The sequence below is a fragment of the Phyllobates terribilis genome, unplaced genomic scaffold (genome assembly GCF_046119375.1).
Source record: "Phyllobates terribilis strain yellow unplaced genomic scaffold, ASM4611937v1 Scaffold_8__6_contigs__length_399053987, whole genome shotgun sequence".
Classification (NCBI taxonomy): Eukaryota; Metazoa; Chordata; class Amphibia; order Anura; family Dendrobatidae; genus Phyllobates; species Phyllobates terribilis.
The window spans coordinates 299,569,363-299,621,605 of record NW_027362768.1 but is presented as its reverse complement, the minus strand read 5'-3'; the positions used below and the strand labels follow the sequence as shown (position 1 = coordinate 299,621,605).

Here is a 52,243-nt window from a genome sequence, read left to right as displayed (position 1 = left end):
GACACTTTCAAAGTTTGCCCAATTTTTCAGACAGACTGACCTTTATTTCTTAAAGTAATGATGGCCACTCGTTTTTCTTTACTTAGCTGCTTTTTTCTTGCCATAATACAAATTCTAACAGTCTATTCAGTAGGACTATCAGCTGTGTATCCACCTGACTTCTGCACAACACAACTGATGGGCCCAACCCCATTTATAAGGCAAGAAATCTCACTTATTAAACCTGACAGGGCACACCTGCGAAGTGAAAACCATTTCCGGTGACTACCTCTTGAAGCTCATCAAGAGAATGCCAAGAGTGTGCAAAGCAGTCATCAAAGCAAAAGGTGGCTACTTTGAAGAACCTAGAATATAAGACATATTTTCAGTTGTTTCACACTTTTTTGTTAAGTATATAATTCCACATGTGATAATTCATAGTTTTGATGCCTTCAGTGTGAATGTACAATTTTCATAGTCAGGAAAATACAGAAAAATCTTTAAATGAGAAGGTGTGTCCAAACTTTTGGTCTGTACTGTATATCGAAAAGAAACTCGCTTGTGGTCCAATTGACCCCACGTGACTAATTAAAGGTTAAGTGAATTTCTTTCCTTTTTATCAACACAATAGGATTTGTGATTGAACTTATTTGTTGGTTTTCAACTTTATTAACTGTTAAATATGAAAGATGAAATACAAATTGAATGTTTATATCATTTATTATATTTCATTAAAACAGACTAAGTACAAATAAAACAACTGAACGTTGATACAAACAAGTAAAAGACAAAGTGTATCAACATTCTCTGCTGTGTCTTTCTTGTTGTCTTTTTGGCTAAAAACTCCACTGCCAGATGCTGGATGGAAGTAAGAAAAGAAGAGAGGTACGCCCCCAAGAAAAAAATGGAATAGCACTGTGGCTCAGTGGTTAGCACTGTACGGTGGCTCAGTGGTTAGCACTGTATGGTTGCTCAGTGGTTAGCACTGTATGGTGGCTCAGTAGTTAGCACTGTATGGTGGCTCAGTGGTTAGCAGTGTATGGTGGCTCGTGGTTAGCACTGTACGGTGGCTCAGTGGTTAGCACTGTATGGTTGCTCAGTGGTTAGCACTGTATGGTGGCTCAGTAGTTAGCACTGTATGGTGGCTCAGTGGTTAGCAGTGTATGGTGGCTCGTGGTTAGCACTGTACGGTGGCTCAGTGGTTAGCAGTGTATGGTGGCTCAGTGGTTAGCACTGTTGCTTTGCAGCTCTGAGGTCCTGGGTTCAAATCCCACCAAGGACAACATCTGCAAGGAGTTTGTATGTTCTCCCCGTGTTTGTGTGGGTTTCCTCTGGGTTCTCCGGTTTCCTCCCACACTCCAAAGACATACTGATAGGGAATGTAGATTGTGAGCCCCAATGGGGACAGCGATGATAATGTCTGTGAAGTGCTGTGGAATTAATGGCGCTATATAAGTGAGTAAAATAAATAAAAAGCAATGTGTAGACTTATACTAATGGGTTCAGTCATTTCACCACTTGGGGCATTACAGCTCTCATATATAGTAGATGCTGTTTGAACCTGAATGTTTAAGGGTACGTGCCCACGATCAGAAATAGCAGCGTTTTGGACGCAGCCCACCTAATAGGAAACATAGATATTAGATAAATATATAGATTTATAGATACAAATAAAAAAGCAGCACTCCAGTATGGCCAAGATACACAAAGTCAGTGTGAACATTGAATTTAGACTATATTATTGCTCAGAAAGCTGTACTTATAAAAAGCGAAGGTTTTTAGTGAATAAATTGGCCAATTCATGTGTGCCCATCAACTGCGGCAAGGTGACCTCCCGTCTGATGGGTCCCTGTTCTACCTACCATGCCACTTTTGGGCTACAAGCCTACATCTTTGGACAATACACGTCACTTCTGGGCTAAAACGTCTACAATTTAAAGTGGCATAGTACGTAGAACAGGGACCCATTAGACGGGGGGTCACCTTGCCGCGGTTGAACACATGAATTGGCCAATTTAAGCACTAAGAACTTTCGCTTTTTGCAAGCACAGCTTTCTGAGCAATAATAAGTCTAAATTCAATGTTCACACTGACTTTGTGTATCTTGGCCATAGTGGTGTGCTGCTGTGCTTTTTTTTATTTGTATTATGCAATTCATGCAGCTGGCACCAGTTCACACTGAGGAGGTGCTGGTCAGTTTTTTTTTTTACTATTTAGATTTATAAATAGATAGAAGAATAGATAGATATGGATAGATATAATAGATAGATATTAGATAAATAAATATATTTATAGATAGAATAGATAGATATGGATAGATAGAATAGATAGATATATGGATGGAGAGATAGATTATAGATAGACTAGATGGTGGCCTGATTCTAATGCATCGCGGCCGGACCAGCGACGCGGGATTTCCTGGACGGACAGACTGACGGGATAAGCCGATTATATAGTACATATGAGACAGATAGATATATAGATAGATATGAGATAGATAGATAATAGATGGATAGATAGATATATGGATGGAGAGATAGATTATAGATAGATATGAGATAGATAGATATATACACTGTGTTCCAAATTATCATGCATGAAATGATCTCGATGGTCCAGATGGATGGAGTGGAGGATGGCTGGTTGATGGACACCCCATGCAAACACGGCTACGGCGCTAACAAGGAGGAGGTGGAGTAATGTTTTGGGCTGGAATCATGGGGAGAGAGATTGTCGGCCCCTTTAGGATCCCTGAAGGGGTAAAGATGAACTCCATAATGTATGTTGAGTTTCTCAAACAGCACTTCCTTCCATGGTTCAAGAAGAAGAACCGTGCATTCCGCAGCAAGATCATTTTCATGCATGGTAATGCACCGTCTCATGCTGCACATAACACATCTGCATCTCTGGCTGCTATGGGCATAAAAGGGGACAAACTTATGGTGTGGCCCCCATGCTTCCCTGACCTCAACCCCATTGAGAACCTCTGGAGCATCATCAAAAGGAGTGTCTATGATGGCGGGAGGCAGTTCACATCTAAGCAACAGCTCTGGGAGGGTATTTTGTCCTCATGCAAAACAATTGAAGCAGAAACCATCCAAAACCTGACAAATTCAATGGACGAGAGAGTTCAGAAGCTCCTTTCGAACAAGCGGTCCTATGTGCAAATGTAAGATCACCTAGAATAAAGTTTTGAGTTGAAAACTGTTTGATTTCAGTTTGTAATAATCTGCTAATGTTTATAATTTCAAAAATGACCATTTTTTTGTTCTCTATTAAAATGAAAAGGTTGAAAACTCTGCTGTGCATAATAATTTGGAACATGCATTTTGATGGCAGTTTGAGTGTTTTATTTTTTTTTAAATATACTGTTATCATAGGCAGTTTGTACAAAAACCTTTCAATTGTACTCTAATAGCTATTTGACTGGAAAATTACAATGACTGCAATTCATATAGGTAATTTGGGAAAATCTGAGAAAATATTATTTGCATAATAATTTGGAACACAGTGTATATAGATAATAGATAGATGGATAGAGAGATAGATATGAGATAGATAGATAGATAGATAGATGATAGATAGATAGATAGATATATGGATGGATAGATTATAGATAGATAGATGATCAATAGATAGATAGATGGATGGATAGATATAGATATATGGATAGATAGAATAAATAGATAGGATAGATAGATAGATTAGTTACATAATAGAATAGGAGATTTATCAGCAGACAGATAATATTCTCTACATAGGATGAATACTAGGTACGTGACACTGCGCTGTAATATTTCTTCCTGGCAGCAGGTGGCGCTGTGAACAGGAACAACATGACTCATTATCTGTGCGCCGCCTTCGTGGCGTCACTTCCGGTGCGCCGGCCGTGCTGTGTGCAGTTCTCATAGAGCTGCTGTCGGTGTTGCGGAGATGGTAAGCCGTTACTGCTTGTATACCGGTGCGGTGCTCCGTGACAAGCGGGTCTCCTGCTGACGTGGGACTATAAGTCTCAGCATGTCCTGATAACCGCAGGCTGTGATGTGCTGGGGTTGTAGCTTCGGGTGACGTTGGCTGCTGGTCGTCGGTGTCAGACGGTCCCATGTAGTAATCGGTCCTCCGTGTCTGCTGATACCGGGGCCCCTCTGCCGTGGCTGTAGTGTTGTAGAGTGAGCCGCCGGGAGCCACAGCTTTAACTCTTTCTAAACCGGGCCGTTTTCCTTGTTTGTGTCCTTATTTGCCCATTCAGCTGGCAGTACGAGGGCTTGTCTTGTCTTATTGTAGGACAAGCTGTTGTTTTCAGTGACGTTCTTCACCTCACTATTTAATGTGCTGAGAAACGGGTAAAAAAAACAACCAAGTGGCATTTTAACCCCTTAATGACATTCATCGTACATCTACATCGAGAGTCAGTGGTGGGTGTATGGCGTGAGCTTGCCCCATACCCGGCAGGTACTGGCTGCCTGTTACCACCAGGACCTGCTCCTCCCGCGATTGTTAACCTGTTAAAGTCCACTATCAAACTCTGACAGTGATATTAACAGCATGCCAGCATGGGGGTGCATCATTCCATGCACCCATTGGCACCCGTGACATGATAGCAGGTCACCGATGGGTTGCCATGCCAGCAGGGGGTCTGTTGAAGACCTCCATGCTTGTCATTACACAGCTCTCTTGAAACCCATCCTGTGGCCGGGCTTTGAAGGAGGCACTTTATGCAGCAGTACTGTGTCATTGCTGTACATAACACAAGCGATCAGACGCTAAGTCCCCTAAGGGGATTTACAAATAAAGTGAAAAGTAAAAAAAAGAAAAAAAAAAGTTTTAAAAAATAAAAGTAAATTCAAATCACCTCTCTTCTCCCCCATTAAAAATAAAAACATTAAAAAAGACATGCGGTATCGCCGCTTTCAGAAAACCCCAATCTATCAAAATATAAAAATAATGAAACCGATTGGTGAACGCCATAAATGGAAAAAATTCAAGAACGTCAAAATTATTATTATTATTATTTTTTTTTTTTTTGTCGCTGCAATGCACAAAATTGCTGTGTCATATCTGTCCCAAAATAGTATCAATAAAAATGGTGTCTTGTCCCACAAATAACAAGCCATCACACAGCTTCATCGACTGAAGCATGAGCACTTTACAGGTCTCAGTAATGGTGACACAACACCAAATAAAAAAAAACAACAAAAAAAAAACTTCTGGACGTGTTTGGTATTGCCGTAACCATACTGATGAGCAGAAGCATTTTGCAGGGTGATTTTTACCGTACACCGTAAAACCAAAAAACATTTTTTTTTTTCTTCATTGCATTTGGAATGTTTTTTTTTTTTTTTTTTTTTCTCGTTTTTCAGCACACTGTATGGTAAAATGAATGACGTCATTCAAAAATACATCTCGTCCTGCAAAAAACAAGTCCTCATATGTCTGTGTGGATACAAAAATAAAAAAGTTGTATCTTTGGAAAGAAGGGGAGGGAAAAACAAAAGTGCAAAAATGGAAATCGGCTGATCCGGGAATGGGTTAATGGTTAAGCGGCAATGACCGAAGATAACGGCAGCGGTTGGAGCTGTTGGCAGACGTGAAGAACATAACGCAGCCGCCATGTATGAAGCAGACCCGGCTTCTGAACCGGTTCCAGACTCCCCGACTTTGAATAAACTAGTTCTTCCTTTCTCGGGAAATGGTCAAACTTTGGTCTCGTCATGGTTGATGAAGGACCTGCGTTTAACTGAATGATGCATTTATTCCTTGAATTTTCAAATTTTTTTTTTCCCCTTCCTCAATACCAGGCTCGCAATGCAGAGAAAGCCATGTAAGTGTCTGATTATTTACTATGCACATCTTGAGAAACACAGATTTCGGCAGGTCAGGTGTCGTTAGACTAAGGTTACCCAGTGTGCGACGAGAATGTTTTAATTTTCCATTAGGTTTCATGGAGTCCTTATTTTGTCTGTAAAGTCCGCACTAGAGATGAACAAAGCCTAACTTAAAAGTTCGGGGTTCGTATCGACCAGTTAGTGTCTGGTGCTAATTGCCGAATACAGACCTCTCCCGAAAGTCTGTTGCAATGTTCGGAGTTCCGGAAGAAGAGAGAGAATATTTTCCTGATCAAAAGTTCGGGTCTCTATTGTTTTCAATGGGGTTCAAGTTCGGGTACAGTTCTTATAACTGAACTTTGGAATAAAGTTCAGGTCAGGTACCAGAACCCAGACTTCCATCCCTAGCCAGCACCTTCTTTTCCACCTTCTGGTGTTTTAGCCCGTATTCACGACCTACATTGATAGGACCTTAATCCAGAAGGGTGCTCTGCTGGTTTTATAATTCCTGTAGAAGTAAATGGAAACAATTGCAGAGCGTCTTGGAAGCTCCTCCAGGCGGGAGACACACGTTTGTTGTCCCCCCTTCTGCTGGTGAGTGCAGAGGTGGGACCTGTAGATATGAGATGTCTAGAGGCATAAATGTTTGAGATGGGAAAAAATATCACTTTAACCTCTACTTGACAAGTGAAATCTGGTAACTGATTAGCTGCTCCAGACATCTGCTCCAGTACTTACACATCACGCACAGTAGGGGGTTGTCTTGTATTATAATAACTAATAATAAATTCTTCTTGTAGGACGGCTTTGGCGAGGTTTCGCCAAGCCCAACTTGAAGAAGGAAAAGTTAAGGTAAGACTTTGGAATTGTTTCTGCGTGTAGACAAAGACTGTTATTATTGGCTAAGGCAAGTGTCTATGTCAGACTATTCTCCATTGGAGCACGAGTGATCTTGGGGTGTCATTTGGCACCAAAACAATGTGAGCACCTCAGAAAACAGCTGGAGATAATGTGGACTGCGTATCATTACTCCTGCAGTGGGATATGTGGTATTATATGGCATCTGTCTGCTCTGGCTCAATTTCAAGACCCCTCTTTTTGATGCCATCTGCTCAACTTAGCATTAATGGATAGTATTTCTTATAACATGAGTAAATTAAGAAAAAAATATATTCCCTTAAATTCCTGCCTTAAAAGTATAGGTGATAACTTACTGATCAGAGGGATTGTGACTTCTGTGACCTAGGTCAAGCATGAGAATGGGGCTTTGCGAAGTATGGTCTTAATGGTATGACGGCCAGAGGTACACACCTCCACTTCATTAATTCTCTATGGAACTGCTTTAAAAAACGAAGTGCTGCGCTCAATGTCCGGCAGTTTCATACAGAATGACTGAAGCCGTGGTGCTCATGTCTGGCCGCAGCACCATTCAGACCTCGATCTGCAGAGCCCAGCATTCGTACCGTGACCAATCATCTATGGATAGCAGAAAAATAGATAATCGGAAATTCTATCTGGAAATTAATTTCATACTTCTCTTCAGTTAGGTCATCTGATTTCATTGAGATGATGAATGTAAATCTCGGGGTGTCACAGTCACCTAAAATTCCTGTATGGGGTGAAACTGCATGGACTGTACCACTGAAGTTCTCAAAAGGGGTAAATGGATCTCAGATAATGATGACTGCACAGTGCCTGTCACACAGTTGTAAGAGAGGAAATCGCAGTGCAGCCTCCCTTACTAAATGCTTATAACTACTGGTTTATTTAGGAGACTAGAAATGAAATGATAAGCAGGCAGAGGAAAGGAGGAAACGTATTAGGAATATGCAGAAGATCTTGAACATGGCCATCGTGGACAAAATTATCTCCTATTTACTTACATTTTTTTTATTTCCAGGTTTAGTGCTGCTTTACACATTGTTAGCGAAACTTTTGGCTTCTTCACACAGGATGGAAATGCTGCAGATTTTCCATATCTCCATCTAAATGCTATGTAAAAAAAAAAATGCGACTTAAATTTACTGTTGATGCAGGTTTTCATCACCGATTTCACCCTGTACAGTTTGAATAGGTAAATCTGCAGCATTGCTATGATGACGTTCACATTAAAAGTTGCATGTGTCATTCCGGAGTGGACATACTATTAGGGTTTGTCGGCTCCTTTTATTCTTATTCCTGGAAATGCCATTAAAATTCTGTGATTGGGGTTCAGTCTCTCTCTAATTTATGGACTGAAATATATTCCTGCCACGTTGTAATTATTTTCTGAACATAATAATTTTCTTCAAACAGGAAAGGCGGCCATTTCTTGCCTCTGAATGTAACGAGTTGCCAAAAGCAGAGAAGTGGAGACGACAGGTATGTGATCAGCTTTATTGTATGGTTAAAGAAGGGGGGGAAATACAACACAATCTGACACTTTCAAGGGAGCAAAGTGTGAATTTCAGCTGCATGTACATATGACAAAATAATGAATGGAAAGAAAAAATGTGGAAATGAGCTAAAAGGGGTTGCCCAGGACTTTAATATTGATGACCTTAGGATGGGTCGTCATTATCAGATTGGTGGAGGTCTTATATCTGGTACACCTGACATTCAGCTCTTAGCAGGTCCCATGACTTCCAGATGTAGACTGTGTACAGAGGCCGAACACCTCAGCTGTGCTCACTGTGTGGTGGCCAATATCCGGTACTGCTGGTCACCTCCTGTTGAAATGCATGGGAGCTGTAGTACCTGAGAACGGCCACTACTCTGTGTTCAGCTCTACATACTCTGTGTACATCTGAATTCTGTGGGACCTTTTCTCAGCTGATAGGAGGTGGATGTGTAGTACTCTGCGGCGGCTACTATCAGAAGATGGCGCAAGCAAGTATTTCCTGCCACCGCTAACAGCTGACTGGCGGGGGTGCCGGGTGTCGGACCCCGACTGATCAGACATTGATGACCTATCCTAATGATGGGTTACAACCTCTTTAATCTCTTTAGGGCTCATTCGTCAGTGATTTTTTTTTTCTTACGGAAAAAATGGACAAATTTTTCATCAGTGATCAGATTTTATCAGCGTTTGGTCAGAGGGTTCGTTTTTACCATCGGTGATTTTTTTTTTTCTTCTGCGTACGAGAAGGTTTTTCAAGCTTCTGCTATCAAACATGACAATCTGAGAGGACTATGGTGCAATTAGTATGGCATCTGAGTGCGGCCTGAGCTTTTCAAGGGCCCATAGACTTGCATTGGCCAGTTTAGGATCAAAAATGACATGTCACTTTTTTTTTTTTTGTATCAGAATTGAACATGTCTAAGTTCCATCCGTGGGAATCATGGGCGTCTGAATGAGCCCTTAGTGTGATTTTTGTGGCAGTTTTCATGCTTTTTCGTGCTTTTTTTTTCTTCTAGTTTGACGAATTTGTCTCTTAATTTAGATCATTGGTGAGATCTCAAAGAAAGTGGCACAGATTCAAAATGGTAAGATGACACGTAATGTTAGATTTTTTTTTTTTATATTTAATATTGTATTTATAGTATTTAATTTCTTTATATTTTCACTTTTTAAGACCGTATTGCAGCACTCTGAAAATATTTGTAAAATGAAACATTTTGGTTTTAAGTATTTATACCCATCTCTAACAAGTGTTTATTTATTTTTCTTCAAATTCAATACTTAGTCTGAGATTTTAACATTTTCATCACAATTGAATGAATTGAAAGCTAACAAGTTTTTTTGTTTAAAAAAAGACATCCCCCAAACGAAACATTTATTTTTAAATCGCATGTAAAGCGCCATGGAATAAATGACGCTATAATAATAAATGAAAAAAAATTAAATAAATGTTTGGTTCCAAAAAGAGAATAAGACTGACCATTAGAGGCAGGACCATGAACTTCTTGGATCCCATAACACTATCATACAAACCTCCTCCGTCGCATTTGGTGTCAGAACATGAGAACTGTCTGAATCATTAAAACAGCAGTGACTGATCAGAAAAGAAGCCGACATCAAAACCACTAGATCTCACACTGTGACACCGAATGCTGGCGTGGTGACTTGCGGGATGCCTGTTAGCATAGGGGGTGAATAGAAATTGACAGGCTGCAGGTTTTTAAATCCATCCTGCCAATTTCTTTGCAGAAAAATTGTGCAGGGAGTGGATGAGATTTGTTGAGTATGACAGAGAGCTGTTGTGGTCGGATTACACTGCACACATGTCTCATCCGGTGTCTCGCTCCACCACCTTGCGCATTCTTCAGATTGCTCATCTGAATTTTATACATTCTTTTGCTCCTCTTGAGTCTTGGGATTGAAGCTAGATTGTTTTCTTCTTAGAAATGTTCAATTTTTTTTCCTTGCACAAACACATGGCCGATTGGGAAGCCCCTAATACAGAATATTTTTCAAGATGAGTTGTAGTTTTTGGCCCATTTTGGGGTGAATACGGCTTTTAGAATACTCGTTATTCAATTTTTGGGGTTAGAAGAGAACAAAAACAGCAGTACCTGAGGGGATAAATAATCTTATTTCTTCATCCTTTAAATTGCTACAGACATGGGGTTACCAAATATCTTAAAAAAAAAAAAAAAATTACATATCTTTCTCTCTATCTATGTGTATGTATGTATCTCTATCAACACGCAAATAACACATCCTAGATCTGAATGAATGAAATATTCTCATTGAATACTTTGTTCTGTACAAAGTTGAATGTGCTGACCACAAAATCACACAAAAATCATCAATGGAAATCAAATTTATTAACCAACGGAGGCCTGAATTTAGAGTCACCCCCAAAATTAAAGTGGAAAAACACACTACAGGCTGATCCAACTTTGATGCAATGTCCTTAAAACAAGTCAAAATGAGGCTCAGTATTGTGTGTGGCCTCCACGTGCCTGTATGACCTCCCTACAATGCTCCTGATGAGGTTGCGGATGGTCTCCTGTGGGATCTCCTCCCAGACCTGGACTAAAGCATCCGCCAACTCCTGGACAGTCTGTGGTGCAACGGAGCGAGACATGATGTCCCAGATGTGCTCAATCGGATTCAGGTCTGGGGAACGGGCGGGCCAGTCCGTAGCTTCAATGCCTTCATCTTGCAGGAACTGCTGACACACTCCAGTCACATGAGGTCTGGCATTGTCCTGCATTAGGAGGAACCCAGGGCCAACCGCACCAGCATATGGTCTCACAACGGGTCTGAGGATCTCATCTCGGTACCTAATGGCAGTCAGGCTATCTCTGGCAAGCACATGGAGGGCTGTGCGGCCCTCCAAAGAAATGCCACCCCACATCATTACTGACCCACTGCCAAACCGGTCATGCTGAAGGATGTTGCAGGCAACAGATTGCTCTCCACGGCGTCTCCAGACTCTGTCATGTCTGTCACATGTGCTCAGTGTGAACCTGCTTTCATCTCTGGAGAGCACAGGGCGCCAGTGGCGACTTTGCCAATCCTGGTGTTCTGTGGCAAATGCCAAGCGTCCTGGCTGGTGTTGGGATGTGAGCACAACCCCCATCTGTGGACGTCTGATCCTCATACCAACCTCATGGAGTCGGTTTCTAACCTGCTGGAGGTCATTTTGCAGGGCTCTGGCAGTGCTCCTCCTGTTCCTCCTTGTACGAAGGCGGAGGTAGCGGTCCTGCTGCTGGGTTGTTGCCCTCCTATGGCTCCCTCCACATCTCCTGGTATCTGTTCCATGCTCTGGACACAGCTACCCTTCTTGCCACAGCTCGCACTGATGTGCCATCCTGGATGAACTGCACTACCTGAGCAACTTCTGTGGGTTGTACTGTAGACACCGCCTCATGCTACTGTACCTCTAGGGATGAGAGCAATGGCAAAATGAAAAAGTGACCAAAGTAACAGACAAAAAGGATGAGAACAGAGAAATAGTCTGTGGTCACCACCTGCAGAACCGCTCCTTTATAGGGGGTGTCTTGCTAATTGCCGATCATTTCTACCAGTTGTCTGTTCCATTTGCACAACAGCAGGAGAAATTGATTCACAATCAGTGTTGCTTCATAACTGGACAGGTAGATTTCCCAGAAATGTTATTGACTTGGAGTTACATTGTGATGTTTAAGTGTTCCCTTTATTTTTTTGAGGTGTGTGTGTGTGTGTGTGTGTATATATAAATACATACATATATACAGTACAGACCAAAAGTTTGGACACACCTTCTCATTTAAAGATTTTCCTGTATTTTCATGACTATGAAAATTGTACATTCACACTGAAGGCATCAAAACTATGAATTAACACATGTGGAATTATATACTTAACAAAAAAGTGTGAAACAACTGAAAATATGTCTTATATTCTAGGTTCTTCAAAGTAGCCACCTTTTGCTTTGATGACTGCTTTGCACACTCTTGGCATTCTCTTGATGAGCTTCAAGAGGTAGTCACCGGAAATGGTTTTCACTTCGCAGGTGTGCCCTGTCAGGTTTAATAAGTGGGATTTCTTGCCTTATAAATGGGGTTGAGACCATCAGTTGTGTTGTGCCGAAGTCTGGTGGATACACAGCTGATAGTCCTACTGAATAGACTGTTAGAATTTGTATTATGGCAAGAAAAAGCAGCGAAGCAAAGAAAAACGAGTGGCCATCATTACTTTAAGAAATGAAGGTCAGTCAGTCCGAAAAATTGGGCAAACTTTGAAAGTGTCCCCAAGTGCAGTTGCAAAAACCATCAAGCGCTACAAAGAAACTGGCTCACATGAGGACCACCCCAGGAAAGGAAGACCAAGAGTCGCCTCTGCTTCTGAGGATAAGTTTATCCGAGTCACCAGCCTCAGAAATCGCAGGTTAACAGCAGCTCAAATTAGTGACCAGGTCAATGCCACACAGAGTTCTAGCAGCAGACACATCTCTACAACAACTGTTAAGAGGAGACTTTGTGCAGCAGGCCTTCATGGTAAAATAGCTGCTAGGAAACCACTGCTAAGGACAGGCAACAAGCAGAAGAGACTTGTTTGGGCTAAAGAACACAAGGAATGGACATTAGACCAGTGGAAATCTGTGCTTTGGTCTGATGAGTCCAAATTTGAGATCTTTGGTTCCATCCACCGTGTCTTTGTGCGACGTAGAAAAGGTGAACGGATGGACTCTACATGCCTGGTTCCCACCGTGAAGCATGGAGGAGGAGGTGTGATGGTGTGGGGGTGCTTTGCTGGTGACACTGTTGGGGATTTATTCAAAATTGAAGGCATACTGAACCAGCATGGCTACCACAGCATCTTGCAGCGGCATGCTATTCCATCCGGTTTGCGTTTAGTTGGACCATCATCTATTTTTCAACAGGACAATGATCCCAAACACACCTCCAGGCTGTGTAAGGGCTATTTGACCAAGAAGGAGAGTGATGTGGTGCTACACCAGATGACCTGGCCTCCACAGTCACCAGACCTGAACCCAATCGAGAGGGTTTGGGGTGAGCTGGACCGCAGAGTGAAGGCAAAAGGGCCAACAAGTGCTAAGCATCTCTGGGAACTCCTTCAAGATTGTTGGAAGACCATTTCCGGTGACTACCTCTTGAAGCTCATCAAGAGAATGCCAAGAGTGTGCAAAGCAGTCATCAAAGCAAAAGGTGGCTACTTTGAAGAACCTAGAATATAAGACATATTTTCAGTTGTTTCACACTTTTTTGTTAAGTATATAATTCCACATGTGTTAATTCATAGTTTTGATGCCTTCAGTGTGAATGTACAATTTTCATAGTCATGAAAATACAGAAAAATCTTTAAATGAGAAGGTGTGTCCAAACTTTTGGTCTGTACTGTCTATCTATCTTTTTTAATATATGTATTTATATATAATGTGTGTGTGTGCTGTGTATATATTGCTAAAAAATTAAGGGAACACAAAATTCACATACCAATTCTCTGAGTGAGTGTGAGAGAGGTTGTATATCTTTATTGATATAAATTGTTTAAGTCAATGAAAAAGATGACATGTCAATGGAACCCAAAATAATTAACCAATTGATGTCTGGATTCCAAATCATCTAAAACGTTTTACTAAAACCTTGAACTCACCGGCAGATACAATTTGAGTGGATTTGATTGCAGCAGCTCAGGCTGTGACTAGTAGTGGTGCATAGGGGTCTCGCTGTCTGGGCGCCCTCCGACGGTGTCATTTTTACCGCACCATGAACAACATGAAAACTAAACCAAAAAAACCCATTCCTAATGAAGCGATGTGTCCAACAACGGTAATGAAGATCGCGCTCTGCTGTGCTACTATAATATGTCTCTCTTCTTTTAGCCGGTCTTGGAGAATTCAGAATCCGTGACTTAAACGATGAAATAAACAAACTAATCCGAGAAAAAGGTCACTGGGAATCTCGAATTAAAGAGTTGGGTGGTCCTGATTACTGGGTAAGTCAAACTCTTAACATTCATAACTTCAGATTAAAGTTCTTTCTGGGTGAAAAAAATAAATAAAACTAATGTGTAGTAAATGGAGATTAGGAAATGACTGATATTAGGTTTACCAGATTCACTTGAATTTGGCTGGAAGGTGAGTATAATCCTTTTTTTTATTTTTTTTTTTATACCCTTTCCTGGCCCTAGAAACCATGAAGTTGAAGCCTTGATCTAAGTCAGCGGCTCGCAACCTGCAGCACTTTGTGAAGCCACAGCTCCCGGCATGCCCTCCCTGTCAGCTGTCTGATGACAGAAAGCACGTGCTGGGAGTTGTAAGTTCAGAACAGCTGTAGTGCCGCAGGTTGTTGACCTCTGATCTAAGGACATTTCTTCAGAGAATTGTCTTTATCTGAGCTTTAATCTGCAGGAAATCTGAGCATACATATATTGACATTAGAAAAACATGACTGCTTGCTTTCCTTCATCAGCGGCGCCACCCCTAGCTCTGGGTTGTGCTTGGTATTGCAGTTCACTTCCATTCACTAAAGGGGGGCTAAGATGCAATAGTGTCATACCTAATCTACCGGCCTATTTAGATGGGCCAATAATCGTGAAAAGAGCAGCTCATTCCCCATCATCGACTTGCGTAAACAGGCCAGAAAATACCCCACGAACAAGGAAAATGCAAGTTTAAAAATCGTTGCTCTCGGCAGCACATTGATGACATGAGGTCCTATGTGCACAGAACAATTGTGTTAACGTTCAATCTGTGCATAGACATGCAGTCATACTGTCTAAGCAGACCATTAAACAACTGCTAATCGGTTTGCATGTATCTGATCGGCCGTCATTATGTCTAAATCCAGCATATTCTTGCATCCTTCCCCACAAATATTTGCTGATAAACACAGCAGCCCCTGTGGCCCTGACCCTCTGGATCAAAGGTCAGAGAACAAATCGAGACGCATGTCAAGATTTGCAATCTACTCTGGGCTCTTGCGTATTATTTACATCATCTTAGAGAACAGAACGTCTTAATTCTGGTCGTCCCTTTTAAAATGTTGTTTTATCACTGGATTGCAGAGATCTAAAATAAGAAGCGCAAGCTGTATTTTGTTGATGGGTTGCAGAGGTGACTTAACATCTAGGTCTCTCATAACCACTGCAGTAAATCACTGGGCTCAGTGGTTCATCCAGTCTACATCAGCAGAACTGCTGAGTCGAGTGATCGACTGCAGCGGTTATTAGCATTGTAGACCTGATGCTGCCCGTCAATACAAGCGGCAGCGAATAGATAACGCTGGATCCTGGGAGGCTGAGTAACGGCTCAGATTATTATTTTAGACCTTTTCAGCTTATAATATTTTTAATTCCCCCAACTCCTTTTAAGATGTCCATGTTGTTTGAATGTCATCTGAAGCCACTGATTTTTGGCAGACAAATGGGGATGTCCTAAATTCCTGGATTGCAAAGGTCAGCATCAAAAGGATTGCGCATGCTAAATTTCAACATGCCTGATCCTTTTGTTCTTAAAGGGAACCTGTGATGTTTCCAAATACTATTAATTTGCAGATATGTGGTTAATTTGCAGGTCTCTTGCAACATACACATTATGCTCATTCTGTCGTTCCCCTTTGGTTTTTAGTTATTACAGCGCCGCGTTTGTCTTAATTTTGCTCTTTCTTACATTAGCGCATTGGTCCCAAGATGCTTGACCATGAAGGCAAAGAAGTGCCAGGAAACAGGGGCTACAAGTATTTTGGCGCCGCCAAAGACCTGCCTGGGGTTCGGGAGCTGTTTGAAAAAGAACGTAAGTTTTTTTTCCTTTTTTGTCCCTTAAGACCCATTTAGACAAGCCGACTGCAACCATTAAACAGCCGCCAATTGACTATGTCCAAACCGATCGGCGGTCGTGTATTGGCCTTACACATGCCGACGACATTCTATGTGCAGAGCACGATTGTTAATAAGATCGTTCTGTGCACATTGAAGATTGACATTGGCAGCACGCGTCCTGTTTACACGGGGCAATGTGCTGCTTATAATGATGATTTTTAAGCAGCACACTGAACGAATCAGCTTGCCGGTCTGTTCCCAATAGTCAGGAACGAGATCCTACGAGCCTTCGCGTCCCGATTCTTGGCTTCTTTAGAGGGGTTCTTAGAATTGTAATGCAGTCACCGGCACATTACAATCTGTTATGCACACGCCCGGGCTGAGCGGCGTGTGCGTGTGATTGTAGTGATTCCACTGGACCATGAACCGGAGAGTGCCTGGAGGGGCGTGACTAAGTATCTGGCCGATCCGACCAAGATGGCACGACGGCATACGACGCCAGTGCACCAGGGAGAAACCGGGCAGAGGGACCAGGTGCTACTCCAGGTCAAACTCCGGACACGGGGGTTGACCCACACAGGGATTACTGGATCAGGCTGGTTAGGCTGGCGCACAGACTGGAGGGTATAGGCAGGCACGACTGGTATGCAGGCAGGCGGGTAAAGGCAAGCGCGGCTAGAGTGCAGACAGGGAGGCACTAGCAGGTAGGAACACAGGCGGGATAGGACCCAGTACACACTGGGACTCAGGAACAATACAGGTAGAGGGGTACAGGCAAGCACAGCTAGAGTGCAGACAGGGAGGCACTAGCAGGTAGGAACACAGGCGGGATAGGACCCAGTACACACTGGGACTCAGGAACAGGCAGGTTAGGCTGGCACAGACTGGTGGATATAAGCAAACACGGCAGGTATGCAGATGGGTGGATACAGGCGAGTATGCAGGCAGGGAGGTACTGGCCGAAAGGACGGGCTGGAGCACAGAAAGGTTAAGACCCAGTACAGACTGGGTCACAGAACCGCAGATGCGGTAGACAACCACAGCAGAGAGGGAACGCCCGAAGCGGTGGGCAAGAACAGAGCAGGACAGGGCTGCAGGAGCAGCGAGCACAAGCAGGGCAGGACAGGACTGCCGGAGCAGCGGGCAGAAGCAGGGCAGGACAGGACTGCCGGAGCAGCGGGCAGAAGCAGGGCAGGACAGGACTGCCGGAGCAGCGGGCAGAAGCAGGGCAGGACAGGACTGCCGGAGCAGCGGGCAGAAGCAGGGCAGGACAGGACTGCCGGAGCAGCGGGCAGAAGCAGGGCAGGACAGGACTGCCGGAGCAGCGGGCAGAAGCAGGGCAGGACAGGACTGCCGGAGCAGCGGGCAGAAGCAGGGCAGGACAGGACTGCCGGAGCAGCGGGCAGAAGCAGGGCAGGACAGGACTGCCGGAGCAGTGAGCAAGGAGTCAGAGCAGGCTAGAACCGCCGGAGCGGTAAGCAAAGGAGTCAGAGCAGACTAGAACCGCCGGAGCGGTGAGCAAAGGAGTCAGAGCAGGCTAGAACCGCCGGAGCGGTGAGCAAAGGAGTCAGAGCAGGCTATAACCGCCGGAGCGGTGAGCAAAGGAGTCAGAGCAGGCTAGGCTGAGTAGGGGAGACAGGGCTCTGTTCACACGGAACAGACAGGAAGGGAAAGGCAGAGCCAGACACCCACAGGGTACTTGCAGTGAAGTAGCGAGTGGACCACAAACTCACAAACGGGAGTACAGAGACAACAAGCAGGAGTTAGGTACGAGTTCAGACTCTGCAGAAAAAGGAAGGGAACGGACATAGAGGCAAAACAGGTAAAGGATAGGAGAGAGTTCAGACTGGAACTGAGTGTACGGAGGAGACCGACACTGCAGCGGGATACAGGAGCGGGTCTGGGAATACGGCCCCCAGAGAGGCAGGACGAACAGGCAAGGAGCGTGTTCAGACAGGACAGACAAGATACAGGAGCGGGTCTAGGAAAACAGCCCCTAGAAGGCGAGAGGAACAGGCTAGGAGCGTGTTCAGACAGGTCAGACAAGATACAGGAACAGGTCTAGGTAATCGGCCCCTAGAAGGCAGGAGGAACAGGCTAGGAGCGTGTTCAGACAGGTCAGACAAGATACAGGAACAGGTCTAGGTAATCGGCCCCTAGAAGGCAGGAGGAACAGGCTAGGAGCGTGTTCAGACAGGCCTGGAAATACAGCCTCCAGGATAGGCAGACAAGAGAACACAGAACGGGACCTGGCACCTTCAGAGTGCAAGCACACACTGAAAGAAACACTATGCTCAGGCAGGAATAGATGGGAGCAGCTGAGCTATATACCAGGTGACAGACAGCAATAGGCTGAGGACGCACAAGACGTGTGACCCACAGCAGGTACAAAAAGCAGGAAGTGATCGGGCGCCGCCCTTAAGCAGCAGAAACAGACACAAACAGACAGCATGGAGGGAAGCCAGAGAGACATTCTGGACAGGAGATCAAGTGCGCGCTCTTGCACAGTGGGAGATGGACCACTATGCAAGGACGCCGCCAGGTATGTTACAGTACCCCCCCCCCTTACGCCCCCTCTTCTTCAGGCCTGCCAGAATCTTCCGCAGGGAATTCGAGGGCCAATTCTTCACTTCGAAGAGATCACTTCCACTGTCCACCGGAAAAACTGGTCTCCTCTGGGTAGCTAGGATGCTACCTCCCATCCAGCCACCCTTAGCAACAGACGAAACGGGTGGAGTACCAGGAACAGCACACAAGGAAGTCTCTCTCCACATATTTTCAGGTGGCACCCCAGAGGGTACAGGAGACAACTGGAAGTCCTCCACCGGGTTGGAGGGGGACAGAGACTTGGGGGTAATCTCTGCTTCGAGGTACATCTTGTCAAGCTCACAGGAAGAAATAGACGGGTTATCAGGTACATAATGAGGAAAAGTCACTGTCTCTTTGTTATCTGGTGGTACCCCGGAGGATTCAGGAAACAACTGGAGGTCCTCCGCCGGGTCAGAAGAGTGCAGAGGCTCAGAGAAAACATCTGCTTCAGAGTACACTAGGTCGGACTCACTGGACGAAGCAGGCGAGGTATCGGGTACAGAGTATAGGAAAGTCTCTGTCCATTCTCCACCAGGTGGCACCCCGAAGGGTTCTGGAGACAACTGGCGGTCCTCCGCCTGGTCAGAGGGGTGTAGAGACTCACGGGTAACCTCTGCTTCAGAGTACACTAGGTCGGACTCACTGGACGAAGCAAGCGAGGTATCAGATCCAGGATATAGGAAAGTCTCTGTCCATTTACCACCAGGTGGCACCCCGAAGGGTTCTGGAGACAACTGGAGGTCCTCCGCCTGGTCAGAGGAGTGTAGAGACTCTGGAGTAACCACTGCTTCAGAGTACACTAGGTTGGACTCACCGGACGAAGCGAGCGAGGTATCAGGTACAGAGTATAGGAGAGTCTCTGTCCTTTCGCTACCAGGTAGCACCCCGAAGGGTTCAGGAGACAACTGGAGGTCCTCCGCCTGGTCGGAGGGGTGTAGAGACTCGGGAGTAACCTCTGCTTCGGAGTACACTAGGTTGGACTCACTGGACGAAGCGAGCGAGGTATCAGGTACAGAGTATAGGAGAGTCTCTGTCCTTTTGCTACCAGGTAGCACCCCGAAGGGTTCAGGAGACAACTGGAGGTCCTCCGCCTGGTCGGAGGGGTGTAGAGACTCGGGGGTAACTACCACTTTGGGGTACCCATTGTCAGGCTCACAGGACGAAGCGGACAAAGTATCGAGTACCGGGTGTAGAGAATTCTCTCTCCATTTGTCATCGAGTGGTATCCCGGAGGATTCAGGAGGCAACAGGGGGTCCTCCGCCAGGTAGTAGAGGTGCACAGACTCTGAGGTAACCACAGCTTTGGAGCATCCTTGGACATGCACACCGGTTAAAGTGGGTGAAGCATCTGATGCCGGGTGCAGGAAGTTCTCCTGTGTGGAGTCTGGATGGGCAGAAGTCTCTTCGGGCAGGAGAACTGGTGCACTACCCACGCACATTACCCGTTGGGGCTTCTCCGGGATACAGGGAGATGAAGCTTCAGTAGGGACTTCAAGGTTGGGGTCAGGAGGTCTCAGGGAGGACAGACCCTGGCGTGACGGCTTGCCTCTACGTCTAGCACGTCTGGACTGCCTCTTGAGGTTGGGAGAAGTATTCCGGAAAGCGTAGTCACCCTGTGAGGATTCTGGGTGGGCAGTAGTCTCATTGGGCTGGAGGACTATTGCGCTACCCACACACATTACCCATTGGGGCTGCTCCGGGATATTGGGAAGTGAAGCTTCAGCAGGAGCCTCCGGGTTAGGATCATCGAAGACCATTAGAAAGGCCACCAGGAAGGCCATTAGGTCCAGGAGGATCGGATCCTGTGTTTCATATAGGGGGTTGATCCATTCCAAGGCATCACCCGCCAGGTAAGACATAATGAATGCCACCTTAACCCGATCGGTGGGAAAACATAGAGGGTAGAACTTGAAGTGTAGCATGCATTGCTCCACAAATGCACGACTTTGTCTAGGATCCCCATAATAACGTAGCGGATCCGCGGGAACGAGAGCAGATAGATCCATCTGGACGGGTGCGTAATTCGCCTGGAACTCAGCTAAAGGAAAAAAAAAATATTTATTTATTTATTTTAATGCATGTATTCGCTGGAAAACTTCTCAGAGAGCGAAGGCCGTGGGGCTCAACGGGAACCATGGCCTGAGCATGCTGTTATGCACACGCCCGGGCTGAGCGGCGTGTGCGTGTGATTGTAGTGATTCCACTGGACCATGAACCGGAGAGTGCCTGGAGGGGCGTGACTAAGTATCTGGCCGATCCGACCAAGATGGCACGACGGCATACGACGCCAGTGCACCAGGGAGAAACCGGGCAGAGGGACCAGGTGCTACTCCAGGTCAAACTCCGGACACGGGGGTTGACCCACACAGGGATTACTGGATCAGGCTGGTTAGGCTGGCGCACAGACTGGAGGGTATAGGCAGGCACGACTGGTATGCAGGCAGGCGGGTAAAGGCAAGCGCGGCTAGAGTGCAGACAGGGAGGCACTAGCAGGTAGGAACACAGGCGGGATAGGACCCAGTACACACTGGGACTCAGGAACAATACAGGTAGAGGGGTACAGGCAAGCACAGCTAGAGTGCAGACAGGGAGGCACTAGCAGGTAGGAACACAGGCGGGATAGGACCCAGTACACACTGGGACTCAGGAACAGGCAGGTTAGGCTGGCACAGACTGGTGGATATAAGCAAACACGGCAGGTATGCAGATGGGTGGATACAGGCGAGTATGCAGGCAGGGAGGTACTGGCCGAAAGGACGGGCTGGAGCACAGAAAGGTTAAGACCCAGTACAGACTGGGTCACAGAACCGCAGATGCGGTAGACAACCACAGCAGAGAGGGAACGCCCGAAGCGGTGGGCAAGAACAGAGCAGGACAGGGCTGCAGGAGCAGCGAGCACAAGCAGGGCAGGACAGGACTGCCGGAGCAGCGGGCAGAAGCAGGGCAGGACAGGACTGCCGGAGCAGCGGGCAGAAGCAGGGCAGGACAGGACTGCCGGAGCAGCGGGCAGAAGCAGGGCAGGACAGGACTGCCGGAGCAGCGGGCAGAAGCAGGGCAGGACAGGACTGCCGGAGCAGCGGGCAGAAGCAGGGCAGGACAGGACTGCCGGAGCAGCGGGCAGAAGCAGGGCAGGACAGGACTGCCGGAGCAGTGAGCAAGGAGTCAGAGCAGGCTAGAACCGCCGGAGCGGTAAGCAAAGGAGTCAGAGCAGACTAGAACCGCCGGAGCGGTGAGCAAAGGAGTCAGAGCAGGCTAGAACCGCCGGAGCGGTGAGCAAAGGAGTCAGAGCAGGCTAGAACCGCCGGAGCGGTGAGCAAAGGAGTCAGAGCAGGCTAGGCTGAGTAGGGGAGACAGGGCTCTGTTCACACGGAACAGACAGGAAGGGAAAGGCAGAGCCAGACACCCACAGGGTACATGCAGTGAAGTAGCGAGTGGACCACAAACTCACAAACGGGAGTACAGAGACAACAAGCAGGAGTTAGGTACGAGTTCAGACTCTGCAGAAAAAGGAAGGGAACGGACATAGAGGCAAAACAGGTAAAGGATAGGAGAGAGTTCAGACTGGAACTGAGTGTACGGAGGAGACCGACACTGCAGCGGGATACAGGAGCGGGTCTGGGAATACGGCCCCCAGAGAGGCAGGACGAACAGGCAAGGAGCGTGTTCAGACAGGACAGACAAGATACAGGAGCGGGTCTAGGAAAACAGCCCCTAGAAGGCGAGAGGAACAGGCTAGGAGCGTGTTCAGACAGGTCAGACAAGATACAGGAACAGGTCTAGGTAATCGGCCCCTAGAAGGCAGGAGGAACAGGCTAGGAGCGTGTTCAGACAGGTCAGACAAGATACAGGAACAGGTCTAGGTAATCGGCCCCTAGAAGGCAGGAGGAACAGGCTAGGAGCGTGTTCAGACAGGCCTGGAAATACAGCCTCCAGGATAGGCAGACAAGAGAACACAGAACGGGACCTGGCACCTTCAGAGTGCAAGCACACACTGAAAGAAACACTATGCTCAGGCAGGAATAGATGGGCGCAGCTGAGCTATATACCAGGTGACAGACAGCAATAGGCTGAGGACGCACAAGACGTGTGACCCACAGCAGGTACAAAAAGCAGGAAGTGATCGGGCGCCGCCCTTAAGCAGCAGAAACAGACACAAACAGACAGCATGGAGGGAAGCCAGAGAGACATTCTGGACAGGAGATCAAGTGCGCGCTCTTGCACAGTGGGAGATGGACCACCATGCAAGGACGCCGCCAGGTATGTTACACAATCCATGGTGAGTACATCAGTAACATACGCTGTACCAATCCTGATATACAGGCTGTATTATAGTCCAGCGCTGCACTCACTACTCCTTGCTGTCTCTTTGGCACATGCTTTGGTGATTTGCATTGGGTGCCTAACATGGTGTGACACAGTACACTTTATTCATTGAAGTAAAGCTGCGTCTATTCGGACCCTCCATCACAGATTCTGGAGAAAAAATACCAACGCATGCAGCACAATTTTATTTTTTTTTTTGTAAGAAGACCAAAGTCAATGAGGATCTACAGATTTGTCGCTGACATTACTTTAGGCTTTCTATTCAAATATTGGAACAGAAAACCGGAAATACGACTGCAGATATGATCTCAGCCTTACATCAGTTTGTGCTTTTTATTCCCCCTCCCCATCCATCTAAAGGCCCCATACACATTAGTGTAAAGTCAGATGAACCTGTTGATATCGACGGGTTTGGCTGACAGTCTGATAAATATGGAGGCTCTTGATAGAAGATGTTGGGAGAAGTGAGAATCCGGCATGTCAGACTATAAAATTCCAATCCTTTTGTTGTCAAAGAGTTAAAGGGGTACTCCCATCTCCAAGATGTAGTAGGTGTAATAATATTAGCAAATACCTCCAATTAGAAATGTAGTATAGTTCTTCTGACTCACTATGTCTCTTACCCCATGTGCAGGGCATTGCAGTAAGTTAGATATCCATGGTTACGACCACTAAGAGCTAACTGTTACTATATGAGCAGTTAAAGGGGTATTCCCATTTCCAAGGTCTTATCCCAGTATATAGTAGGTGTAATAATAATAGCAAATAGCTCCAATTAGAAATCTAGTATAGTTCTTCTGACTCACTATGTCGCTTACCCCATATGCAGGGCATTGCAGTTGCTTAGGTATCCATGTTTATGACCACTCATATAGTGACAGCAGTTAGTGTCCGTAACCATGGATACCTAAGCTACTGCAATGCCCTGCAACGTAGCCAATCAGAAGAACTATACTACATTTCTAATAGGAGGTATTTGCTAATATTATTATTATTATTACACCTACTACATATTGGGACAGGATCTTGGTGATAGGAATACCACTTTAAGCCATTGGAGATGTCTGGCAGCGACCATCTCATAGCAAAAACGGGTGCGTGCGGTAAAGTAAGCACTGCTGTGAGTGGGATAATCGGGTGAGATAGCTGACGGATGAACGATCGGGTGCACCAACATCTATCTAAAGTGTATGGCGGCTTTAGTGAAGCCATTACATCAGATAAAATCAGTCAAATGTGGTGGATTAAAGTCCGTTCCAGCATTTTATTATCATTCCTCGGCCTGTAATTAAGTCATGTGATTAAATTGGATTAATTAAAATTGAATGGTTTAATTTTTCCACAATAAGGAAGTTCATGATTGAATTTGGATGGATAATGGATGAAGCGCTCACTGATTGAGGAGATGCTGCATCACGCTGGCCATTTACCGCACAAGCTCAGTCACATGAGATAGGATGCAGCACTGCCAGGCCTCGCCGTTACATCCCGGCCACTAATCATCACCGTCCTACAACGCTTATATATAGTTATTAGAGGATCAAGGAGGAACAAATGCATTTTTGGGACTAGTGGAAGGTGTGACGTATGTACATACAAGTGTTAGGCCAGTGCATAGAGGCTTCAGTACATTACAAAGAAAGCTACTAACCGTCTCCCCTTCCCCTGCTAATACCAGCTGATCATAGGTGGGTTTCCCAAGCCACATTTTCAATAACCTGCTTCTCTATATCAAAAATAAAGGTGTCTTGATGAGGCAGTCTTGTATAACACTTGGCTAATTGTAATCGCTACTAGTGCCCCCCAAGAGCCTTTCCTACTAAATGCAAGTGTGTCTGACAAAAAAAATTGGTGCTTCTTTTCTTCCTTGAATCTGTTATTTTAAAAAAAATGTATCCGGTTTATGACTCTGACAAGTATATTATTTTTGTATATATTTTGTATTTTCTACTTTAGCTGCTCCTGCACCCCGGAAAACACGTGCTGAGCTGATGAAAGAGATTGATGCAGAGTATTATGGGTACAGAGATGAAGATGATGGTGTGTTGGTCCCTCTGGAGCTGGAGGAGGAGAAGCGAGGTACATTAATGCTTTATATAAACTATTGATGCTCTACATTCCCAAAACTCCAATACGTCATGGCTGATATTTAGGTTTTCCAACTTCCTCGCAGTATGGCAAAAGCTTTATAATTGAGACTTTTGTTTATGTACAGTACAGACCAAAAGTTTGGACACACCTCATTTAAAATTCTTTCTGTATTTTCATGACTATGAAAATTGTACATTCACACTGAAGGCATCAAAACTATGAATTAACACATGTGGAATTATATACTTAACAAAAAAGTGTGAAACAACTGAAAATATGTCTTATATTCTAGGTTCTTCAAAGTAGCCACCTTTTGCTTTGATGACTGCTTTGCACACTCTTGGCATTATCTTGATGAGCTTCAAGAGGTAGTCACCGGAAATGGTCTTCCAACAATCTTCCAACAGTGTCACCAGCAAAGCACCCCCACACCATCACACCTCCTCCTCCATCCTTCACGGTGGGAACCAGGCATGTAGAGTCCATCCGTTCACTTTTTCTGCGTCGCACAAAGACACGGTGGTTGGAACCAAAGATCTCAAATTTGGACTCATCAGACTAAAGCACAGATTTCCACTGGTCTAATGTCCATTCCTTGTGTTCTTTAGCCCAAACAAGTTTCTTCTGCTTGTTGCCTGTCCTTAGCAGTGGTTTCCTAGCAGCTATTTTACCATGAAGGCCTGCTGCACAAAGTCTCCTCTTAACAGTTGTTGAAGAGATGTCTGCTGCTAGAACTCTGTGTGGCATTGACCTGGTCTCTAATCTGAGCTGCTGTTAACCTGTGATTTCTGAGGCCGGTGACTCGGATAAACTTATCCTCAGAAGCAGAGGTGACTCTTGGTCTTCCTTTCCTGGGGCGGTCCTCATGTGAGCCAATTTCTTTGTAGCGCTTGATGGTTTTTGTAACTGCACTTGGGGACACTTTCAAAGTTTTCCCAATTTTTCGCACTGACTGACCTTCATTTCTTAAAGTAATGATGGCCACTCGTTTTTCTTTACTTCGCTGCTTTTTTCTTGCCATAATACAAATTCTAACAGTCTATTCAGTAGGACTATCAGCTGTGTATCCACCAGACTTCTGCACAACACAACTGATAGTCCCAACCCCATTTATAAGGCAAGAAATCCCACTTCTTAAACCTGACAGGGCACACCTGCGAAGTGAAAACCATTTCCGGTGACTACCTCTTGAAGCTCATCAAGAGAATGCCAAGAGTGTGCAAAGCAGTCATCAAAGCAAAAGGTGGCTACTTTGAAGAACCTAGAATATAAGACATATTTTCAGTTGTTTCACACTTTTTTGTTAAGTATATAATTCCACATGTGTTAATTCATAGTTTTGATGCCTTCAGTGTGAATGTACAATTTTCATAGTCATGAAAATACAGAAAAATCTTTAAATGAGAAGGTGTGTCCAAACTTTTGGTCTGTACTGTATATATTTATATGTATTTACGCTTTTTTTATTAATCTATTATACATAAGTCTCAATTATAAAGTTTCTGCTTGAGAGAAATATATATACTGCTCAAAAAAATAAAAGGAACAATAAAATATCACATCCTGATATCACTGAATGAAATATTCCAGTTGCCAATGTTTATTCGTTACATAGTGGAAATGCGTTGAGAACAATAAAACATAAAAATGATCAATGTAAATCAAAATTGAATATCCCATAGAGGTCTGGATTTGGAATGATACTCAAAATCAAAGTGGAAAATCAAATTACAGGCTGATCCAACTTCAGTGGAAATGCCTCAAGACAAGGAAATGATGCTCATAGTGTGTGTGGCCTCCACGTGCCTGTATGACTTCCCTACAACACCTGGGCATGCTCCTGATGAGGCGGCAGATGTTCTCCTGACCTGGATTACAGTATCAACTCCTGGACAGTCTGTGGTGCAACGTGGCGTTGGTCACTGGGACAAGAAGTGTTGTCCCAGATGTTTTCTATTGGATTCAGGTCTGGGGAACGGGCGGGCCAGTACGAAGCATCAATGCCTTCATCATGCAGGAACTGAAAACACACCAGCATATGGCTCACAATGGGCCTGAGGAACTCATCTCGGTACCTAATGGCAGTCAGGTTACCTCTGGCGAGCATATGGTGGGCTGTGCTGCCCTCCAAAGAAATGCCTCCTCACACCATTACTGATCCACTTCCGGTTGGTCATGCTGGAGGTTGTTGCAGACAGCAGAACGTTCTCCACGGCGTCTCCAGACTCTGTCAGTCTGTCACATGTGTTCAGTGTGAACCTGCTCTCATCTGTGAAGAGCACAGGGCGCCAATGTCGAATCTGCCAATCTTGGTATTCTCTGGCAAATGCCGATCGCCCTGCACGGTGTTGGCCTGTAAGCACAACGCCTACTTGTGGACCTTGTGCCTCATACCACCCTCATGGAGGTCATTTTGCATGTCTCTGACACTGCTCCTCCTTGCTCAAAGAAGGATGTAGCGGTCCTGCTTCTGGGTTGTTGCCCTTCTACGGCCCCCTCCACGTCCCTGGTATACTGGCCTGTCTCCTGGTATCTGCTCCATGCTCTGGACACTGCTGACAGACACAGCAAACCTTCTTGCTACAGCTCGCATTGCTGTGCTATCCTGGGTGAGCTGCGCTACCTGAGCAACTTCTGTGGGTTGTAGTATAGATACCGCCTCTTGTTACTGTATGTCTAGGGATGAGAGCAATGACAAAATGAAAAAGTGACCAAAACAACCAAAAAGGATGAGAACAGAGAAATGGTCTGTGGTCACCACCTGCAGAACTGCTCCTTTATAGGGGGTATCTTGCTAATTGCCGATCATTTCTATTGATTGTCAGCTCCATTTGCACAACAGCAGGAGAAATTGATTCACAATCAGTGTTGCTTCATAACTGGAGAGGTTGATGTCACAGAAGTGTTATTGACTTGGAGTTACATTGTGTTGTTTGTGTTCCCTTTGTTTTTGAGCAGTGTATATGGATGCATAGTCACTGTGCCTCATCATCACTAAATTTAGTCTCATGCCGATCAATTGATGTGATGACTGAATTTGATTATCAGCTATGCCAGACCACCATTTTTCACGTGATGCCGATGTTTGTGCAACGCTGTACTATTCTGGTGGGTTCACCCTTGTCCCGACTCTTCTTCAGCTATTGCTCAGACCGTGGAGAAATGGAGACTGGAGAAGGAAGCCCGTCTGGCATCTGGGGAGAAGAACGAGGAGGAGGAAGAAGTGAATATCTATGCAGTGACTGCTGATGAGGTAGATGCACTTTTCAGTTTAACCCCTTTCATGACTGACGACTTATATTTACGTCATCGGCCGTGTCCCTGCCTTTGATGCAGGCTCACAGGCTGAGCCCGCATATTTCCCCGCACTTGATGGCTGATTTAGTCAGCTGGTGTTAACGAGTTAATTGCTGCTGTCAATCAATGTTTTTATCTGGCAAACCAGGACATATTAAAGACCCACAAATCTGACATTTTTGCACACATATTTAATAAAAGCTATATGTACCACAATGATGCATAAAAAACACTCGTAGGGCACTGTCATCAGAAAAAAAAAAGCTGATTGCTCTTTACTTGTGAGAATTACTGGCAAAACACTCTGTGTTCTGAAAGGTGAAACACTGGGAAAAGACCACAGAAAGTTCAGTCTAATAACGAAGGATTTATTCCAGGAGAGGAAAGAGGCGAGCGTATGCCTCCAGTTATTTTATTATGTTGTTAGAGGCTGCCTAGAAAATCAGAAGCGGCTTTAGGCATAGTAATAAAGTTATATACAGCACATGACAGGGAGACGACGGTCTGCTTCTTGCATTTATTGATTGAAGTCATGGTTGGGTTATGTGCACACAACATCTTTCTGGCAGGCCCGCTACCAGACCCGCCTGAAAAAGTACCCAGAAAACGCTCAAAAGAATGAACATATGCATTTGAATGTAACAATGACTTGCAGTTCATACGTTCAGTCTTTTGAGTGTCTTTTAACTGACTTGACCATTCTTCAGGCGGCTTCTGCTATAAAGAAAGCAATTTTGACGTTGTTGAATGGAGTTAAAAAAGAAATTTATGAAAAGCATACGAGTGATATCCGTGTTTTCACAAATACAGCTCATACCTATTATAGTCTATGGAGCTGTTCACATACTTTTGTGGACTGAGTGATTTGCACCCAAAAAAGAGACTTCTAATTTTGATCCATGTCATGGATCAAACTCATTAATGCAAGTCTATGGGTCTGTGAAAAAATGGAAGAGGGACCATAGGAGTGAGCAAAGCCCATTCGTATCGCCGTCAATACGGCTTCATCAGGGCAGGTCCTGGGCAGGCTTTGCTCACGCCTATGGTCCCTCTCCCATTTTCCCCGCTACATCCACATGCATTCCTCTTCATCCCACCACATGGGGGTCTATATGAGTAACACTGCCTTTGACAGGTTGGAGTGGCTACACTAGTCTGCATTTCAGGTACTTTGCTCGCACACTGGATTTGTATAGTTATATATGTGTTATATGAGCCATTATATAGGTGCTATACTGAGGTTAAATATTTTCTCCAGGGACGCCTGGTTTTGAGTTCTATATCTTTATTCTACTATATACCTACATGTTTCTGCCTATATGATCCTCTATATCTGCCATTTTGTTCAACCAAACTGCAGTATTTGATGTATGGTGGTTATTTGTAACTTGCTCTTATGGGAGAGTGTACCTAGCAATCAATCTATGTCATTATCTGTATCTTCAGGTTATTGAGTACTTGTGGACATGGTCTTTCTGTATGGTTTCTGTTTTGAATTGGTTTTAGCATGTTTGTGTCAGTGCACATTAATACATTTTGGAATTTTTTGATTTAACACTATTGACTCATAGGTGTGCATTTCCATATTACATTGTCTCTTTCTTCTTTTTTTTTTTGCAAAAGAGGCAGTATGACGTAATGTATGATGAAAATCTTTTGGCCCCAGGCTTTCATGTAGATCAGTGTTTCCCAAACCCCATCTGCACGGCCCCCCACAGGTCATGTTTTCAGGATCCCCTTAGTATTACACAGGTGATTGAAGTATCATCAAGGCATCAGGAATTCTCTCACCTGTGCAATACTAAGGAGATCCTGAAAACATGACCTGTGGGGGGCCGTGAGGATGGGGTTTGGGAAACACTGATGTAGATACTACTGACCCATATCAGCTGACTGAACATTCAGACCAAGGACACATGGTCACATTATGTCCTAATGGCAGCAGAATAATGCAACCTACAAAGTCAGGTCACCCCCTCACAACAGATGATCAAAATGAGTATAAGCAAGACCTTTGCCCTTTTAGTAATATTCTAGTACACATTGCCAACTCCGGTCAGTCATGTGTCCAGAACGTGATTCTGGACATAACACAAAGGCACTGACACAGGTCATAGAATTAGGGCAGAACTTGTACCCAGAACAAAGCTTCATAAGACAGATTGACACAATGGTCATGAAAATGCTGCATGTCCACCAGTTACCCAATGAGTATTGATCCTAAGACTTAGGCAATGTGTATACCAGATTTTATCTGTTATTTTATGTACTATATGGATGGATGTTTACCGCAGCCCACATGACCGAAACTAAACCACCTGGGCTCCACGTTGATATTGTGCACTAATGAGGTGTAGAAACTTTCCTGTGGGATCACACATCTTAATTTTAGGGATTTTGCTGCGGATCTCGGATTTTGATGTCTCTTCTGCATTACAAAGAGTGAAATCTGCAACAGAGATTGACTTGCGTCCACTGTTTTTTTCCAAACTTCAACTACTTAGTTGGAACTGTCACTTGCTGCAGATTTGTACATCCAGACGAAAAGTTCTCATCCTATCTACCTTGTATGAACAGAGCCAAGACCTTTTCTAGTGCAACCATATAGATTTTTTTTCTGCCATGTGCAAGGCACCAGAATAATGTCATGTACATAGGACGTCTTGGCTTGTAACTAACACTTGTACTATCAATTGTTTTTCAGTCTGGAGAAGACAGTGACAATGAAAATGAAGGCGAAGAGGGACAGCAGAAATTTATAGCACATGTCCCAGTACCGTCTCAAAAAGAGGTAAGATTCTCAAATGGGTAAAATGGCAAAGTGTTTGTAAAAACTTTGCAATATGGGCTCGCAAGTGCAGGGGGAATGGACCGCAACTATAGCTTTCCGGCTTCCCCAGCTTGTTTCTCCTCCTGGCCTCCGGTCTGTGACAGGTCCCTCTTCTCAGGTCCTAATGACACTACGAGATCCGGATTATTGATCTGCGCATGTGCCACCCCGAGGAATGACCGCACCTGCACGAAATTTCAGACAAAGTAGAAGAGTGACCTGTCAATCACTGGCAGGAGGAGAAAGAGGCTGGAGAGCTGTAATTGCCGACCAAGTGCCCCTGCACTTGCAAGCTCATTTGCATTAAAAATTTGCCAATTTATTCCTAGAAAATTGACTTTTAATACAAAGATATAAACATAATCAAAATTTCAGATGCTTTACATAGATCACCTTAGTGTAGGGTCGAAAAAACTACCTTGACGAACAAAAAAAATACTAAAAAGGCCTTTTAATGTCAAACCTATTTGTTGTGCACATGTTCAGTCTTTCAAGCTTCTTTTAGTTCCTTCAGACTTTGAAAGCCTTGAGTGGCTAAAAGAAGTGACCTGACTATTCTACTGGTCAGATCACTAGTTTATATATACAGTCTTAAGAAAAAAAAAAGCCACTGGCAGCAGGTAAAGCTGCCGCAATAATGGCCAAATAGATGCCAACTCAGCTGATATGCCGGCATTTAAATGACGTCGTGAGCACGTACCTTTATTGAGAATCCTCTCTGTTCTTTAATGTTAAAGATTGTAGCCTATGTTACTTGCCAAGCTGCCATTCCAGAGGTGGCCAGTTTGCTAAAAGAAGATCATCAGTGTCTCATTGGTTGGGGTCCAACACCCGGCACCCCCGCTGATCAGCTGATCCCAGTGTCAGCCGCTGCCGCCAGCCGGAACTGCTCAATTGCGGAACTTCACTAACTTCTGATAATGGCCCTGGCCGGGTACTATACATCCACCTCCTATTCAAATAAATAGGCGGATGTGTAGTACCCTGCCGCGGCCACTATCATTACTCGGAGCAGCTATAACCAGGGCTGTGGAGTCGGTATAAAATGGACCGACTCCGACAATATATAATAAATTGGGTACAGTAGTTCAATGCTGAATGTGCTGAATATTTTTTCATAGGAATGTGGGAAAGTTATGAAATGTCCTATAAATGGCTGTTCTATTCCTGATCTAAGGCTACATTCACACACAGCGTTTTTGCTGCGTTTTTTTGAGGATACGTTTTTTTAGCTGCAAAAGCAGATCAGGTTTTTAAAAAACCGCATCACCTGAAAGGTCATTGAGCTTATAGATAATGTTTTCAATAGCAAAAGCAGATTAGAAAAAAGCCGCACAAGCTGACATGCTCATTCTTTGTGAGGATCCGTTTTTGAGCCCAAAAACAGATCCTCACAAAACGATGTGTTTGAATGTCTTATCTTGAAACCCATTGACTTTGCTGGGATGCCCAGAGACACTGCATTTTACTGCAAAAAACAGATCCGCAAAAACGCTGTGTGTGAATCATGGCCGTAGCCAGCAAGGGGCAGGGGGGGCAGCTGACCCCCCCTAGAAGCAGGGGCACGCACCTATCAAAACTCACTTGTATGCTGCAGTGCTCCCGTCCTGCACCGGCTCCAGACTGCAGGGGGCAATCTCCCCTCCTCTGTCCTGTCTTCTGCTGTCTTCACCAGAGAGAGGAGGGGGAGGGGTGCCTGCCCTGCACAGGATCCGATTCCTGGGCCCCGAGCTGGAGAAAGTGAGAAAGTGAAAGTACTACTCATCTCTGTCACAGGAAGGTAACTAATGCTAATATTGTAGGTGATTATTACGTGCTCTCTGTACAATGTGTGAACTATATGTGCGATATGTGCAATGTACTATTTGCTGTCTGTAGCTGTCATCTGTCTATCACACACTATCTATCCCTCCATGTATTCATCTATCTATCTATCCATCCTTTCATCTATCCCTTCATCTATCCCTCCATCTATCCATCCATATGGCTATCTATCATCTATCTATCCATATATTTATCCATCCATCCATCTATCCCTGTATCTATCTATCTATATGTCTATCTATCTATCTATCCCTCTATTTATCTATCTATCTATCTATCTAAATATAAGCAATATATGTGGGAGTCGTAGTCGGTGTAAGGGAAATTGAGGAGTTGGAGTCGCAGGTTTGGCTTACCGACTCCCACAGCCCTGCCTATAACGGCTGATCGGCGGGGGTGCCGGGTGTCGGACGCCGGCCGAACAGACATTGATGACCTATCCTAAGGACAGGCCATCCATGAAAAAGTAGTGGACAACCTCTTTAACTTCCATAAAATAATTGTTGTCGGCCTCTTATCCCACCTTGAAAGCGAGATGTGCTGCCGACAATATGCAAAATGTACGGTGACAGAACGATCATATTAACGATTGTTCTGTCCCCATACAGATCATATCAGTCTATGTGAAAGGACCTTTGATTGAGCGAGGAAAGAGAGAAAAACAAAACAAATACATGTGAGAATTCTTGCCAAATCCTCCTGCACCTCTTTTATTTAATTGCATCATGTTGGCTTTCAGTTTATTTGCAGTAATACTCCGAATTAAGTATAGTAATGATTCACCGGAGTTTGTTCTGCTATATTTACCATCAAATAAACATCAATTATCATTGCTCTATTTTCATTTCAGTAATCATATATTTTTCTTTTTAAATGAACAAATTTCCTTACAGGGAATCGGTCACCAGGCTTTTGCCACCTAATCTGAGAGCAGCATAATGTAGAGACACAGACCCTGATTCCAGCAATGTGCCACTTACTGGGCTGCTCTCTGTAGTTTTGATAAACACTGTTTTCTCAGAGCAGATTATCACTAGAGGACTAGTAAACTGCTGCCATGTAGTCCTCCATATTCATGAGCTCTGTATAACCCTACCCCGACCACTTATTGACATTTTTCTGCCTATGCACAGTGTACACAGAAAGCAGCCAATCAGTGATGTGGGCGGTTATACAGAGCTCAGCATTCAGAGAACTTGTAGATCTGCAGCAGATAATACAGTGATTTTATCAAAACTGCAGCAAGCAGCCCAGTAAGTGACACATCGCTGGAATCAGGGTCTCTGCCCCTACATCATGCTGCTCTCAGGTAGGGTAACCAAAACCTGGTGACAGTGGTGCTGCTCATCACCAGGGAAGTCAAAGGATCTGATAGGTAAAAATCACCCCTGTTTGATCATCTTTACATCGGCTGTACTTGCTGATCTCAGCTGGACCTGACCATTTTCTCTTGAGGGAGAATCAGGAGGTCCCCATAGACTTTCCGTCTGGGTAATGAAGAATCTTCCATATTGCTCTCTTTGTTCAGCCATATCTGGCAGTGGCTTATCCCCCCCCCCCTCTCCTTTGAAAATGTGTACACTCAGATAAATTAAAGGGATATTCTCATCTCCAAGATCCTATCTCAATATGTAGCAGGTGTAATAATAGCAAATACCTCCAATTAGAAATCTAGTATAGTTCTTCTGATTAACTATGTCCCTTACCCCCATGTGCAGGGCATTACAGTACCTTGAGTATCAATGGTTACGACCACTAACAGCTTACTGTCACTGAGTGGTCGTAACCATGGATACCTAAGCCACTGCAATGCCATGCCATGTAAGTGACATAGCGAATCCGAAGAACTATACTACATTTCTAATTGGAGATATTTGCTAATATTATTATTACACCTACTACATAATTGGGATAGGATCTTGGAGATGGGAATACTCCTTTAAGTATGCATGTAGGGTATGTCAAAGGTGCATGGGCACCTAAAGAAAATGAAAGTATGTACAGATCAGATAATAAATGCTGCTGATCAGTAACTTTATGAATGGTGCCCTGGCTGTCTTATCGCACTGCACACATACCGCTATGGCTGCACTGTGCTGTAGATGCATACATGCACCTAGATAAAAATCAAAAGGTGTGTAGCTTCTGAAGAGTAATCCCTGTGTGTTCTTCTTCCAGATCGAGGAAGCCCTAATACGACGAAAGAAGATGGAACTTCTCCAGAAATACGCCAGCGAGGCTCTCATGGCTCAGAGCGAAGATGCTAAACGACTTTTAGGAGTCTAAAATTGTAAATACCTGCAGCAACCCACTGGATCCCTGTAAATTCCCGTTTTGTTACATTTTGTACAGAAAATAAAAAAAAAATATAGACTGATTTTGCACAAAAACAATTTGGTGATATGGGTGATTATTGTGGTTAACCTTAGTTTGAAAGAGATTGAGATGTGATATCTCAATACAGGAGAGCAGCGGTGCCTGTGTAAGCAACATGGCGATGTGGCCCTGTATCACCATTACTGTGCTGCTAAGCGGGGGTCCAAGAGAATAGGTAATCTGAGACCTGGAGAAACCCCTTTAAGCTAAATTCAGATGTCATCTTTCACTGTCGGTGCATGGACTGGAACAGCCGCGGGACTCCTGACCCGAGCTAACAGCATCATAAGACCTGTGGCCGGTCCAGGCATTGAGGGCCTTGAATTGAGCCTTATAGGGATTGGCCTACAAAGATGATGTATCCCTTTTTCACGAGATGGGTGATAAATTTGTGGCTTCAGTGGGTCACACTATGGACATCCTTATTGATCTGAGTTTAACAAAAGAGGAAGCCGTTCATTTCCAGATCAAGTACTTAAAACTCTCACAATCCTGCTTGACAGACAACAGAGATGTTTAGCATAAATGATCATTACTTTTGCAAATGATAACTAGGCGGGATCACAATTTAGTTGGATCTCACAAAACAATTGCAGTATGTAAATGTAGCTGTGTGGAGCCTGATGGAATTAGGGCTTATTACTAGGAACATGCACTGACCAATTATCGGCCTGTCTAAACATGCCGGCAATCGCTCGATGAATTAGCAAAAGGGTACAGCCGGTTGGCCATAAAAATCAGAGTGAGTGTGAGTGTTAGCATCTGTATTTCTTGGTGACTATCTTCTATATTTTTTACAGTAACTGTCGAGCTATTCAAAGATTCCCCTTAAAATCACATGATCTATAATATCAACCGTGCAGCAAAAAACCCCACCAAAAATACAACACTCATGCGTTTTGGAGGTCTATGAGCGTAAAAAATGACTGAAGCTGGCTAACAGGAAACTTAAGTAGCTAATCATATACAGCGCTCAGGAACATAAAGAGGTATTCCCATCTCAAAGATCCTCTCCCAATATGTAGTAGGTGTAATAACAATTATTCATTGCCAGTTGACCGAAACGCGTCTGCCGTTGAATACTGTGTTTTTATCGAGGTGAAATTGCATTTTTTATTAATTCTTTTCAATAGAGACTCAATGGGAAGACGTCTTCTTTGGATTATTCTTTTTCCTGCCTCCCTCGCAAGCTTTCCGTGTGAGGACTCTCCCCATGGGTCAGCTGACTGTTCCTCAGTTTTTTCTAATTTTAAGCTACTTACATTTTTGTAGTGAGTGTTTTTTTTTTTTTTCTGTAGTCTTTGCCTCTTGTTTGCTATGTTATATTTTAAATCGAGCTGCTTTGTTTGGATTCTTCCTGTTACTTTGGTTCAGTTAAACTTTATTGATAAAGTCATGTGTGAATTACATGCGGCTTTACTGTATTTCTGCTACGGAAATGCACTAAAAAAGCGTTTGTCTTTTTTATCTACTTCTTGTTCAAATCTATGGGGAAAATCCACAAATAAAACACTTGTTTCCTGCAAGAGAAGTTGACCTGTTGCCATTCTCAAAATTGCACCTCAGGTCAATTTCTGCAGTATTAAAAAAAAACCAAAAAAACAAAAACTGCATAGTGGCCACGAAATGTACATAGACCATATCCACTCTCCTGGTACTTTAGTGTGCTGAGGTTTTTGCTCACGAAAATTCACAGCAGAAAAAAATGCTCCAAATATTCATTGTGGGAATCTAACCTAAGACTCCTTGAATCCAAAACATGCAGCAGTAGGCTTGTTCTTAACGTGAATTCGTATGTAAGTGTAGACAGGGCCGGCAAATGTTATAAAAAAACAAAACAAATACTCACTCCTCTGGCCGCCTCACTGCCTGCCGTCCAGTTTTCTTTCTGCCATCGTAGACGACATCTCCATCCTTTTCACTATAGGCCAGGACTTTCGGTCAAGTACAGCCCTCGAAAGTCCCTGTGCGATGTAAGGTTGTACATAAGTCGGATGTTTATAACTTGGAGACTGCCTGTATAACTCTAATGCTGGGTTACACTTGTCATTTAGTGTACGGTTAATGGATCAGCGGTCCTTTAATAGCCTGTTTAGTTGGACCTACCACAATTCTATGCACACAGAACGATCGTTAATACAATGGATCTGTGCATATTGAATAATGGTTTATTGGCAGCACATTTTGTAGCATCGGCGTCTCTGCCTCCTGCCTGGCAGAGATGCCGTCCCCCTTACCGCCGCGGTCCTGCCCCGGCGTCTTCTGGCCTCCCTGCAGCTGCTGCTGGTGCATGCAGCTTCCCTGGCCCTGTGCTTAGGGCGCGCGCGTGCTCCCGCCCTCTTAAAGGGGCCGCGCGTGCCGTCCTAAGAAGTCCTTGGCCAATGGCCGGAGGACTTCCCCTATAAAAGGCACCTCCTCCAATTTGGAGGTGCCCGTGCAAGGTTGTTGCTCTGTATGCTAAAGTCTGCTTCAGCCCACAGGTCCCGCTGCCTGTCTGACTACTAGTCTAGTCCGTCTGACTATCAGTCCAGTCTGCCAGCCTGATTACCAGTCCAGCCCGACAGTCTATTTACAGCCCAGTCCGCTAGACTGTCTATGGGCTTGGCCAGTCCGCTCATCCGGAGCCTCCACCTGCTACCTGTCTCTGCCTGCCAAGAACACTCTCCTGCCCGACGGTCTGCCTCCGGTCAAACCCGCCAGTCTGTCTATGGGCTAGGCTAGCCTGCCTAATTGGAGTACTTGCCTGTTACCTGGAGGCTCCTGCCTGCACCTGCCGTGTATACCTGACAGCCTACCTAGAGGCTCCCGCTCGTCACTCGCCGTGACCACCTGACAGCCTACCTATAGGCTCCTGCTCGTCACTTGCCGTGACCACCTGACAGCCTACCTAGAGGCTCCTGCCTGCGCCTGCCTTGTACACCTGACAGCCTACCTAGAGGCTCCTGCCTGCACCTGCCTTGTACACCTGACAGCCTACCTAGAGGCTCCTGCTCGTCACTTGCCGTGACCACTTGACAGCCTACCTAGACGCTCCTGCCTACACCTGCCGTGTATACCTGACAGCCTACCTAGAGGCCCCTGCCTGCATCTGCCGTATATACCTGACAGCCTACTTAGAGGCTCCTGCTAGTTTCCTGCCGTGTCTGCCAGCCCGTGTGCCCGGATCTCTCGTCAGCCTGCCTGCTGTGCTCATCTGCTGTACCGGTCAGTCTCTGCCTTCTGACCCGTGGGAGTCACCTGCTCTCATACAAGGTCTGTCCCCAGAGTAGCATCTGGTCCCTCCTTGCACCGCAGCACAGAGGTTCCACCACCCTAATCCGTAACACATTTCTTATTTACAAAGAAAGATGTGCTTCCGAGAACATTTTTTTGTTGTCTTTAAAAAAAAAAAATCTCAACCAGCTGTCAGAATTCCAGTTGTCCTTGTACAGTTTGACCACTAGTGGCTGCTACTGTTAACCTTAATAGTTGTGCTGTAATCCCATTCCTTAACACTGGAGGCTACTGTTGTGTTCTGCAATTGCCCTTTACTAAGATTGCAGATTCTGAATCTGTGGGATCCATCTTGTTTCCTGTTTGGACCTACTTAAAGCCACATGGATCTCTCACTCATTGCTTGAGTACTGTGTCTAGCTGTTAGCCTAGTTTTCCAGTCTCCAACTCCTGAACATTCTTACCTAGATTGTTCTCACCTATCTATGGATTGTTTCTTGCAACTCCTTTTGCTAACTGCAAGACTTCTACTATCGCTTGCTGTTCCCGCTTGTGCTCCTTTGGCCACTGGTTCCCGGCATTACTACGTCCGTATCGTAACACCAGCAAATGAGCACTTAGCTTGTTCGTCGGGTCTTTGCCATCCTTTTTAGATGAGTCGATAGTTGGAAACAGCGGTTCCAGGCAGAATGTGTATAACCTGCGCTGCTGATGAAGATTCCAGGACGCCAATGTATTCTTAATGAATTTGATTTGAACGGGTTAAAAGTTAATGTGTTTCAAAGCCATACTCAACTTCTTCCTCAGGACATAACCTAATAGGTACCATGTGTAACTTGAGCTGTTTTATGTGCGGTCTTTTTGAAAAAAGCCCGCCAAATGGGGGCACATGATGTGTCAAAGTTCATATGTCAGTTCAAGTATTAAAAGACAGAAAAACATTGAATATATTAATTGCATTAAAACATATTATATATTAATTTAAAATGAATAAAATCAGCTGAAAAAAAAAATTCATACCATTCGTGTAAAATTTTGTGTATGTACAGTACAGACCAAAAGTTTGGACACACCTTCTCATTTAAAGATTTTTCTGTATTTTCATGACTATGAAAATTGTACATTCACACTGAAGGCATCAAAACTATGAATTAACATATGTGGAATTATATACTTAACAAAAAAGTGTGAAACAACTGAAAATATGTCTTATATTCTAGGTTCTTCAAAGTAGCCACCTTTTGCTTTGATGACTGCTTTGCACACTCTTGGCATTCTCTTGATGAGCTTCAAGAGGTAGTCACCGGAAATGGTTTTCACTTCGCGGGTGTGCCCGGTCAGGTTTAATAAGTGAGATTTCTTGCCTTATAAATGGGGTTGGGACCATCAGTTGTGTTGTGCAGAAGTCTGGTGGATACACAGCTGATAGTCCTACTGAATAGACTGTTAGCTGCTTTTTTTCTTGCCATAATACAAATTCTAAGTAAAGAAAAACGAGTGGCCATCATTACTTTAAGAAATGAAGGTCAGTCAGTCCGAAAAATTGGACAAACTTTGAAAGTGTCCCAAGTGCAGTTGCAAAAACCATCAAGCGCTACAAAGAAACTGGCTCACATGAGGACCGCCCCAGGAAAGGAAGACCAAGAGTCACCTCTGCTTCTGAGGATAAGTTTATCCGAGTCACCGGCCTCAGAAATCGCAGGTTAACAGCAGCTCAGATTAGAGACCAGGTCAATGCCACACAGAGTTCTAGCAGCAGACACATCTCTACAACAACTGTTAAGAGGAGACTTTGTGCAGCTGGCCTTCATGGTAAAATAGCTGCTAGGAAACCACTGCTAAGGACAGGCAACAAGCAGAAGAGACTTGTTTGGGTTAAAGAACACAAGGAATGGACATTAGACCAGTGGAAATCTGTGCTTTAGTCTGATGAGTCCAAATTTGAGATCTTTGGTTACAACCACCGTGTCTTTGTGCGACGCAGAAAAGGTGAACGGATGGACTCTACATGCCTGGTTCCCACCGTGAAGCATGGAGGAGGAGGTGTGATGGTGTGGGGGTGCTTTGCTGGTGACACTGTTGGGGATTTATTCAAAATTGAAGGCATACTGAACCAGCATGGCTACCACAGCATCTTGCAGCGGCATGCTATTCCATCCGGTTTGCGTTTAGTTGGACCATCATTTATTTTTCAACAGGACAATGACCCCAAACACATCTCCAGGCTGTGTAAGGGCTATTTGACCAAGGAGAGTGATGGGGTGCTACGCCAGATGACCTGGCCTCCACAGTCACCAGACCTGAACCCAATCGAGATGGTTTGGGGTGAGCTGGACCACAGAGTGAAGGCAAAAGGGCCAACAAGTGCTAAGCATCTCTGGGAACTCCTTCAAGATTGTTGGAAGACCATTTCCGGTGACTACCTCTTGAAGCTCATCAAGAGAATGCCAAGAGTGTGCAAAGCAGTCATCAAAGCAAAAGGTGGCTACTTTGAAGAACCTAGAATATAAGACATATTCTCAGTTGTTTCACACTTTTTTGTTAAGTATATAATTCCACATGTGTTTATTCATAGTTTTGATGCCTTCAGTGTGAATGTACAATTTTCATAGTCATGAAAATACAGAAAAATCTTTAAATGAGAAGGTGTGTCCAAACTTTTGGTCTGTACTGTATGTATATATAAATGTATGTATGTATATATTTATAATGTGTGTGTGTGTGTATTCCTGAATGGGGGGCGAACTGAGCACCAGCTCATTTATAGGAAGCACTAAACAAACACACACTCATCATTTCTCTATTTCTCTCCACCAGTTGGTGGATACTACATACATATTTATCTATATTCTTTTTAAGAATTATTATCCTAAACTCTTTGCAACATCATATAGAACAATTGTGGCAAATATTGTTAGAGGCTAATTATAAGCCATTGGGAGTTATTCCCCATTCAGTGGGTATGGAAAGTATTCAGATCCATTTAAATTTTTCACTTTGTTTCATTGCTGCCATTTGGTAAATTCTAAAAAGTTCTCATTAAAGTACACTCTGCACCTCATCTTGACTGAAAAAAAAACAAATGTAGACATTTTTACAAATTTATTAAAAAAGAAAAACTGAAATGTCACATGGTCATAAGTATTCAGACCCTTTGCTCAGTATTGAGTAGAAGCACCCTTTTGAGCTAGTACAGCCATGAGTCTTCTTGGGAATGATGCAACAAGTTTTTCACACCTGGATTTGGGGATCCTCAGCCATTCTTCCTTGCAGATCCTCTCCAGTTCCGTCAGGTTGGATGGTGAACGTTGGTGGACAGCCATTTTCTGGTCTCTCCAGAGATGCTCAATTGGGTTTAGGTCAGGGCTCTGGTTGGGCCAGTCAAGAATGGTCACAGAGTTGTTCTGAAGCCACTCCTTTGTTATTTTAGCTGTGTGCTTAGGGTCACTGTCTTGTTGGAAGGTGAACCTTCGGCCAAGTCTGAGGTCCAGAGCACTCTGGAAGAGGTTTTCATCCAGGATATCTCTGTACTTGGCCACATTCATGTTTTCTTCAATTGCAACCAGTCGTCCTGTCCCTGCAGCTGAAAAACACCCCCATAGCATGATGCTGCCACCACCATGTTTCACTGTTGGGATTGTATTGGGCAGGTGATGAGCAGTGCCTGGTTTCCTCCACACATACCGCTTAAAATTATCACCAAAAAGTTCTATCTTCGTCTGATCAGACCAGAGAATCTTATTTCTCATAGTCTGGGAGTCCTTCATGTGTTTTTGAGTAAACTCTATGCGGGCTTTCATATGTCATTCACTGAGGAGAGGCTTCCGTCCGGCCACTCTGCCATAAAGGCCCGACTGGTGGAGGGCTGCAGTGATAGTTGACTTTGTGGAACTTTCTCCCATCTCCCTACTGCATCTATGGAGCTCAGCCATAGTGATCTTGGGATTCTTCTTTACCTCTCTCACCAAGGCTCTTCTCCCACGATTGCTCAGTTTGGCTGGACGACCAGGTCTAGGAAGACTTCTGGTGGTCCCAAACTTCTTCCATTTAAGGATTATGGAGACCATTGTGCTCTTAGGAACCTTGAGTAATGCAGAAATTCTTTTGTAATCTTGGCCAGATCTGTGCCTTGCCATAATTCTGTCTCTGAGCTCCTTGGGCAGTTCCTTTGAGCTCATGATTCTCATTTGGTCTGACATGCACTGTGAGCTGTGAGGTCTTATATAGACAGGTGTGTGCCTTTCCAAATCAAGACCTATCAGTTTAATTAAACACAGCTGGACTCCAAAGAAGGAGTAGAACCATCTCAAGGAGGATCACAAGGAAATGGACAGCATATGACTTAAATATGAGTGTCTGAGCAAAGGGTCTGAATACTTATGACCATGTGATATTTTAGTTTTTCTTTAATAAATTTGCAAAAATGTCTATATTTCTGTCTTTTCAGTCAAGATGGGGTGCAGAGTGTACTTTAATGAGAAAAAAAAATGAACTTTTTAGAATTTACCAAATGGCTGCAATGAAACAAAGAGCGAAACCTTTAAAGGGGTCAGAATACTTTCCGTACCCACTGTACCAAATAAACAACATTAGTTTTGCCAAAGCATGTGTACAGTAGGGGATAGGGATTGGGGCTATGGGGATGATGGATGGGGATTGTAGGGTGATGGATGGGGGCACATCCAGGGTGCAGGGCTATGGGAGTCCATGGTATATCATAGTTCTCTTTCTTGTAGCCTATGGCATGTGTTCACATACTGTGCTGCTATGGCCACCGTGTTCTCTCTCCCCCCCCCCCCCCCAGCAGGAAAATGTAAAATATATATATATTATATATAATTTTTTAAATTTTATTTTTTTGTTGATTTTAGTAATATTTTCAAGATGCATCTATCTCTTAATACTTAATGACCTCTTTTTAATGGACTTAAATATAAACTTTGACACATCATGTGCCCCATTTGGCGTTTTTTTTTTTTTCTTTTCCCTCAAAAAGACCGCATATAAAACTGCTCAAGTTACACATGGTACCTATTAGGTTATGTCCTGAGGAAGAAGTTGTGTATGACTTCGAAAAGCATTGACTTTTAACCTGTTGAAATAAAATTCATTAAGAATACATCTGCGTCCTGGAATCTTCATCAGCAGCGCAGGTTATACACATTCTGCCTGGAACAACAATTTCTTCAGTCTGATGACCCGTGTCCTGCAGCAGCGGATACTTGGGGTTGCAAATGTGTAACCTTATCAGGTGAGCGTAATACTCCTATTTATCTCTTTCTTTTTTTACCAGTTAAGACCCTATTTGCGCTTGTTTTGCTCCCAGCATCTCTACTGCACAATAGTTGGAAACTAGCGTTCCTACCAACTTTTGGTGGCTCAGATCGCCCCATTGAAGAAGCCTTGGCGAAACGCGTGTCAAGTTTTATAGGTAGCATCCATCCTGTATGGTGTACTCACTATGAGGTTTTGATAATGTCTTGCACCTTGTTTATTATGTCACTATTCTATATTTTGGCATCCCTGCAGGGAATCTGTATGTCACACTGATTTTCCACATTAATATTGTTTGAAGCTCTTACTTCAGTTTCATATTTATTAACCCTTATTTCAATTTATTTCTGATGGTTATATTATCCTTTAATCAAATACCATACCTACCTTCAATCATTATACATGGGGATACACAGTATACTATGACATATATTTTGTCATTGCTATTTAAGTGCAATTATTTTATTTGTACCTATCATCACCCGATATCTTCTCTGGACTTTCTTGATGTTTTCACCTTTTATATAATTGTGATTTGATCCTTTGAGTTAATAAAGATCATTTTTACTGTACCTTTTGTAAGCATTACATGATCATTGGTTCATCTACATGGGCCCTAAAGCTGGCCATACACATTAGATGGCTGTCTGCTGATCAGTCGGCTGACAGTCATCTATCCCACACACAGGTGCACTTTTTCAGCTGTGTTCTCCATGAGTAAGCTGCTGATGGATATCTCAGATGGCGGATTATCTCTGTGAGAAGGATCCTATCGGCAGTCCGAAATCAACATCTTCCCCAACAGTAAACTATCAGGGGCTCCCATAAACATTACATTGTCCACCAAACCTATCAATATCAGCGGAGTGTGGAGGTTGGCCATCATTTGTCTATTCTGTATGGGGGGCTGTAATTGAGCTTTATATTGATTGAGCAGAATATACAAATGCTGATTACTTTGACAAACCTTCAACTCCACAGTGCACCAAAGCTTTGTTCCAAAGTCTTGTCTCCTTTTTACCCCCTGCAGGTATCTGAGGAGTCTGGGGAGGATAAGAGATACAGATCTTAGCAGAGATGTCCCACCTCTATGTGATCTGCGCTCCTGCGGTGTCTGCTCATTAGCATCACTACATGATAAAGGTGGCAGGATTAAGCATTTAACTTCTGGATGTCTATGTAAATACTTTTATGCCCAAAAATGACAAAAGTATTCTCGGAGTGATACCTTTATTGGCTAACCAGAAAAAAAAAAAAAAAAAAAAATATTTTTTGGGCATAAGGCTGAGTTCACACGATGCGTTTTTCATGCGTTTCCGCGGCGTTTTTGCAGTTGCGTAAACGCCGCTGAAACGCATGAAAAACGCATGGTAGAAGGGCAGCAATGTTCCCCAATGGAAATCCGCATGTGCTGTGCCCATGATGCGGATTTTTCCGCAGCGTAAACGCTGCGGTCAAAAATCCGCAGCATGTCAATTAATTTTGCGGAAACGCTGCTCTTTTGCCGCCATTGACTTGCATTAGACCGCATGGAATCCGCATCACTGTATATGTTGATGCGCTTTTCATGCGGTCTAATGTGCGGATGGTACCCGGGTGTGGAGGAGAGGACTCTCATCCAGACCCAGGTACCATTAAAAAAAAAAGAATAAAATAAAAAATATATATATTCTCACCTTCTGACGGCCCGCGCTGCGTCCTGCCGGCTTCCCGCGCACTTCGCGGTTGAATGAAGGACCTTCGCTGACGTCAGAGTCATGTGACGGGTCACGTGACGCTGACGTCGGAAGGTCCTACAGTCTTCACTGCCGGCAGCTGGGACCGATGAAGCAGGACACCGGGGGCCATCAGATGGTAACGTATAGATTTATTTTTTATTTTTTGACATCACACACTATATAAATCCATGCCGGTTGCATGGATTTATATAGTGTGAAGTTGACAAGCACTTTCCAAGTGATGCTAAAATCGCTTGGGAAGCGCTTGTCAACCCGCATGCGGAAATGAAAGTGAAGACCGCTTCATTTCCGCATGTCCCTGGCAGGAAACCGCATGTACAATCCGCATGCGTTTTTTCCTGCCAGAGAGATGCAGAAACGCTCAGGAAAAAATCCTGAGCATTTCTGCATCGTGTGCACATACCCTAAAAGTATTTACATCGATTTTTCTGGCTAACACGGTATCACAATATAACTTTGCATTGTACATCAACATCTGGATGTGGAGTCGTTACAGTGAAGCTTTCTTTTGGGCTATTTCTCTCTGTGTGTCCGCCATCATGGTTATTTCATTAACTGGTTGGGGAATTACATCTCTGTCCTACAATATAGAATTTAGAACGGGCAGGATCACTTTGCAAAAATGTAGGCTAAAGTGATGATCACTCTTAAAGGCATAGGTTTGCCCTGCTGTAAAAGTAACAGGCCCCCAACTTACTTTGAAATATGTTGTAGGAGGGCACAAAACTCTAAAAAGTTGACGTTTATCTTAACCGGACACAGGCAGGATTTGGAACTATTTTATCAGATCAGCCTCTCTTGTCATCCTATGTTTCTCGATTTTCTTGAAGGTAATGTAAATCAAACTATGCTATTAGGCAAAAAAAAAAAGGAAACCAAGGAAGCCAGGTAGATAAAAGTGAACACTAGAAAAATGTGTACAAGAATATATTTTTATTAATATCTAAATACATTAACTAGCACATAATCAAAAAATAAGAATGAAAACAGATGCCTCTTGCGTGAGGGACGCAAACAAATGCCGGCCCAGTTTATGAAAAAATCATTGCCAAATGCACTCTACTAGATATCATAGAAAAGCCTAACAGAGCTTTACATATTACGTGCTTACATATTAGTATTGACAAAGAGAATAATAGGAATGATGAGCAGGCACCCCCTGAGGAAGTGTGAATGAAACGCGCATCGGGGCAGAGGGACGCAGGACAGACCCAGTCTCTTATTACATCCAGTAAGTTGCACACTATTTTATAGCATCATATCACACTTGTTTTCAGTATAGTTAGCTGTGTTGCTTTTCATTACATGCAGCTGTTTCTAGCTGTCACGGGTGTGTCAGGTGTTATAGACAGTCACTCTGGTTCTGGCTGTAGACAGTCATTGCATTTGGCATTGCAAACGCCTTCTAAATCCCCCTCACTTTAAGACTCAGGGGCCACCTCCCTCCTGCTGTCAATTGACACACACTTGCAGGGGAGTTAAAAACCCTCAGTTTGTTGCAGAGAACCGCCAGTGATATTTCTATGTTCCTTGGCTCTGGCTTGGAGCGCTGGCTGGCTTCTTCTCTGGTGCCCTTGGAGGACAGTTGGCGTTTCCACTCTGGTGTCTGATCAAGCTAAGTTTTCCCCTCTTTGTTTGTCTTCCTTGTTGTCTTTAGATTATAGTGGGGCCTGAACAATGCTCGGTGATAGGTGTGGAACCTATATAGGGACGGTAGGGTAGGCAGGGTGATATTAGATCTGCCTAGGGGTCTCCACTCCCCCTTTGCCTAGTGTTTGGGCTTCCTTCCCCTCATCCCTTCGTGTTGCACTGAGTCTTTCCCACACCTTGCGTGACACTAGCAAACACAGACGAGATATGGGTACTCGTAGGTTTTCAGCATTTTGTCTATAGTTATACAGGGTGAGAGTCTCTTACAATACATATCTGCCTATTATTCTCTTTGTCAATACTAATATGTAAGCATGTTTTGTAATAGTTATTCCTTTGTCTATTATCTATATACTGCAAGAAAGACTATGGATATCTCTTAATGCACATGCACCTTTACTATAATCTATTTATTTCTTGTTCTTTGATCTTGAAGCAGGATACCTTTAGCTGTTTAACCACTTGAACCCCTTAACAATGAACAACCTTTTTCTCTGATATGCACTTTGGAAGTATCTATCCTTGTAATCTTTACATTCTATAACAGTGGGGGATACTATGCAGTGATTATCTGTTAGACCTTCTCTATGCTACCTTTTAGGCCACGTCCCCATTATCAGTATTTGGTCAGTATTTTTTCTCAGGAGTGGGAGCCAAAACCAGGAGTGGGTGATAAATGCAGAATTGGTGACTTGTTTCTATTATACCTTTTCTCTGATTGTTCCTCACCTGGTTTTGGCTCCCACTCCTGAGAAAAAACACTGACCAAATACTGATAGTGGGGCCGTGGCCATAGAGTGCACTGGCAATGATATTTTCATAAAGTAGGCCGGCATTTGTTTGCGTCCCTCATACAAGTGGCATCTGTTTTTATTCTTATTTTTGATTATGTGCTAGTTAATGTATTTAGACATTGTTAATAAAAATATATTCTTGTACACATTTTTCTAGTGTTCACTTTTATATACCTGGCTTCCTTGGTTTCAGGTTTTTGCCTAGTAGCATAGTTTGATTTACATTTATCCCTGTGATATGGATCACTAATTTTGGATTTAATAGGTAAGAAATAATGTAGCAGTTCACTCAATACTTGATTGGGTAATGGAAGCTTTTGAGATTTCTCATTTTCTGCATTTGGGCAGCACGGTGGCTCAGTGGTTAGCGCTGTAGCTTAGCAGCTCTGGGGTCCTGGGTTCAAATCCCACCAAGGACAACATCTGTAAGGAGTTTGTATGTTCTCCCCGTTTTTGTGTGGATTTCCGCAGGGTTCTCTGGTTTCCTCCCACACTCCAAAGACATACTGATAGGGAATATAGATAGTGAGCCCCGATGGGGACAGAGATGATGTCTGTAAAGTGCTGCGGAATATGATAGCGCTATATAAGTAAGAGTAATAATAATTTGGGTTTAGCAGTTTGTTCTCCAATCTGTCGCTGGAGTTTTGCAGCAGTTGGAGATCCGCGAGTTGGGGAACATTGCACTTTCTTGTAATTATAAGACACCAGTTTCATGTTGAATAACGTGGAAAACAGAAGGCAGGAATCTGTATAAAAAAATGTAGACCGTATTTTTACTTATCTTGAATTTCGGCAGATGAATAGCTGATTGTATATGTCTGTGTGCATATGAGTACATGTTTTTGTCTACGTGTGTTTTTATATATTTGTGTGTGCAGAATCATAGGCTATGTTAACACGGTGCGTTATTTTATGCAAATTTTAAACTGCTAAAGCTATGAGATTTCAGAAATCTCATGCACACACTTTTTTTCCTGACTGAATTGGAAAACTGCGGCATTTTTGAATAAACTGCAGCGTGTCACTTCTTTCAGCATTTTTTCACTGAAAAAACGCAGCAAAAAAAAGCAGGTATCAGGCTTTGCTGCATTTTAGTGAAAAAAAATCAGGTACAGCAGTATGTGAAACTCATTTATTTTGTGCAACAAGTAGAAAAATTAATAGCAGCACTCACCAAGTCCTTTGGCTAAAAAGGTCCTCTAGTCTACCCGCATGTCTCCCTTGCACCTCAGATAGACCACTGCATCTGATAGTCCTTTATTTCATAATATTCTGGACAATTTCCAAAGGACTTGTTGAGTGCTGGTATTCATTTTTCTACTTGTTGCATAGATGCCATACTTTAGCCTTTGTACTTCCATTATTGTCCATTACCACTGCTGTTGTTCAACAATATAAATATCACACAGTTGTGCCTGAAGATTTTTTTCCATTCTCCTGTTGGCTCATTTATTTTTGTGATTTTCCCAAGTTGAAACCATAATGTCTTGGTCTTATCACCTGAGAATGGCAGTTAGGATTAGTACAGTTTAATTAAATTCTTGATATGTGTAAAGTAAGCATTGGCCGACCAAGGTGTGAAATTGAACAATACCTGATCAACTCAAAGGCCAACCAATGTGAGAAACGCAATGCACTGCCAATGTCTTAGGTAAACTATTCCTGACCAATTCTCCTCCCCCCGCTGTTACATTTGTAATTTTTTTTTTTTCGGGAACTTTTGTTGACAATAGTCACTAATTTGTCGGACATAAAAATCTTCCATGAAATAATTTAATCACATTTCCCTTTTTTCCAAACTGGTTTTATGGTTTCACATATGTCTTGCATTGGTGACCTGTGTTAATGCTTCTGTGGTGGAAGCAAAGCTGAACATTGGGATCCTGAAAAACGCAGCAAAACCTGCTTTTTTGTAAGCAGCCTTTTCACTGCCAAGAGAGCAGGTTTTACCTCCAGCAAAAACGCAATGTGTGAACATGTCTTATTAAGTATTTTGACCATATCATTTTATGCAGATTTTCGATGGACAAGTTGCATAAACTAGAATACTCAGGCTATGTTCTCACCATCAGCTTTTGACTATGCAGAATTTCTGCAACTATTATTTACTGGGAACCTGTCACATGAGAAAAAGCTATTATCCTGCAGATAAGGGGTTAATCTGCAGGTTAATAGAATTATGTACCTTCCCAGCACCAGCCCTTAGAGCCCCACTGCCAGGAGGAAATGAACGTTGTGTCTCCCTGCAGCGTTTGGTTTATCAATACGTGTATGAATGTGTTTCTATATAATGTGTTGTATTTCCCCGTTATCCCCCGGTGGATGCACAGAGCCGCTGGCTGTCACCTCCTCCTCCCGCCGCTGTTATTGTCTCTGGCGGAAGTGTCTCCTGTCCCCAGTTTAGGGGCTGGTTCTGGGCGGGACCTGTGTGCGATCTCTGATTGGCCGGTTGTAATCGTGCAGTTGTCGCTGATTGGCTGGTGTCCGCGCACAGCTGAGCTATATCCCGGGAGTCGCTACACATCAGCAGTCCTGAGACCCCGATCACACCGGGACCCTTCCTCCCTGGTAACGACAGGCCAGCCAGTGCCGCACTGATAACGGAGGATCCCGGGGTCACCTGCTCATACACGGAGCGCTACAGAGCCCGAAGGTGAAGGTGTCCCGGACAGAATGAAGGGGTTATGGCCGCTCTGTCGGGGGCTGCGGCTTCTGAGTACACGTGGAGCCATTAGGGGGCACCCCCGGGCCAGGATCTGTCTGGCCACGGACGAGCCGCAGGTAACGCCGCTGATTGCCGCTCCATTCACCAGCCTCAGGTGCGCGAGGAGAGGGAGGTCGCGGGCTATCGCGATAGTGAGATCGGGGCAGGATCGCATGCGATTGTTATTCACCTGCAGGAAGTGAGGCGCCCTCATTACTGTGTATGGCTGTGGTCTGGGGATATAGACCCGGTGTGCTGGAGCTGCCCATAGTATCAGCTGCTGCTCTGTGCACAGAACTCATTATCCATAGAAGGGACCCAGGTAATGGGGTACAGGCAGGAGAGGGGCAACATGACCTGCTTGGGACCACCACAATACCCCCGGCCGGCCGTACCGGGACCAACACAATACCCCGGCCATACCGTTCCTGGGACCACCACGATGCCCACCCCCCCGCATCATGCCATAATGTGCCCCGGGACCGCCACGATACACCCCCCCCCCCCCGCATCATGCCATAATGTGCCCCGGGACCGCCACGATACACCCCCCCCCCCCCCCGCATCATGCCATAATGTGCCCCGGGACCACCACGATACAGCCCTCCCCCCCCCCCCCCCCCCCCCCCGCATCATGCCATAATGTGCCCCGGGACTGCCACGATACAGCCCCCCCCCCCCCCCGCATCATGCCATAATGTGCCCCGGGACTGCCACGATACACCCCCCCCCCCCCCCCCCGCATCATGCCATAATGTGCCCCGGGACTGCCACGATACACCCCCCCCCCCCCCCGCATCATGCCATAATGTGCCCCGGGACTGCCACGATACAGCCCCCCCCCCCCCCCGCATCATGCCATAATGTGCCCCGGGACCACCACGATACACCCCCCCTGCATCCAGCCATAATGTGCCCCTGGACCACCATGATGCACCCCCTCTATCCTGCCGTAATGTGTGCCGGGGACTGCCATGATGCCCCTGTCTTGTTGCCCTTATACACATTGTATAAGGGCATCGTTTGGGAGCAACCAGTAAGTACTTGTGACCCCCCCCAATCTCTGACGCCCTCCCAGGGAATTTACCCAGTGAATCCAAAGTCAATTTAAAATTGATGTTTGTAAATTGCCAATTTGTGACGGTCCGTGTGTCACCCGGCCTTCAGAGGTGACATGATCGGTGGGGGTTGTGGATGCTATACCCCCTACCATGTGATATGGATGACCTATGCTGAGGATAAATCCTTAATACTGTAAGGTATCTCACAACGCAAAGGGGATTGCTGGTTATCTAATGCTCATGTGGCCGTCAAAGGGGCGGACAATACCATTGGTGCAGCTGCTCTGGGGTCCAAAAGGTAAGGGGGCCACTATCACCACCAAAGCAGGTGGGATTTTGCATTATTATGAACTATTGGACTACAAAGGGCCCTTATATTGTTCTTGCACAGGGGCCCCTTCTGTCTGTGCCGCTCCTGGCCCATCACAGTTGTAGGTTTGTCCTGCTCTTTGTCAGGGATGATCGTCAGATGATTC

The 52,243-nt window shown here is 44.5% G+C and overlaps 2 protein-coding genes across 2 annotated transcripts in view; both read left to right on the top strand.

Annotated features, from left to right (window-relative positions):
• The first annotated feature begins 3,798 nt into the window (after nt 1–3,798).
• On the top strand, nt 3,799–35,288 carry ISY1 (ISY1 splicing factor homolog). The gene is made up of 11 exons (XM_073644483.1): nt 3,799–3,915; nt 5,778–5,800; nt 6,605–6,656; nt 8,100–8,165; nt 9,227–9,269; nt 14,063–14,175; nt 15,856–15,973; nt 24,868–24,990; nt 28,143–28,255; nt 31,004–31,090; nt 35,132–35,288. The coding sequence occupies exons 1-11, from the start codon at nt 3,913–3,915 to the stop codon at nt 35,237–35,239; spliced, it is 849 nt and encodes a 282-aa protein (XP_073500584.1). The 5' UTR covers nt 3,799–3,912; the 3' UTR covers nt 35,240–35,288.
• Nucleotides 35,289–50,469: 15,181 nt separating this feature from the next.
• The window catches only part of LOC141157351 (haloacid dehalogenase-like hydrolase domain-containing 5), a 27,124-nt gene continuing 25,350 nt past the window's right edge, over nt 50,470–52,243 (top strand). Inside the window, exon 1 of the mRNA XM_073644482.1 lies at nt 50,470–50,783. Coding sequence (XP_073500583.1) covers nt 50,676–50,783 — 108 coding nt within the window. The 5' untranslated portion in view covers nt 50,470–50,675. The remainder of the gene's footprint in view (nt 50,784–52,243) is intronic.

What these genes read in the sequence shown, in the direction of transcription:
- ISY1 (XM_073644483.1), top strand. An exon ending in TTGAAGAAGGAAAAGTTAAG is followed by an intron (nt 6,657 to 8,099) that starts GTAAGACTTTGG and finishes TTCTTCAAACAG; the next exon opens with GAAAGGCGGCCATTTCTTGC. An exon ending in AGTGGCACAGATTCAAAATG is followed by an intron (nt 9,270 to 14,062) that starts GTAAGATGACAC and finishes CTCTTCTTTTAG; the next exon opens with CCGGTCTTGGAGAATTCAGA.